General features: G+C 40.5%; 3 protein-coding genes across 4 annotated transcripts; 2 read left to right on the top strand and 1 right to left on the bottom strand.

The window, feature by feature from the left end:
- Positions 1–2,472: 2,472 nt before the first annotated feature.
- On the top strand, positions 2,473–7,528 carry LOC130569165 (uncharacterized). The gene is made up of 2 exons (XM_057358608.1): positions 2,473–5,401; positions 6,729–7,528. The coding sequence occupies exons 1-2, from the start codon at positions 2,883–2,885 to the stop codon at positions 6,838–6,840; spliced, it is 2,631 nt and encodes an 876-aa protein (XP_057214591.1). The 5' UTR covers positions 2,473–2,882; the 3' UTR covers positions 6,841–7,528.
- Positions 7,529–49,157: 41,629 nt separating this feature from the next.
- Positions 49,158–59,861, bottom strand: kcnj19b (potassium inwardly rectifying channel subfamily J member 19b). Its single transcript, XM_057358929.1, has 3 exons — positions 58,522–59,861; positions 53,664–53,880; positions 49,158–51,858 (listed from the first exon to the last, which is right to left on the bottom strand). Exons 1-3 carry the CDS (start codon positions 59,185–59,187, stop codon positions 51,221–51,223), a joined length of 1,521 nt encoding a protein of 506 aa, XP_057214912.1. The 5' UTR covers positions 59,188–59,861; the 3' UTR covers positions 49,158–51,220.
- A 1,245-nt stretch (positions 59,862–61,106) lies between these two features.
- znf281b (zinc finger protein 281b) lies at positions 61,107–71,887 on the top strand. Of its 2 annotated transcripts, none has more exons than XM_057359323.1 (7): positions 61,107–61,317; positions 63,222–63,644; positions 64,296–64,409; positions 64,548–64,671; positions 64,789–64,872; positions 64,964–65,082; positions 68,113–71,887. In XM_057359323.1, the coding sequence occupies exons 2-7, from the start codon at positions 63,273–63,275 to the stop codon at positions 69,808–69,810; spliced, it is 2,511 nt and encodes an 836-aa protein (XP_057215306.1). In that variant the 5' UTR covers positions 61,107–61,317; positions 63,222–63,272; the 3' UTR covers positions 69,811–71,887. The 2 variants fall into 2 exon arrangements, with proteins under 2 accessions (XP_057215306.1, XP_057215305.1); XM_057359322.1 differs by having other exon boundaries at positions 64,293–64,409.
- Positions 71,888–72,089: the final 202 nt, after the last annotated feature.

Below are 72,089 nucleotides of genomic sequence, written 5' to 3'. Positions count from 1 at the left end.
AATATTACAGAGACATTTTATGCATTCAGGCATGTACTGCATCTAAAACTACTGACTTGTTCGCATATTCATTATTCGGTTCGCAGTGAATATTGCATGGCTTATCAAATGAGATTAGATCTTCAAAACAGATCAGTTTTATGTGCAATAAACTGTATAATTTAAACAAAGCCCATGTTCTAGCTCTCAAACGCATCACTAGTCTGAATCTGCTGAGCTTGTGAAATCGCCTCCTTATTTTCTGTGAAATAGAACATCGTTCACCATCACAAATTAAAGTTGGTCCCTTCCTGATAAATCTGTCATTTCTCACCCAAGCTTTCTTTCTGCATGCGTCTGTTGTTTTTTCAGCCCGTTGCATTAAGCTTGCCGCATTTTAAAGTCATGCTGAGGCTGCAGTCTGCAGCTTTCTCCTCTCTTTGATGTGGCTTGTGTGTTGTTCGGAGTAAATTACCAGAGTCACAGTAAATGTGTCCATTTCTGCTCTTTCTCTGCACTTTAACACATGGCTCAAGCTGTTAAATGCGTGATTGGAATGGGGGCTCTTGGAAAGGCTTCTGTTTTAGCAGTTAACACCACGAGGGGGTTTGAGGGAGTTAATAGCTGGTGTGCACTTATTGTGTTTGCTGGGAAATCCTGTGTCAACTGACAGCTGTGTTTTGGCATATAGTAACTGGTTTTAATATGGCTGGTCCACCTGGTCCTTAAATCTTTCATCATTTCACTCGCCCTCATGTCATTCCAAACTTATATGAGATTCTTTTTTCTGCACAACACAAAAGAAGAAATTTCGAAGAATGTTGGTAACCACACAACATTGACCCCCATCGACTTCCATTTCTCAAAATATCTATTCTTTGTTTTCCAGAAGGAAGGGTTGTATTTTAAATTTCGTCCAGTGTCGCTGTTGAGTAAATTTGCAGCTGAACGAAAAATGGGTTTTATACATTGCGTAGGGATGTGGTGCTGCAATTTAATTAACTTCCACTTCTTGCTCAACATTATTACCCTCCACCGGTTTCCATTACATTTACGTTTCTATCGTACTTCCTTCTTTTTTATTCCCCGGCGTCATCACGCTCCCGGCAGTTTCCCCTGAACTGCAGTTATTTCCCCAAAACTAAGTACCCTACAAATCAGAAAACACATCTCATGCGCCTACTAGGGTCCCTCTAGTTCTCTCGCATTGGCAGTAGATGCAATATAGAACGTACGTGCAGTGGTGCATAAACAGGCTGTAGTACCCAACAGCGGAGACCCCGATGCGGAGGGTGGAGAAAGAGAAACAGCTCGGCTGGCATGAAGCTGTCACACTGAGTGGAGCTCCTCGTTTAATGAATGGTTCTCCTCATTAGTTTGACAACATCTGCCAGAGGCACCATCTTCTATGAGCTTGTTTGCTTTCTGCTTATTGCTTATAGCAGACATAAGGAGAATCATAAAGGCTATCGCAGAAAGCATCTGCGGTTTGTGATTCATAGTCTCTGTGCTAAACGGCCTCATGGGCCAGAATATAATTATGACAGAAAAAAAATGGAGTCAGGAATATGAAGATGTGTGTGTTTCTGATGACAGTGTCGAAAAGCTAGCGTTTGACGAACATTCAATACTAACTAAACTAAACTATTGTGCTTTCAAACATAAGACTAAACTGATACTGTTACACTCAAGCCTTTCGCTGTCAAGGCTAAAATATGGTGCAATATAGAACTTTAAATGACCTAATAAAAACACTCTTCACACAAACAGCTCTTCACACTTTATTAAAAAGTGCCAAAAGCGTGAAACTTATGTGGGTGGATCCAACTCCACTAATGTGTTTAATGATATAAAAAAATATGTGCAAAGACCCAGTAGTCGACCATGGCAAATAGCATTTGGGAAAATACTGAGTCCGCATACTGTTGGTCGTACACATACAGTAGTAGCCAAAAGTGATGTACTAGCAAAACAAATGTCTTCGTCTTTTATTCAAAAACATTATTATAGAATATTTATTAAAGATTACATCACATATAACAAATTCATGATTTATTCATGATTCATCGATTCATAGCACAAATGAATGGGTGTGATGAAAAACTGAGAGGAACAGCAAATGTTAATAACTGAGTATAGTTAAAGTCTGTGTATGCTTTTTTTTGTCGCTTTTAAGTTTTTAATGCACTTGCTTAAGATTTGTTTCTTGCATATTCAAATAAATCAATATTTATGGTATAATTTGCCTTTTTTGCCAAATCGTTTTGTCAGTAAATATACCTTATAGGGATAGTTCTCAAAAAAAATCTAAATTCTTTCATTATTTACTTGCCTTTGTCATTTCAAACTTGAATGACTTTCTTTCATCTGCAGAACACAAAAGAAGATATTTTGAAGAATGTTGATGCTCCAGCAACATTGGGGCCCCATTGACTTCCATTTTCTGAACACAAAAACCATTTTTGAGTTATTTCTCAAAATATCTTTGTGGCAAGGGGGGTGTGGTTCAGCACGGTCTGCGCTGAGAGAGAGAGACGGGAGAAGAACGGTGAGTAAGCAGATCAAGCGCATATTAAAAACACCTGCTTCTCATTGTAGTAATTGGCGAGGAGATGGTTAAAAGCCGAACAACCGGAGGCTGGAGGAGAGAGACCGACTGGGAAACCGGAGAGAGAGGAAGGCTGTGAGACGTTGCGTCCAAACCGAGAATTCTGTGATCCTGTACTGAACCGAGTGTTTAGTGTTTCTTTTGTTGAGGTGCAGCAGCACCTAGAAGTTTATGTTAAATAAAAGTTCTTATCGGTTTCCCAGCCACGCTGACCCCGACTCCTTTCTTCTGAAAGATCTGAACCGTGTTACATTGGTGCCGAAACCCGGGAAGAAAGGAGCCAGCCGCCGCCGACATGCAGTCCACGCCAGCCACGCCATTTGCGGACGTGATCAACTCCCTCGCCGGTCTTCACCAGGAGCACCACCAGGCTCTGTTGGGTCTCCGAGAGGACCAAGAGAGACGGTTCCAGGCTCTCGTCAAGACTCAACAGGAAGACCGCGAGGTGTTCCGGAGCTGGTTGAGCCAGGGAAGAGATACGGGCGGACCATCGGCCACACCCCCAACTTTCCAGATACCGCTGCACAAGATGGGAGCCCAGGACGATCCGGAAGCGTTCCTGGAACTTTTCGAGAGGTCCGCGGAGCTCTCCGGGTGGCAGCCGGACATCTGGTCAGCGAGGCTGATTCCCCTGCTGACCGGGGAAGCCCAGATGGCAGCGCAACAACTACCAGTCCAGAACCTGCTCCAGTACGCGGACCTCAAGAAGGCGATCCTGGAACGGGTCGGCCTGAGCCCGGAGCAGCACCGGCAGCGGTTCCGCTCCCTGGAGTTTGGGGGGGATGGCCAACCCTTCTCTTTTGCTCACCAGCTCCGGGACGCTTGCCGCAGATGGCTGATGGCCGACGGTAGCGACGTCATCGCCATCGTGGATAAAGTGACGCTGGAGCAGTTCGTGGGGCGGTTACCTAAGGAGACCGCCCAATGGGTCCAGTGTCACCGACCGGCGTCGCTGGCCCAGGCCATCCAGTTGGCTGAGGACCAGTTGGTGGCGTGCCCAGGGGTCGGCGTACCCCTACCATCTCTCTCTCTTTCTTTTTTTCCTAACCCCTCACCCTCTACACCTATCCCTTTTCCTAGGACCCGGGGGAGTTTTTTCCCGCGGCCAGTCCCGAGAACCCGGATGTCGCTAGGGATGGGATCGGGAGGAGCCGTGAGAACACCGGGGAAATCCACTAACCAGTATGGTGCTGGTCCCAATGCCTCTCCTATGCCCCAGCCCTCTCCTCGCCAATCCCTTGGTCTGCTTCCCGCCGCTAGGGCGGCGGGGACTTCTGGGCCGGCCTGTTGGCGTTGTGGGGATCCCGGCCATTTTATCGACCGCTGTCCTATGATGGAGGTCGGTATGATGGTCCGGGTTCCCGACAACCCACAGGCTGCCCTCGGTCAAGATGGGCTGTACCAGATACCTGTGAGTATTAGGGGGGGTACATATCAGGCTCTGGTGGATTCAGGATGTAACCAAACCTCCATTCATCAAAGCCTGATTCAAGTTGTGGCATTGGATACGGGCCGCATGGTTAAGGTAAGGTGTGTGCACGGGGACGTGGTGAACTACCCTTTAGTGCCGCTGACTATAAAATTTAGGGGCCAAAACCATAGTGTAGAGGTGGCTGTTAATAAACACCTCCGATATCCGCTAATCTTGGGAACGAATTGGCCAATGTTTTCGATATTATTGGGGCATTTAAGTGCGGATGTCTCTTGGCAGAACCAAAGGAGGCGGAAGGGTGCGGTTGTGCAGGTAGGAGATGGTGAGCCGGGACCCCTGACATCTGATTCAGAGGAACGGAGCGCTGTGGAGAAAATTAATTTTTCCCAGTGCGATGATTTTCCGCTGGAGCAGTCTCAGGATGACTCGCTCAAAAACGCGTTTGATCAGGTCCGTACTATCGACGGCCAAACTCTCCACCCTGCACAACCACGGTCCTATCCATATTTTGCCATTATTAAAGACCGGTTGTATCGAGTGACCCAAGACACTCAGTCCAAAGAGGATACAACACAGTTAGTCATTCCTAAGAGCCGTCGGGAAATGCTTTTCCAGGCGGCTCATTGTAATCCGATGGCGGGACACTTGGGGCAAGCTGCAACTTTAAATCGCCTGACGACCCGTTTTTTTTGGCCGGGCATTCATGAGAACGTGCGCAGGTGGTGCGCGTCTTGTCCTGAATGTCAGTTGGTAAACCCACCGGCCACCCCAAAAGCACCATTGTGCCCACTCCCCCTCATGCAGGTCCCCTTCGAACGAATTGGTATGGACCTGATCGGGCCGTTAGAGCGATCTGCACGAGGGCATCGATTTGCGTTAGTCATTGTGGACTACGCAACCCGATACCCGGAAGCAGTGGCGCTACGCAATATTTCTGCTAAAAGTGTTGCGGACGCCCTGTTTAGTTTAATTTCTCGCGTGGGAATCCCAAAGGAGGTTCTCACGGATCAAGGCACGGCGTTTATGTCACGGACCCTCCGCGAACTGTACGGGTTATTGGGGATTAAGACGATTCGTACCAGCGTCTACCACCCACAAACAGATGGGCTGGTCGAACGTTTTAATCGTACGTTAAAAACAATGATCCGGAAGTTCGTTCACGAAGACGCCAAAAATTGGGATAAGTGGCTGGAACCTCTGTTATTCGCGGTCCGCGAGGTTCCCCAAGCCTCTACGGGGTTTTCCCCCTTCGAGCTCCTCTATGGCCGTCAGCCCCGTGGGGTTTTAGACGTCCTAAGAGAAGTTTGGGAGGACGGACCTTCCGCGAGTAAAAATCAAATTCAGTACGTCATGGACCTGAGAACAAAACTCCATACACTGGGGCGGCTCTCAATGGAGAATTTGTTACAGGCACAAGACAGACAAAGCCGACAGTATAACAGGGGCGCCAGACTACGTAAATTTGCACCAGGAGAGAAAGTGCTTGTGTTACTCCCCACGTCCAGTTCGAAATTACTCGCCAAGTGGCAAGGACCCTTTGAGGTCACACGGCGAATTGGGGATCTCAATTATGAGGTAGTTCGGTCGGACAGGAGCGGGGCACATCAGGTTTACCACCTCAACCTCCTAAAGAAATGGAGTGAGGCAAACACGGTGATGCTGGCGACGACAGTGAGTAGGGTAGATGATCTCGGACCAGAAGCGAACTCCAAAGTGCAATCCCTCGCTCTGGCCCCAGGGGGGGATCATCTCTCGTCCTCCCAGATCACCGATGTTGCCAAGTTGCAAGCAGAATTTGCGGATGTGTTTTCACCCCTGCCCGGCCGTACCAATCTCATAGAGCACCACATTGAGACCAAACCGGGTGCGGTAGTGCGCAGTCGACCATATAGGTTACCTGAACATAAGAAAATTGTGGTTCAGAAGGAATTAGAAGCGATGCTGGACATGGGAGTAATAGAAGAGTCCAGTAGTGATTGGGCGAGCCCGATAGTCTTAGTTCCTAAAACCGACGGCTCCGTGCGATTCTGCGTGGACTACAGGAAGGTGAATGCTGTGTCGAAATTCGACGCATATCCAATGCCACGAATTGACGAGTTACTTGATCGGCTAGGTGCAGCTCGTTTTTATTCGACATTGGATTTAACGAAAGGATATTGGCAGATCCCCTTATCTCCCTTATCCAAAGAAAAAACAGCCTTTACCACGCCGTTCGGGTTACACCAATTTGTCACACTTCCGTTCGGCTTATTCGGAGCCCCGGCTACCTTTCAGCGTCTCATGGATCGCCTCCTCCGGCCTCACGCTGCATATGCCGCAGCGTACTTAGATGATATCATCATATATAGTAACGACTGGCAGCGGCATATGCAGCACTTGCGGGCGGTTCTGAGTTCACTGAGAGGGGCTGGGCTGACAGCTAACCCGAAGAAGTGTGCGGTTGGGCGTGTAGAGGTAAGGTATCTGGGCTTCCACTTGGGTCACGGTGAGGTGCGTCCCCAAATTGATAAGACGGCCGCGATTGCGACCTCACCGAGGCCCAAGACCAAAAAGGAGGTGAGGCAGTTCCTGGGGCTAGCGGGATACTACAGAAGGTTTGTACCTAATTATTCGGACCTCACCAGCCCGCTGACTGACCTCACTAAAAAGGGGGCGCCGGATACCGTCCAATGGACGGAGCAGTGCCAGCAGGTGTTCACCCAGGTGAAGGCTGCTCTATGTGGCGGACCGTTATTGCACTCTCCTGACTTTTCTCTTCCCTTTCTATTGCAGACCGATGCGTCGGACAGAGGCGTGGGGGCGGTCCTGTCCCAGGAGATAGAGGGTGAGGAGCGGCCGGTGCTGTACATCAGTCGGAAGCTCTCCAGGAGAGAGACGAGGTACAGCACCATTGAGAAGGAGTGTTTGGCGATCCGGTGGGCCGTCCTCACCCTCCGCTATTATCTCCTGGGGCGCGAATTCACGCTCTGTTCGGACCACGCGCCCCTGCAGTGGCTCCACCGCATGAAGGATACCAACGCGCGGATCACCCGTTGGTATCTCGCATTACAACCCTTCAAGTTTCAGGTGGTCCACAGGCCGGGGACGCAGATGGCGGTGGCTGACTTCCTCTCCAGGAGAGGGGGGGGGGAGGCTGCAGGCCGGATGGTTCCCCGGCCTGAGTCGGGCGGTGGGGGTATGTGGCAAGGGGGGTGTGGTTCAGCACGGTCTGCGCTGAGAGAGAGAGACGGGAGAAGAACGGTGAGTAAGCAGATCAAGCGCATATTAAAAACACCTGCTTCTCATTGTAGTAATTGGCGAGGAGATGGTTAAAAGCCGAACAACCGGAGGCTGGAGGAGAGAGACCGACTGGGAAACCGGAGAGAGAGGAAGGCTGTGAGACGTTGCGTCCAAACCGAGAATTCTGTGATCCTGTACTGAACCGAGTGTTTAGTGTTTCTTTTGTTGAGGTGCAGCAGCACCTAGAAGTTTATGTTAAATAAAAGTTCTTATCGGTTTCCCAGCCACGCTGACCCCGACTCCTTTCTTCTGAAAGAACTGAACCGTGTTACAATCTTCTTTTGTGTTCCACAGACAAAAGAGTCATACAGGTTTTGAATGGCATAGAGGTGAATAAATGAAGATTTTTTTCCCACATCATTTTTCTTTTTATACCCTATCTTTATATTTTAGTGGTTTAAGGCTGGAATACACTACAAAGACCTTTGCTCAGATTTTTAGTCTGGACTTGTTGCAGAAAGTCTGTGCTAGTCTGCAGATTTTATCGCGTAGTGTGTGATGCTCTGTTTTTCTCTGCAAACTTTCAAGAAGTCTGCAAGTGTGTGATGTCTAGATTTTAAAAAATCTGTTCAGATTTTAAAAGTCGTGTAGTGTATTACAGCCATTAATTAAAACTGTCATAAAAGGCAGTATATAATGTTATAAACACTTGCAAATATTCTTGTCACTGCTTTCAGAACAGTAAACATGCACTGTTGGACCTTAATTTTGTCCTTTATCCGTACACGCTTCTGAGAAAGAAATTTTGCTGTTGTTTTGGGGATCAATTTGCTGCTACAGTCCAAGATTGAATGTGTGTGTGTTCTGCATCCTACTACAAAAGGCAGTGTTGTTTTCCGTCGGTATTGTGTTCAGATTAAAAGGGTGCTCGGGCGTCAGATTGACCGTGGTCGCTTTGGGGCTTAGAAGCCTGCCTGGTGAAGTGTGACAGTGAAAGCTGTCAACAGGATAAAGATAAAGTATCTGAACTCCGAGATTGACCTGATTGACAACCACTTACACTCAGCAAAGAGTTGAGTTGACCCAGTCAAACTGGGGTATTGGTCAATACTTTACACCCTGACTGAGCATGATAAACTGGTGACATCATTCATTAACCAAAGCTTCTTCTGAGGACATTCCTATACATGTAGCCATGGAGTCCAAGTTTGTAAAACTTTGAAAATCGGATCATTTTGCACACAGTAACTTTGTTCCGGAAGCTATTGAGCTACCTGCAGAGGCAGCATTTTAAGGCATTGTAGGCGTGATCCCAGCACGACGGCTGTTCTAAAAGACAGGAAATTAAATTGTGCTGCTTCCTAAGATACCTGATTTTAACCACATTTTAGGATGGTTTGCATGTATCTTTCAAACACAAAAGAAAAAAACTCCCCAATAGCTCTACATGTAAAAAGCAGCGATTCTGCACTGCATATAAATAGCACTTCGCAAATTCATAAACTATGATTAGCAAAAAGGAAAAGTTAAGAATAAAAAATTTGAAAACCGTTCAAAATTTTTATACTTGAGTTTATTGTTTTTATTATCAGAGTGTTTTTATTCTTTATCCATGTATATTTTTGTTTCGCTGCTTAAAATTGTGCGTTCATTTTTATTGGCACAAAAAGAATCCCATACGATAACCCAGCTATCTGACAACAAATCCAATATGGAGCTAAATACTGAATATAAATAAATGTATTTGAATACATGCTGAAAAATATCAAAATACTTCAAGTTGCAGTCCATAGTGTTCTTCTATATCGCCATCTCTGTTTGAAACATAACATTGCAGGTTACTTTACATACTTTTCTTCAGCTCAAATTATAATTCATTATTATAAGCATTTATTATATCATTGTGAACCAGGTAAGGTAAGGAGACATTTCGACACTGATTTTTGTTCATATTTAACCCATAAAGTTACGAATTTGTGTAAATAAAAAATATATGAAAATATGAAAATAAAATATAGAATATTTTACAAAAACAAGACAACAGGAATTAAAGGGAAAGTTCACCCAAAAATGAAAATTCTGTCATTATTTACTTACCCTCTTGTCATTTCAAACCTTTATGACTTTCTTTTTTCCACAGAGCACAAAAGAAGATATTATGAATGAAAGTTGGTAACCGATCAGCACTGGCCCCCATTCACTTCTACTGTAGGGACACAAAACCAATGCAAGTAAATTGGGTCCAGTTAACAACATTTTTCAAAATATCTTCTTTTGTGTTCTGCGGAAGAAAGAAAGTCATACAGGTTTGAAATGATAAGAGGGCGAGTAAATGATTACATAATTTTTATTTTTGGGTTAACTATCACTTAAGTTACCTGCTACGGAGTGCTGTTTGTACTCAGTTTAGAATTGCCGTCTATGTAGAGTTTTACAAATGATTCACTTACGAGATCCTAAAAACCATTTTGCAGGATGTAAGCAACTCTGGTCCAGAAGCACTTCTTGTTTCATTTTTAACACACAACATTAGAACAAAATACAACCAACATTTAGAAAAGAACCAATATGTTTAGCTACCTCCTCCACAAAAAACTGAAACAGGAAGAGATTCTGGCCTGGTGTTAGAACAGCTTCACATGTAGTCAGTCGGCACATCACAATAGATTTTGGAACAGAACAATATTCCCGTACAGAATGTGTTTGTTGTATTTTAAGGGATGCACAGTGGTTATGTCAGTTCACCGCAGCTCGCACCATAACAGCTAATTGAGTTTTCCCACTAAAGTGCTAACCAACTCCATTAATCTTCCGGGACCAGTAGATAATAAAGTCAAACGGTTCGCTTAATTATAGATTCCCCTTGTGCACTCAGACTTTCACGCACGTACACATACATTATTTCAATGGAAATTATTCTGCGTTCCACTTTTTCCTCCCCTTAAGACAGAAATTATATTAAACTGCATGTTTATCACACTCAAGTTAACTGTTAAAAGCACGCTTACTTCAAAAGGCTCTCACCTTAAATTAAATCCCACATATTATATATATTTTCTCTAACAGGCCTTTAGCTGAATAATTCGAGTATCTGTGCACTTGAGTGGTCGGCATGCGCCTCATTGTGTTTCAAACCCAGTTGAACTCTTAGCCATAAACGAAACCTGTAGCTGATGACAACAGCACAGCAGGTGTTGGCAGCAAGCTCTTGCAGATGACTGTTGTGAGTGCTCGATAATAAGTACAATACGTCGGTGGGGGCTGCAATTCAATACCTGCGTTCAAAACACAATGAGTTAAAGCCAACGCAGAGCGAGATGGATGAAGGGGGAAAATTAGATAGGTGGGGGTGTGCGGGTGAAAAGCACTGAGCGAACCCTCGCTGTGTTTACTCCACAGGAATAATGAACACACTGTTACCAAAATGCTCTCAGTGGTTTGTAAAGTGTTGTTGATCATCCCTCCCGCTGATGGTGTGTTTTCGGTACTTACCTGGTTTTACCGACCCTTCTCTGCTCTCGTTCATCACTCAACCCACTCTCTGTCTCCGCAGTTTAATAGCAGATGGATGATAAAAAGCAAGAGGGCTTGTAATAGGTGTAGGAAAGCTAGATGAGGTTGTGTATGTGGAAACGTTGCAATTTACTCCCATTATTATCTTTAATAGAGCTTATCTCTTCGTAGCGCTGAATCCCGGGAAATATTCGCATTTTCAAGCCGTGGGTCCCCTCTGGAATTTCTAATGGGTTTTTTGAAAAGTGGTTTTGATTTATGAGTGAAATAAAGTTTCTGGTAAAAGGTGTATCTGGTATTTGTTTATGTTATGCTGGCTGAAAGGGGAGCCTCCTTGGACTGACAACTAGTGGCATGGAGCACGAAGCAAAAATAGTGGGAATGTTGAATTTTTGCAGTTAGCTAGTCATAGAGTGCCACAGGGATAACATGTTTTTGTATGCAAAACCCAGAGGCGATCGCCCCCAAATTTGGAATGGGTTTTTGGTTGACTGCCTGAGATAAGATTCGTGGTTAACAAAACCTCTAAATATTTTCAAGTTTTAATCTGACATAATACACCATTATATATATTTTTAAACCTTTATTCTGTTTTAAAACGATGATTTCTGACATGTTGCTAAAAGCGACTGCATATTTTAGCGGGGATGGTAGACGTCATCATGCATATAAATCTCACAAATAATGCAACATGGGCACAAATCTTAATTTTCGCTATCTTTCAAAAGTCTATGGGAAAAATACATAGGCTTTTGGTTAAACAGTGCGGCGCTAACATCCAGGTTGGCCTACAAAAAAAGTAATCCCTGAAACTCTTTTAAAGGTGCAGTCTGTAATCTTTTTTTGGTTAAAAATATACAAAAAACAGTTATTATGCAAGTATGTTCCAAACTCTTTCCTTACCTTAAATCAATTCACCACAGTAAGCTTATAAAAAAGCTTTTAAGTCACCTAAAAATAATAATTCACAATTTTAATGGAATATTGCACTGTTTGTTATAAATTATTTATTTATGCAAGTCTTTTTTAATTCATGTGCTCATCTTTAATCAGAATCATTAACCTGCCCTGCCCCTCGCTAAGACATCTCTTTATTATGCATGTCTCTGTGTGAGGGTGGGACTATTTTGACTGTCTAATGGTCAGGCTTCCAATGATCCAGACAATTCCCAAAGGATGAGAGCAAATCCCATCCTACATTTATTTCTTATTCCAAAAGCTGTTACTCATGGCTTCATGTTCCAAAGGGACTAAAAGACCATCTCACCTTCCATTTCATGCTGACTTTAATCAGTCGGAATTTATTAAGCCCACATTTAACATTACTTAGATTTTTGGTTCTACATAAAAAACAAGTTTATACTTCATATGCGATTTTTGAAACTGCTGCAGGTTAACCACAAACCTTATTCCACACATAAATCAAAAACTTCTATGCTAAAATCTCATTTTGCTGTATATTCCAAAGGGAGTTCATGTCGAATTAGCTTTCTGGGTTGGCCTACAAATTGACGTCATGGCTGAACAGCTCCATTTAGTCAAGCCAGATGATTGTGCCCATTTTTCACCGCAGTTCCAACAACTAACAGCTAAAAACCTGAATTCATCAAACCTTTAATCTACACAGAACAGTGATCACAGCGCAAATGATTCACCTATTCTCGCCTGAATGAGAACAGATGCTTCGCGGTGTTTGTTTTGAGCACGTGTTCGGCCTTTCGTGAAGAGCACCCCCGGCTGCCACACTCGCGCATCAGCCACGAGCTCTGGCGGGGAGTAAACAAAGAGAAATCAAAAAGAGAAATGCCTCAAACTGTGAAATCTGCCTGTGGCGATGTAATCAGTACGGTTTCCCGAAGTTTTGTGCTGTTCTCTATCGATCCTGCGATGCTCTGTGACTGACGGCATGTTTAAAAATTCATTAGGGTTTGCCGTACGCGCCGAGGCACCTGGGGGGTCGCTTGTTTAATATTCTTAAGCACAAGCACCGCAAAACAAATGCAGACAGTCAGATGCTCGATAGTACCAGTACGTTGTTCTGTCAAACAAAAGTATCCATGCCAAGTTTCCCAGCAGGTTAGTCTTAAAATCAAGCCTGACATTGTGGGAGCTCAATGAGACCTCACAGGTTAAACAGGTGCGTTTCACTAGGGGGGAAATGGTGACTAAATTCTTTTTTCCACCACTTGACAAACGACTCCGTCAGTCGAAAGAGAGCCGGCGACACAGAAGGTGCCCTTGATGAGAAAATAACCCCTGAACCCATCGTAATTTCTTTTACAGTACGTGTATATGGCATAACGTACAACAACCTAAATTTAATCTGATTATTCGCAACGTTCCAAAACTCCTCCTAAAAGGGTGTAGGCCACTGTCTGAAATCAATGGGCTAATCCCATTGCCCGCGAGGCCCCATCGCCGTGTATTCACCCCTCAATAACGTATCATTAGAGCTCCATGGCAACCCAGCATGTCCTGCAACCTGCCCCGCTATTAAGTTCTGACTTACAGTTTCGTGTGGTGGGCAGAGAGAGGAAGTTGGCTGATTCATTTCGCGGAGAGTCATTAGCCTAACTGTAATGCTACTCGTTCAGTAGTTTAGAAGAGCCGCTCTGCCTGAACTGTGTGGGTGAGGAGTACACTCAGTGTTTAGATGGCTAATGAAGACAGATGTGACGCATTTACATCCTCATCAGTTGAGGTGAGAAACATTGATAACAAGGCCCATAGTGTTTGTGATGGTCCATATGTGCATGGACATGTTTGTTTTAGAACGTGCTGCATGACGGTATAAGACGTGTTGCTGGAACAACATCTTTTGAATAGTTCTGAGAAAATAATATTGAAAATTTTTGGTAACCTAACCATGGCGGTACCCATTCACTGTAATGACACAAAACCAATGAAAGTCCAGGGCAGGGCTCCAGACTGCGACGAAATGGTCGACTAGTTTTCGAGACAGCGCGAGCATTTTTTACAAGTACTCGCGCATGTGCAACCTGCAAATTTGGAATTTCGTCTAGTTGTTATTTCATGTGGAAAGACGAGTAGAATGCGAGCCCGCCACCAGTGCAGGCTGCGTGTGATAGTCAACTGCGCGGGACACTCGCGTCACTGATGTTTCCCGCTGTCGCGGACACGCACAATCCAGGTTGTCATTGACAAGTTAACACACACACAACGTGAGCGAATTACTACGAGTAGCTGTTTGCTGTGACGGATTTCTTGAGCCTGAGGACGAACAATTTGATATATGAGACGTTTAAAATGAAACTAACCGCGGAAGAGTTCAGGAAACGTCATTTATCTGTTGATTACGCGAGACAGCGTTGGATCGTTTCATATCTGTTCACAGCAAGAACGAAGGACAGGCGAATGCTCTTATTAAGTTTTATTTGACGTTATATTTACATGTGTTGTGTGAACATGAGGAAAAGTGTCCCTAAAACACAATAAAATCATCGTAAGAACGTAATAACACAAGACCTTTCATTTTTACTTTTTTAAAAATTTCATGTAACACTGTTAACAATTAAATATATACTTTTTGAAAACCACAATTTCTGTTGGTTCAAATGAATTCAGATTAGTCTCTCTATTTAGCAGCAAGAACAAAGCTTCTCTGTAGACTCTGCCTCTTTTAAAAAAAGCAGAACCAAATCTGCGGTCATCAAACTTGTCAGTATCAGTAAATACAGTTATTTTGGGGAAAATAATTGAATAATTGCATTGCAGGCTGATTTAAGGTGTGCCCCTATATTTTTTGCTTGCGCTCCTAAACATTTCAGTCAGGGGCTACGGTGCTCCTAGTAAAAAAAGTTAGTCTGGAGCCCTGCATGGGTAGCGCCGTTGTTCGGGTAACCAACATTCTTCAAAATATATTCCATTTGTTCAGCAGAAGAAAGATGAGGGTAAGTAAATCATGAAAGAATTTTCATTTTTGGGTGAACTATTACTTTAACGGAGAAGAGAAAATGTATTGATGTGCTGACAAGCAAGTGGACGATTTATTTGACAATTCTGCTATTGATGTTGTGAGTTTAATTGTGAATGAAAATCAGATGATATTTGACGGGGTCACTAACTTGCCGTCTATGAATACAGTATCTCTATACATACTGTATCTGGTCATTTCTACGGGTTTTTTTCTTTGCATTTATGCCAACTTTCATCTTGATGACAGTCTGATGGAAATATATGGAATATGGTCTGCTTTTTCAATTATTGAGAGGTGGAGAGCTTCGCCAAGAGCTGTTTGCACTTGCATTATAGAATACATAGAATGCATTAAGGAGAGTAGAAAGTGGGAGAAAAATTATTGTAGAACATAAAGAAAATCTAAATCTGAGATACACATGTAAACATAGCGGTATTTATGAAAGGTAACTAAGCAAACTTATATATGCACCTTGTTTTTTGAAAAATGTCCTGTTATAATACATTCAAAATCAGGGTTTGTTGCCATCACTCATATGGTGGATAAATGATTAATTCAAATGGAGTGAAGAGTTTTGCTTGAATGAACCAAAACATACAATTCCCTGTTAATACGTTCTTCTATAAAATAATGCATGAATGTGTGCTTTAAGAGTCTTGTTATGGATTTATTTCCCCTTTAGGGCCAATGTAAGCAGCCATGTGGATTGCAGTTCCTCACATGCTTTTCTCACACTGAATGTTATATATTTCATATTGTGTAGTTTTTTCCAGTGACAATAACATAAAAATGTATTACATTCTAAAACTTTGTTTATACTTTGTTTACATTTAGGGTATAAATGTTTGATGTCTATAATTTAATAGTTTATTTGCAAAAACAGATTCTCTGTTTTAAAAACATTCATTATGTTTTTATCTGTTTTATTATGTTAGTTAGCTGTTTTTTTTTGTTAAGTTATTATTACTTAATCAAAACAACTCAACTACAGTTTGATTGATATTCATTGGAATTCACAATATTTTTTTTCTTTTTAAACCGTGTTATCTGTTTTTGCAAATTAACTCTTCAATTATTAAACTATAAAGTATGGGGTCAGAACCACTGTATGTGGGTGGGACAGGATCCACCCACTTTTTAAGACCAATGATAGTGTATCCACTCCCTTTTACCGTCTCTAATTTAGTGCCGTCACTGAAATCCATTCTACTTGAGGAATCCCTAATAAATGTTACTCCATTTGGCGTTTTAGCTACAGCCTTGACATCTCAAGTCTGACTTATTTACAGTCCATTACTTCATTCTGTTTCGACAAAGCAAAGTAGGATACACACTTGCAGAAAGGTGGATTCGAATTTGCGTGGATAGCGTCAAAACCATTCAAAACTAATAGTACGTTTACACAATGAAAACTGAAAAGTTTCACGTACACACAACAGCGTTATCAAAACGATCTGCATTTACATAGATCTGGGAAAACGAGTAAAAATGCATGCCGGGCCAGTGTATGGCGCTATTGTGCTATAAAGAAACTCTACGTGCCTGCGCACATATGCATACCCTGTTTTAAGCTAAAAGCGCTTTTAATACACTTTGTCGGCGTGTATGTGCGTTTATAGTTTGTGTATATAAATACTATGTCTTCTCTGGTATGGAAGCCCAATCCTGCCAAAATTAAAAATAAATAAATACAAAAATAAATCCATTAAGAATGTAAAAAAATCGAAAATAATAAATAAATACAGAAATTAATTTTCTAAAAATAGCAAAAATTAATAAAAAATTGATACTTAAACGTATATTATTTATTTATTTAAACATTTTTTTTGTACATTTTTATATTTCTTTTATGCATTTATGCTAATATATTTGTATTTCCACATTTATTTATTTATTTTCACATTTCTGTGTCCATATGGTAATGAGGGGGCGTGTCTTGCTTCAGACATGGCAGTCGAGCACAGAGTGCAGCATCCATCACAACTTTTTAAAAACAACTCAAAACATACTAACTAGGGCTGCTCGATTATGACAAAAAAAATAATCACAATTATTTTGGCCAATATTGAGATCCCGATTATTTAACACGATTACTCATTAACTTTTAAAACAACATAGAAAATAAATAACTTTGCTTTTAAACTGTGAATTCAACTGAAAAATAAATGTAAAGAAATAGCACAGCTGAACCACTGTAAGGAAAGGGGTGCGCTGTGGATTTATACCACGAGAAAAGAGAGGATCCTTGCAAAATGGAATGTGGCACAATAATCGTTTTACCTCGATTATTTTGTTTTTGTAATTGTTGAAGCCAAAATTGACGATTACAATTAATTTTCGATTAATTGCACAGCCCTAATACTAACCAATAACTTTATGTTTTTATGTCTATTAAATAAAGACAATGATTCATGTTATTCATTCTCTCCCTTGCTTGCTTCAGCTTTAACCCTCCTAGTAACATGGCCTGGTAAAGGCTAGCAGCAATAGCCTACTGTATAGCGTGTTGACAAAATGTTAAATGTTCTTTGGATAAAAGCGTCTGCTAAATTAATGAAAATGTAATATAACAGGGCAAGTCCTGTAACTGTTAGTCATGCAGCTGCGATCCTCTTGCAGGTAGGTTTGCTTTAGCCTATTAAGTTTTTAACTGATAAATACATACTAACAGCTACATTTTAGCTGCTGCTAATATTATTATACCACTATACTGTTTTAGTTGTGCTAACTCTCCCCGTAAACTCCTGCCTTTTAACATTTATTAATAAACGTTAATAATAGTTTATTAGTAATTGTAGTCAAGTAGGTCAATTGTCCAGGAGAAAGGGAATCCAGTAGGCTAATGAATAATGAATGCAGATCATAGGGTGCGCGACATCCAGATTCAGCTCTGGTGCGTGTATTATGGTCAAAGCAAATGTTTTGTTGACACTTTTTGCATTTGTACCGGCTATTATGGCAACCTCTAACTGCACACATTACGCTTGTACCTTTGGGTTCCATAATAAATATTAACTTGCCAGTCAAAACAGCACACTTGTCTCACTAACAATACGACTGTCATTAGCTATAGTGGCTCACCGGAAGTCTAAACACAAACAGCTCAAAGATGGCGGCGCCCACATTTACGCCAAAAATAAGGTGGATAGTGGGATTTAAAAGCCCTTAAGGAAATCAACCGCGATTTTATCATTTTGTAAGTGTAGAAAGAAACCATGTTTTTTGGCAGATTTGTATGACCACAGTTCCACTACAAATACCATGGTTAACTCTGGTTATACTGTAACAACACCATGGTTAAATTGTGGTCACAATGGCTTAACTATAGTGGCCATTTTATTTGTTTTAATTGAAAGTTTAATTTCATAAGGGAACACTGTAGTATCTGGGAATTTTACTACACTTTACGTTAGTAAATACTATTGTATACGCTATAGCAGGGCTAGTCAAGCACCTGTTCATAATTTTAAATGAATCCTGAATGGTTAGCTTGGCCAGGTGTGTTTGATTAGGGTTGGAAATAAACTCTGCAGGATCCCATCCAGGAACAGTTGAAAGAGAGAGACGGGAAATTACGGGATGAGAGAAAGGGGAACAGAGAGAGGGCCCAAAGTGCTTCTGAACAACGTGTTGGCATACAGTACACTGGACTACCAGCACCAACAACAACATCATGCTTTAAGTGATTTAATATAATGTCTGTTGTTTGTTGCTATTGTGCCTCAACATGAATGAACAGGCAATTGTGTAGAAATGTAAGTTAATAATTCAGGATTCATTTAAAATTATGAACAGGTTCTTGACTAGCCCTGCTATAGCTTATACCATTGTATTTACTAAAGTAAAGTGTAGTAAAATTCCCAGATACTACAGTGTCCCCTTATGAAAATAAACTTTTAATTAAAACAAATAAAATGGCCACTATAGTTAAGCCACTGTAACCACAATTTAAGAGGGGTGTGACAAGACACGAGACTGGGTTCACAAGAACGAGACGAGACGAGATTTTTAGACTTTTTTCAAAGAAATCCTCAATGATGAAATTGTCTTTTATTCACCTTAACACAAAATGCAAAAAATGTAGGCATTATAAAATCAGCTTGTACTTTATGAAACACATTAAACTTCTATTTTAATTAATTATATCATGCAGTAATAAACAATATGTTAAAACACCAAAATGTTTGGTCACAAAGTCAAATGAGAGGCAGCAATTGCACAAAATTTATGCTTTGTGTTCTTAACAGGTGTAGCTTTTAGTAAAGAGCTGTGGTTGTTTCTCTATATGCTTTTGCATATGCTATTGTTAGCAGAGGTGGCGCTCATTTCACACCGTCAATCCTCCTTCCTCCACTGACTGAACATAGCCTACAGAGAAACAGTTAAAACTACATAAACACATAATGTTTTATGCTTACAATGCATATATGTAAGAGACAGATGATCCGTTTTTTAAGAGGTTTGCCTGTGAGGTATTTAAAATAACATAATATGAACTTGCAGTTGCTATACTGTACTTGTGGTACAGTCAGCTCAGCTGCTGTTCAGCCGCACGCTCCCAAAGCCCTGCTTGTAGCGCGTATCGCAAACACTAGTGCTTTTATGCGCGAAGGCGCTGCAGACGCAGGAGATGCGGGCCGGTTGAAACCCGTCTGTCTAGCGCATGTTTACACAGTTAAACGGTGGGAAAGTTGTCACGGATGAGGCAGGAAGAACCCAAGTGCAGGCAGTGGCAATGAAGGGGTTTTAACAGATTTATTAATACAAAACAATAAATCGAAACAAAACACCCACGAGGGGGTAACGAGGACACGACTAATGTATAAAAGAACTGAAAACAAAACACTTCCCTCGATGGGGCAAAAACAACAGGACAAAAATAACTAAAACATAACACGACACAACGTCTAATAACAGGCAAGGTACAAGCACAAGAAAACTCAACACAAGGCACGGAGAACACTCACATGGAGAGGTACGGGGCACGAACGAACATGAACACAAGCACAACATACGCAATCCAAGCGCACAAGACAAAGAAACATGAGGGCATTAAATAGGGAAGACAAACGAAGGATAACGACACAGGGCAGGTGAGGGTAATCAAACACGACCGGGAAACAATACAGGAAACGAGAGGGGCGGGGCCAATGACGAGACACTGGAGAGAACGCATATTATTGTCAAAAGGACAATAATATGTTTCTCTCCAAACATAACCAAAGGCTTTGTCATGACTCTGCCACAGGACCAAGAAAAACATGACTAAGTGAGGCAGAGCCATGACAGAAGCCCCCCCCCCCCCTTTAATGAGCACCACCAGGTGCTCACCAAGGAGTAGACGGACAAGACAAGACAGAGTGGGTGACAGACAAAACAAGGCAAAACATGGCAAATAATATCAAGGGTAGACAGGAATACAAAACGACAGGATTAGGATGTGATAATAAAAATAACAAGCATGGGAGGGGGGGTGGGGACAGACAAGAGCTGGTGGGGGGAACAGTCCTAGTCCCCGGCTGCGCTCGAGGGCGCGGAGTCCTGGGGGACCTAGGGGGGAGTCCTGGGGGGGACCGCCTGCTGGCACGTCTGCGGGACAAAGCTGGGTGCCGGCTGGGAGGCCGGCTGCTGCACCGGCTGGAGGGCCGGCTGCTGCACCGGCTGGAAGGCCGGCGGCTGCACCGGCTTGAAGGCGGGCGGCTGCACCGGCTGGAAGGCCGGCTTGATCACCGGCTGGGATGCCGGCTGCACCGGACTGGACGCCGGCTGCACCGGACAGGGCGCCGGCTGCATCACCGGCTGGGACATCGGCTGGATCGCCGGCTGGATCCCATAAAACAAGGGATCCTGTCATGATTCTGCCACAAGATCAAGAAAGACATGACAAGATGAGGCAGAATCACGACAGAACCCCTTGTTTTATGTGGAGAGAGAAGTTTCGGCCTTCCACATTCCCTCTCTCTGAGTGTCGCGTCTCTGTTCCCGCCCTTTCGTCTCATTATTGCTTGTTAATTAGTACATGTCCCGCACCTGTTCCCTCTTAACAAGGATAAGGTTAACAAGGATGAAAGCTCACGAACAGGAACAGGAACACGAGCAAGGGTCAGGTAACAAAAAACAGCACAAGGCACAGAAGTATACAGAAGTGTGGTGTGTTTGCTGTCTCTGTTTATACTTCTGTGCCTTGTTCTGTTTTTTGTTACCTGACCCTTGCTCGTGTTCCTGTTCCTGTTCGTGAGCTTTCATCCTTGTTAACCCCTTCATCCCCCGCTGCCTGCAATTGGGTTCTTCCCCTCCTGTTACGTGACAGAATGACCGAACCACAAAAAGACCCAGCAGGCAGCATGGACGCTGTTCATTCCCGCCAGGCTCGTCTCCTCTGCGGCATTCCCCAGGGAACCGGAGACATAGATGACTATGCAGGCCGGTTCCTCGAAGTCGCAGAGGAGATGGTGTTTGGAGAGGAGGAGTTGGTGACGCTCTTCAACGCCGGTCTCAGGGAGCCACTCTCGCGTGCGGAGGTCACTGAGACTGCTGGACTTTGATGCGATATGGCTGTATGCCATTGATCGATCGGAGTCCAGGGTCTCAGCTCAACCCACCCACTCATCTCCGTTGGTCGCGATCCCTGAGGGCCGTCCCCTGAAGATCAGGGTTGTGGGCATCGCCACACCATCCTCTCCACCACCAGCGAGCCTCGGTGGCAAACGGGGGAGGCGGGACTCTTGGAGGTCCTCGTCGGAGGCCTCCAACCCCGAGCCAGCCGTGCCCTTCACCTCCTTCCTTCAGCCGACCACCAGATGGGTGGCTCGGCTAAAGAAGAAGCGGCAATGGAGGGGGGCGCGAGATCCATCCCAGCCGGTGTCCAGTGTCCAGTCCGGTAGAGCCGGTGTCCAGTCCAATGTCCAGTCTGATGTCCAGTCCGGTGCAGCCGGTGTCCAGTCCGGTGCAGCCAGTGTCCAGTCCGGTGCAGCCGGCGATGCAGCCAGTGTCCAGTCTGGTGACCAGTCCGGTGTCCAGTCCGTTGTCCAGTCCGTTGCCCAGCCCGGTGCAGCCGGCGTCCAGTCCGGTTCAACAGGCGTCGCAGCCGGCCTTCCAGCCGGCCTTCCAGCCGGTGAATCTGCCGGCCTTCCAGCCGGTGACACAGCCAATCCCCAGCCTTGTTCCCCCCAGGACTTCCCCAACTAAGTCCCCCAGAACTCCGTGCCCTCAAGCGCACTCGGGGACTAGGACTGTTCCCCCCATAAACTCTGTTGTTCCCCCCCTTGTTTTTTATTATTATTATGTCACCCCAACCCCATGATCTTGCACCTTTGTCTGCCCCTGATCTTGTTCACCATGTGTTGTTGGTTCTTGTCTTTGTCACAGTCTGTCTTGTCCTGTTTGTCACCTTGAGGAGCATCAGGATATCGCTCCTTAAGGCGGGGGTTCTGTCGTGATTCTGCCTCATCTTGTCATGTCTTTCTTGATCTTGTGGCAGAATCACGACAGGATCCCTTGTTTTATGTTCCACATTCCCTCTCTCTCCGGTGTCGCGTCTCTGTTCCCGCCCTTTCGTCTCGTTATTGCTTGTTAATTAGTTCATGTCCCGCACCTGTACCCTCTGGATTTGCTCCCCTTTAAATAGTCCTCATGTTTCATTGTCCTGTGTTTGGTCATTGTGTGTGGTGTGTTTGCTGTCTCTGTTTATACCTCTGTGCCTTGTGCTGTTTTTGTTACCTGACCCTTGCTCGTGCTCCTGTTCCTGTTCGTGATCTTTCATCCTTGTTAACCCCTTCATCCCCCGCTGCCTGCAATTGGGTTCTTCCCCTCCTGTTACGTGACATCATCATTTTGGAAAACGTCGCCTTCAGAGTTTACACAGAAATGATAATGCCGTCGTTTTCAAAGGTTTACGTTTTCAGTCCCCCAAAACGCTGTTTTTGTGTAAATGAACAGCCAAAACACATACAAAGTTTTCCGTTTTTAGTTCAAAACGGTCTCGTGTATACGGCCACTAAGTAAGTGATTGTGTTGGTGTGTGATTTTGTGTCACACCTTCACTACAGACGCAGGTCATTGGCTAACAGTCATAATTGGCCAGTCATTCCGCTCATGTAACCCAACAGAAGCTCATCATCTTATGTAATGTTCACCAATATAGCTCTTTAGACTTGCATTCTGTTGTACAGGTGTACAAGGTTACTCCTTTGTTCCAGCCTTTTTGTGTATATACACAAGGTTTGTTTTAGCATAGGCTACTAACAGCAATGGTGAACATATTTACTCTGAATGCATGTTTAATACCAAGAAAGAATGCGCTGTTGCATCATGGGTTTGAGTCTCAAAGGCTCAAGGTTGTGTTTTGATGTGCATCCCCCTCCTACCCTGTTACCTCCAGTCATTCTATATTATAATAATGACAAAATGTCTCTATAATATCTGAATTCAAAGGAAAAAGTGGCGTAAATATAACAACAGAGGAAAGTAAATAAGAGAAAATGTAAAAGGAGAAGGTTGGAAGAGAAGAGATGAAACATTTTTTAACTAAATTATTAAGCACTCAGTAGTGTGAGATGTTGTCACTGTGAGGAATTCTCTGTATTACAATGAGCCAGAGGCGAGTTCATTTGCAGACGGTGAGTTCATAAGTCTGATGTGTGTCATTTATAATATTAAAGAATACTTTCTTCTATCTTAGTTCAGTGTTCAGAGAGAGCTATAAGTTGGCCATTCGAAAGGCTGATGTCCCAAAGGGAGCGAAGAGAAAAAAGGCCCCCGATTGGCTGAACGTGCACAGTCCCAGAGATAATCCAGAGCTGTGACTTCAAAGGCAGCCGACAGGGAAAGATACAGTAAGACCATTTCACACTTTTAAGAGGCATTTAAAACACTCGCCACGGACACTGGCAGAACCACATGTATCAAATCAAATATTATATGCTTGTGTTGTGTGTAGAAATATATACATTATTACAGCTTCTTTTGAATGGCCCTGAATGGAGAGAGATGCTGTTGTTTAGAAACCTGTTAATTATTCGTACATGTCAGTTTAGTGCCGCTGGTAGTGCAAAAATTACACAATTCATCCTCAAGTTGTTGGAGGTGCCTGAAGTGGGTAACATGACAAATGGGTTCGTTCAGAGGACCACGGCACAGGTCAAACAATTGCACTGATACGGAGTAGATTTGCTTGTTTGATCAGTAATGTTTGCCAGAAGGGAGTATTTGGAAGTGGTAATTGATGATCTTACTCTTTGGCCTGTGTTTATGGCGGATCCATCAGGCAAATTTCGCTAATTTGTCAAGCAATTTTTTATTTATAAAACTTGATGCTTGTGCAGTTAAATCTTACCGCAAGATTTATTAAGACCCCGGTGGCAATTTTAATTTATGACAGTGAGCGATTTTATGCAGGAGCTCTGGTGGATAGCTGCTCAGCAGGACGTGAAAACCATTTATATATTTTATAAAATGTGAGAATAATTTGTTACCAGTTCGATAGGGCTGGGACGATATATATCGCGCTTCACACTTATAAGACATGTCTAGGGCGATTCTGAAATCGCAAGGCTTCGATTCTGTGTTTTATGCACAGCTCTTCTGTGTACTACGGCTTTTTGTTCAGCAGGATCTAAAATCACTACGAGATTAAGCATACGAGTCGTTTATAACGTGCATTTGAAAAAGCAACACTCGTCAACCATCATCATTATAAATATACTTTATTATGATAAAAATACCTGAAAGGTTTGAACAATAGCGATAAAATATGCCCTTTGGCATTTCCTGGAACTACATGTGTAAATTGTACTTCTTTTACCGCCCGTATTTGGAGTTTCTGCGCGAGAGCGCCGACTGGCTTTCGGATGTGGTGGAATTTAACCGTAATTCATTGAGAAATTGAGCATAAGAATTGCACGATATATCGTCCCAGCCCTACAGTTCGATGAACATTTGAATGCTGGTCAAAGCAGCTTTGCAAGTATATCAACAAATGATCTGTTTTAAAATCTACTACAGTTTCTGTGCATCACAGATATTGGTTGTACCATTTGCAGTATTTTCCTAGAGGGTATTTTTTGCTGAAGTTTAAGACCTTTGGAAAGAAACACTCAAATATAATGTAACATGTAAACATATTGATTTAGATTTAGGCGTAATTGTAGTATAGGCCATATGTGACTCTTCTGTGATAAACTGTGGAATTGGATTGAGGGTTAACTTCTTTCTTGAAGTTCATACACCTGTGTGTATGTGTCTGCTTGAAATCAATTGAAATGTTGATGGGTATTTCTGTGTAAATACAACTTTGAATGATCTATTACATTTTCCACCGGAGAGAAATGTCTGTTGTATAATAAACTGGTTTAGGAGAAAGAATTGAACACTACCGATAAATGTAATTATTTGTCACTATTTTTGGTTTAGATCCTGCATTATTAAATTTCTTTATATTCTGATGTTTAAAATCCAATGGGATTCTTTAGTCTTTTATATAATTCAAATTAGACCTTCACACTATTCTTCAAAGAATATGAAAGTTTTGTAAGAAACATCAGATGGCCCCTGGGCTCCATTGTGGGTCTCGTTGGCCCTACAGGAGATTATTTGGGGCACATAACAGTGATGGAGCACTGTATGTCTTATTCTTTACAATATTTATTGGGGGGAATTGGAACGCAACTATAAATGGCAGAATTGACATTTTCTTTCTTTAAAGGAGTAGTTCATCTTCAAAATGAAAATTGTGTCATCATTTACACGCCCTCTTGTCATTTCAAACCTGTATGACTTTCTTACTTCTGCAGAACACAAAAGAAGATATTTTGAAAAATGTTGGTTACAAAACAGCACAGCCCCCCACTCACTTCTATTGTAACCAATGCAAGTGAAAGGGGGGGCTGTTAACAACATTCTTCTAATTCTTCTTCTTCTACTTTAAAGAAATAGTTCACCCCAAAATAAAAGTACTGTCATTATTTACTCAGGGTTTTTTTCAAACACAAAGGGAGAATATCTTTTACACAGAATTTCTATTCCACACAATGACAGCTCACAGTAACCATGTCTGTGAATCTAAAAAAAATTAACTGAACTTGCAACTTGCAATTGCTAATTCACAGTTGTAGTGAATGGGAGAATATGTTTATCACACAGAGCTATGAAATGACACTATACAGGGCTCTAGAGTGCGACCAATTTGGTCGCACATGCGACCTAATTTCTCAATGGTGCGACTAAAAAAATTCTGAGGTCGCACCGGTGCGACCAGCCGTTCGAGGGAAAAAAAGTCTCTGCGAAAGTCTCCCTGTGGTTCAACAACAGACACATTAGGCCCATATCGTGGTCTAAACCAATCAGAGATAGTGAAGGGCAGACCCCCCTCTGATTGGCCGTGGTCCAGATATTCCTGTACATGTGTGTACGTTTGAAAATGCTGTGCTGCAGTCGGACAGAGAGGTGAGTAGCCTAGGCGCGTCAGATAAACAGAGTGGATGTAGCCGCGGATGATGAGAGAAGATGAAAAGAACGATTGACAACTTTTTCATTAAGGCCTGATCTGTCTGAAAATCATAACCAATGCTCTGACATGCTAGACTGCGACTAAATGGTCTTATTTTGCGACAAATTTTCCTGCCAGTGCGACAAGTTTTTCTTAATGGTCACACCGGTGCGACTGTCAAACTGCCCTTACAGAAAAGACACATGAATTTTGTTATGTCTTATTGCAGACAAGAAGCTGGAGACCGTGGATTCCTTTCAGTAACTTTTATTCACAAATCTAGCAGTCAGCTTAGCATGCAGGCAGACGCTCCGTATCTCTACTTCTTCTTCTCTCTGCCTCTCGATGCAACTCGAGTAGATCGAGTGCCACCTAGCGGTACATTGATTCAACAACATCACATAATCTCCTCTTAGTTAAATGATGCTCCTGTAACCAACAAGTAACATAAAACAGAAAGAACAGCAAATCTGCCATGCATCAACAATTTCACACATAAATGAATTACACCAAGCAACACACCAATTGAATGCAGAAGAATATTCCAAACAACAAGCAACATGAACCAAACTACTCACTAGTATTCAGTACTCGACTTTCATGTAAGTATATGATATATATATACAGTAAATTGCAAAAGTCCATGTCAAATTCTGTAACTAATAGACATAGTCCTTTAGCCAACCGGGCTCATGTCTTTGACGTTGTACTCTTGGACCAGCATCAGAAGACACTGAATTTCCAGACAATGGAACATGAGAGGGCATCACGTTTTCAGCATTGGCCGTCATTCCATTATCCAGCTCTCTAGTTGGCACGGGTGCAAGACATGATGCATGCCACTTTTTTCCATCATCCAAGAGGTAAGTGTAAGGACCAACTTTTTTCCTGACTTCAATTGGAGAAGTGAACTTTGGATAAGCTTTTGGTACATGCACAGCCTTTTTAATGCGCACTTTATTCCCTGGTCGAAAAGAGAAATGTCGCACACGATGCTTGTGGTCAAAGCGAGATTTCATGACATCCTGACGTGAGGAAACACGTTTCTGCAGTGGTGTCGGCTCATGACCAGAAGGTGAAGGTTTCAGGACATTGAGACGGGTACGCATTTTCCTTCCATGAAGCAATTCGAATGGGGAAACACCTGTTACAGCATGAGGTGTAGCGCGGTAAATCTGCAGGAAGTCAGTCACTGTTGATTTCCATGGTGCTGATTGTAGGATTGCTGATTGGATTGTACTCTTGAGAACACTGTGAAAGCGTTCAATAGCACCATTTGCAGCAGGATGATACACTGAAGTACGAATGTGCTTAATATCTCTGTCTTTCAGGAATGCAGCAAACTCAGGAGAAGTGAACTGAGGCCCATTATCACTGACCAGAGTGGTCGGGTTTCCGTGTCTGCTGAAGATAGAGGTAAGAAATGCAGTCACCTGTTTTGTTGCAACAGACGCAGTAAAGGCTACCTCAGGCCACTTACTATAATAGTCAGTGAGTGTCAGAGCATATCGACAGTCCCAGACAGCAGTCTCGAACGGGCCCACAATGTCTATCGCCAGTTTTTCCCACGGTGCAGAAGGTAAAGGAACAGGCTGTAGTGGAACAGCAGAGGCTTTCGCAGTTTTGTCCAGAGAAAGACATAAATGACAGGCAGCAATTTTCTCTGTCACAAATGTGTCCATGTTTGGCCACCAATACATCTCACGCAGGCGTTGCTTCGTTCTCACAATTCCCTGATGACCCTCATGTGCAATACGGAACAATGACTCACGCAATTTTCCAGGCACAACCAGTCTAGATCCTCTAAACACAAACTCAGCTTGCACACTGAACTCATGTCGGAGCTTGTAGTATGGACGAATCACAGGATCCACAGCAGCGGAAGATGAAGGCCATTTACTCGCAATTTGTGCGCGCAACGCAGAGAGTTCAGAACAGTGAGCAGAGGCAGTAGCAAATTCTTCCTGGGATATGGCAATCGGCCCAGAAGACAGTAAAGCAACAAACTCGGGTTCTGTATCCGACTCAGCATCCAAAGGAAGAGGCAAGGGCAAGCGGGATAAACAATCTGCAGTGTAGTTCTCAGATCCAGCACGATACTCAACTATGTAGTCGAAACAGAGCAACCGAGCAGCCCACCGAGCAATACGCATACCAGCTCTATCAGTCCCTTTTGTGGTCAGCAGTGTCGTTAACGCTTGATGGTCAGTCCGCAACGTAAATCTGCGACCCCACAAGTACGTTCTCCATTTTTCCACCGCCCAGACACACGCCAGAGCCTCCTTTTCAACAGTGGAGTATTTCTGTTCAGCTGAGGACAGTGTTCTGGATGCGAAAGCGACAGTATGTTCTTGACCATCAGTGCCAATTTGAGCGAAGACAGCACCAGGTCCATGTGCAGACGCGTCAGTAGAAATGACCACCGGCATCTCCGGGTCAAACAGTATAAGCGCAGGACTGTGAACTAGCAGCTTCTTCACATCATCCAAGCTTTGTTGAGCATCATCAGACCAGCGAAATCCACTCTCATCTCTCAAGCACTCACGCAGAGGCATCACCACGGAAGCGAAATTAGGAATGAATTTGTTGTTCCAGGAGAGAAGACCCAGCAAAGAACGCCACTGAACAGCATCCGTTGGTGCAGGTGCATCGATTATTGCAGATAGATGTTCCTGATCCAACTGAATACCCTGGGACGTCACCATGTGGCCTAGAAACTTCAAGCTCTGTTTTCTGAATTGACATTTTGACTCATTCAACACCAACCCAGCATCTTTGAGACGTTGCATCACCTTCTCTAGCACTTGATCATGTTCTTGCAGCGAGCGTCCCCACACGATGATGTCGTCCAGATAATTTGCAACGTTCTGGATTCCTTTTAGAATGATGACCATCATCTTTTGGAATGCAGCTGGAGCAGACGCCAAGCCATAAGGTACCCTGCAGAATCTGAAGAGGCCCTCGTGTGTAAGAAAAGCAGTGAGGTCCCGGCAATCTTCATGAAGAGGTACCTGATGGTATGCACTTTCCAAGTCTATAGTTGAAAACACAGTCGCACCTTGCAGTAATGTCATCATCTCCTCCATGTGTGGCAATGGGTAGCTGTCTACTATAACTGCCTTGTTGGGCCCTCGCAAGTCCACACACATGCGGATCCCCCCCGTTTTCTTTTGGACCACAACAATCGGAGAAACCCATGGAGAAGAATCAATCCGTTCGATCACACCAGCCTGTAAGAGACGTTCCAGTTCTGCGGAAACAGCATCTCTCACGGAGAAAGGTAAGCGACGCAATTTGCATCTGACAGGAGGTACAGAGTCAGAAATGTTCACCTTGTGCGTGAAGTTGTTCACACAGCCTAATGCAGCACGCTGTGATGGAGAAGTGGAGAGAGCACAGACTGGAGCGGATTGTGCCGACGGCAGCACAGTGTGTCCAGTAATTTGCAGCTGAAGTCCCTTAATCAGATCCATGCCTAGCAAAGCAGTGCCAGTGTCAACAATGAAGAAGTGTGCAGGACAGGTAATGCCATATTTAGTGACTGTAGCAGATAAACATCCTAGTACTGAAATCGGCTCTTGTAAGTAAGTAACTAAACGGGCAGCAGGGGCTTGCAACGGCACAGTGCGAAAATGCTGTTCATACAGTTGTTTCGGCAGGATGGACACAGACGAACCAGAGTCCACAGTAAGTTGAAGAGACACAGGGGTAGCAGCAGGTGAGGCATGTACGGTCACTTCACACATCAGACGGTCAGTCGCTCCAGGCAGATGGAGAATACAGACCTCTGGCAATTCAACTGAATGCACTGAATGAGTAGGAGCAGAACGGCAGACTCGTGCAAAATGTCCAATCTTATTGCAATTCTTACATTTAGCAGATGCAGCGGGGCAGTTCTGTGCGTTTGCAAGATGTCCAGCAGAGCCACAGCGAAAGCATGTTCGAGCTGACGGAGCAGAAGCAGGTGGTTTTGATGAGGTACGTGCTTTGAATTTGGCCTTAGGACGCTGTCGTCCAGAAGCAGGAGTGGCATGTACAGCTTGAACTGGAGCGAAGTTACTCGTAGCCAGCGATTTCGCCTGAGCATCAGCGGTCTCTAGCTGTGTGGCAATTGTAATTGCAGTCTCCAGTGTCAATTTAGATTCCACTAATAATCTTTCACGAATGCGAGGGTTAGCAATATTTTCAACAAGTTGATCACGCAACATATCGTCAAGATTGTCAGCAAATTCACAAGTAGTCGCTAAATCTCTTAATGCAGCAATGTATTGTACTACCGTTTCATCTATCCTCTGTATGCGTTTCCTGAAAGCATGTCTTTCCACGACCACATTTCTTTTCGGAATGAAGTGTTGTTCCAAAGCCGTAATAGCATCAGCTAGATCGTCACCGGTATTGGGCAGTGTATAAAACAATCTCTGACCTTCGGTTCCGAGGCAGTGGAGAAGCAAAGCACGTTTTCTGGCTTCTGACCATAAATCCCCAGTAGCATTGATGACTAGCATGTAGTTCCGGAACATTTTCAGCCATGTGACTAGCGGTATAGCAGGCTCACCGGGACAAGGCAAAAAAGGATTGGGAAATGGAGCACTTACTGAAGCCATCCTCAGAAAATCTTGTACAAAAAACGTCCTCGTCGCCAATTTGTTATGTCTTAATGTAGACAAGACGCTGGAGACCGTAGATTCCTTTCAGTAACATTTATTAACAAAATAACACATACAGGATAACATGCAGGCACATGCTCCGTACTCTAACTTCTTCTCTACCTCTCGATGCAACTCGAGTAGATCGAGTGCCACCTAGCGGTACATTGATGCAACAACATCACAAAATCTCCTCTTAGTTAAGTGATGCTCCTGTTACCAACAAGTAACATAAAACAGAAAGAACAGCAAATCTGCCATGCATCAACAATTTCACACATAAATGAACTACACCAAGCAACACACCAATTGAATGCAGAAGAATATTCCAAACAACAAGCAACATGAACCAAACTACTCACTAGTATTCAGTACTCGACTTTCATGTAAGTATATGATATGTATATTGCAAAAGTCCATGTCAAATTCTGTGACTAATAGACATAGTCCTTTAGCCAACCTGGCTCACGTCTTTGACGTTGTTCTCTTGGACCAGCCTCAGAAGACACTGAATTTCCAGACAATGGAACATGAGAGGGCATCACGTTTTCAGCATTGGCTGTCATTCCATTATCCAACTCTCTAGTTGGCAAGGGTGCAAGACACGATGCATGCCACTTTTTTCCATCATCCAAGAGGTAAGTGTAAGGACCAACTTTTTTCCTGACCTCAACTGGAGGAGTGAACTTTGGATAAGCTTTTGGTACATGTACAGACTTTTTAATGCGCACTTTATTCCCTGGTCGAAAAGAGAAATGTCGCACACGATGCTTGTGGTCAAAGCGAGATTTCATGACATCCTGACGTGAGGAAACACGCTTCTGCAGTGGTGTCGGCTCATGACCAGAAGGTGAAGGTTTCAGGACATTGAGACGGGTACGCATTTTCCTTCCATGAAGCAATTCGAATGGGGAAACACCTGTTACAGCATGAGGTGTAGCGCGGTAAATCTGCAGGAAGTCAGTCACTGTTGATTTCCATGGTGCTGATTGTAGGATTGCTGATTGGATTGTACTCTTGAGAACTCTGTGAAAGCGTTCAATAGCACCATTTGCAGCAGGATGATACACTGAAGTACGAATGTGCTTAATATCTCTGTCTTTCAGGAATGCAGCAAACTCAGGGGAAGTGAACTGAGGCCCATTATCACTGACCAGAGTGGTCGGGTTGCCGTGTCTGCTGAAGACAGAGGTAAGAAATGCAGTCACCTGTTTTGTTGCAACAGACGCAGTAAAGGCTACCTCAGGCCACTTACTATAATAGTCAGTGAGTGTCAGAGCATATCGACAGTCCCAGACAGCAGTCTCGAACGGGCCCACAATGTCTATCGCCAGTTTTTCCCACGGTGCAGAAGGTAAAGGAACAGGCTGGAGTGGAACAGCAGAGGCTTTCGCAGTTTTGTCCAGAGAAAGACATAAATGACAAGCAGCAATTTTCTCCGTCACAAATGTGTCCATGTTTGGCCACCAATACATCTCACGCAGGCGTTGCTTCGTTCTCACAATTCCCTGATGACCCTCATGTGCAATACGGAACAATGACTCACGCAATTTTCCAGGCACAACCAGTCTAGATCCTCTAAACACAAACTCAGCTTGCACACTGAACTCATGTCGGAGCTTGTAGTATGGACGAATCACAGGATCCACAGCAGCGGAAGATGAAGGCCATTTACTCGCAATTTGTGCGCGCAACGCAGAGAGTTCAGAACAGTGAGCAGAGGCAGTAGCAAATTCTTCCTGGGATATGGCAATCGGCCCAGAAGACAGTAAAGCAACAAACTCGGGTTCTGTATCAGACTCAGCATCCAAAGGAAGAGGCAAGGGCAAGCGGGATAAACAATCTGCAGTGTAGTTCTCAGATCCAGCACGATACTCAACTATGTAGTCGAAACAGAGCAACCGAGCAGCCCACCGAGCAATACGCATACCAGCTCTATCAGTCCCTTTTGTGGTCAGCAGTGTCGTTAACGCTTGATGGTCAGTCTGCAACGTAAATCTGCGACCCCACAAGTACGTTCTCCATTTTTCCACCGCCCAGACACACGCCAGAGCCTCCTTTTCAACAGTGGAGTATTTCTGTTCAGCTGAGGACAGTGTTCTGGATGCGAAAGCGACAGCATGTTCTTGACCATCAGTGCCAATTTGAGCGAAGACAGCACCAGGTCCATGTGCAGACGCGTCAGTAGAAATGACCACCGGCATCTCCGGGTCAAACAGTATAAGCGCAGGACTGTGAACTAGCAGCTTCTTCACATCATCCAAGCTTTGTTGAGCATCATCAGACCAGCGAAATCCACTCTCATCTCTCAAGCACTCATGCAGAGGCATCACCACGGAAGCGAAATTAGGAATGAATTTGTTGTTCCAGGAGAGAAGACCCAGCAAAGAACGCTACTGAACAGCATCCGTTGGTGCAGGTGCATCGATTATTGCAGATAGATGTTCCTGATCCAACTGAATACCCTGTGACGTCACCATGTGGCCTAGAAACTTCAAGCTCTGTTTTCTGAATTGACATTTTGACTCATTCAACACCAACCCAGCATCTTTGAGACGTTGCATCACCTTCTCTAGCTTTTGATCATGTTCTTGCAGCGAGCGTCCCCACACGATGATGTCGTCCAGATAATTTGCAACGTTCTGGATTCCTTTTAGAATGATGACCATCATCTTTTGGAATGCAGCTGGAGCAGACGCCAAGCCATAAGGTACCCTGCAGAATCTGAAGAGGCCCTCGTGTGTAAGAAAAACAGTGAGGTCCCGGCAATCTTCATGAAGAGGTACTTGATGGTATGCACTTTCCAAGTCTATAGTTGAAAACACAGTCGCACCTTGCGAAGCAGGTGGTTCACATGTGTTTTTTGCACATGTGAATTTCGTGTGTCTTTTCTGTAAGGGTGATCAATATATAATTTTTGCGTATTATAAATTTAATGCGCAGAAATGTTATATTGCGCAAGCTGCGCATTCAGTCACTCATTTTCGTCTCCCCTCCTTCAACCATTCCTTGTCTATCAGTGCCCCCGCCCCCAAAGACGTAATTCGCGGGTTATGGGTAAGAGGCGAAGGACCGAGAGAGTAGACGAGTGAAGCGCTCAATCTTGCAACTGAAATAAATATGCAGAATACAAGAATTTCCCCTGCTAAGGTACAAAACAGCAAAGATAACGAAATGTGTTGTGAGTATTGTATGCATGTGAAGCTAATGCAGGAAACACGTGTTTAAACTTTAAGCACTGAACTATTGTATAAAGATCTCTAACAATACTGCAAAGCATACAAAACGGTATAAATCACGCTAAATACTATTTATTTGTGAGTCGCTATTGATAGAAGCCAAACTTGTATCAATGCAGCTTTCATGAAGAATAATCACTAAAAGCCTTCAGGTCTCGCGGGTTGTTTGAGATATGCGCGCGCCCAGAGAGTCAGAGCACAAAATACTAAACGGAGTTCTCTTTAACACATTCTTACTCTGAAACGGACATATTAACACAAAATAACCTAAAAATTCCCATATTAACAAGAAACCTTGTAAAGGTATTCAGTTTGTTTCGTGACCAAACAGTTGGGAAACAAAACACGTGTTCCAGTATATTGCGCGAGCTCTTAAAGGGGCAGCAGCATAATAAAGATCTGTTTATAATGTTTATCAAACAACAACGGACGGGCCCAAAAACACTTACTGATATTAAAGGAATTGTGTTCTCTTATAGGAGTCGTTCACAACAAATAAAGGAAGAAAGTAGCTTTAAGAAAGTTGTGCTTTAAATATGGTAAAGTGTTGAAAGAGAGTTTACATATACAATAAAAATAATTCAATCATAAACAATGATTTGTATTAATTTCTAATTGATTTATTAATGTATTAAACACATTTTAATGAAGTTTTAGTGATTCTTTTTTCTTACCTCACCCCACGACTCTGGTGCTATCAAATTAAGGGCTGGTGCCACCAACTGAATAACTTGGTAGCACCAGTGCCACCTCTCTCAAGTGTTAGTCTAGAGCCCTGCTTTCTTGTAGAATTGTGCTTCAAATAAAGAACTTTATGTTGACCAGATTGTTAGTTAATCATTTACAAGTCAATATTGCCTATATGGACAGCAATTTATAAAAAAAAGGGAACTTGTAAAACTGCGGTGTTAAATGCGATGCGGTCGAAAATTTGGGTGCACCTAACTTTTGTGTTGGTGCACCTAAGAAAAAAAGTTAGGCGCACCAGTGCAACCAGTGCAAAAAGTTAGTCTAGAGCCCTGCTATATGAATATGATAGTAGTATTTACGTGGTCCTTGAAACATGCTAAAATCGGGTACTTCCATCATTTGTTATAGGATCTATGAAAACGTTCCCGCCCCCTGTGTCTTTGTTTGAAGCTCCTTGATGTGTCATTGAACATGAACATGCCTCTGCTCTGAAGATATCCTATTGATCCAAGATATTTTTGAAGCATTACTCAAAGTAAACAATCTATGGCTTGGATTACTTTGACTGACCGTATATGATATTTATGAATTCTATGAAGGTCACAGCATGAGAACGTCTTTAAACTTAAGACAGTCAAGGTTGCCTCCAGTTTCCCGTTTAGCACCGGTATTCAGCTGGTATGATTGATTTGACTGTATTCCCATTGGAACCAACGTCTTTTTCTAATCTTTTCTTCATGTATTGTTGAAGCATTTTCTGTCACTGATCTATGGCACCCTGTGTTTATCTAACTGTGGTTGAAATAGCTTCTCAAGGTCAATTCCAGTGCAATGTTCTACTGTCATGGTTCCTATCTCCGCCACAGAAATCATATTTGGATAAAACAAACTTTTTCTATTGTCTTCAGTGTTATTTTGAAACATGCACTTTAAGTGAATATGTAATGTCAATATTTGGCTTGCTAAGATCCAGCACTGAATGACACACAAGCATCAGTTGTTCAGTTGTACTATGATTGGCAGAGACGTTATGCATACAACCTATTCATTTTTGTTTTGTGACACATGGATGCATATACAGTGAGGGAAATAAGTATTTGATCCCCTGCTGATTTTGTAAGTTTGCCTACTTACAAACAAATGAAGGGTCTATAATTTTTATGGTGGGTTTATTTTAACTGATAGACACAGAATATTAAAAAAAATCAGGGGAAAAAAATGTTATATAAAGGTTATAAATTGATTTGCATTTCAGTCAGTGAAATAAGTATTTGATCCCCAAGCAAAACATAACTTTGTACTTGGTGGAGAAACCCTTGTTGGCAAGCACAGAGGTCAGACATTTCTGATAGTTGGTCACCAGGTTTGCACATGTCTCCGGATACATTTAGTCCACTCCTCTGTCAATCTTTAAGGTTTCTTGGCTGTCGCTCAGCAAATTGGAGTTTTAGCCTCCTTCACAGAGGTTCTATAGGACTAGGGTCTAGAGACTGGCTAGGACATTTAATGTGCTTCTCCTTAAGCCACTATTTGGTTGTCTTGGCAATATGTTTTGCGTCTTTGTCATGTTAAAGGCTCATCCATGACCCATCTTCAGTGACCTAGTTAAGGGGAGGAGGTTCTCGTCCAAGATTTTACGGTACATGGGCCCGTCCCTCAGCCCCTCAATGCGGTGAAGTCATCCTGTATACCTGTAGCAGAGAAAAAGCCCTAAAGCAGAATGTTTCCAACACTGTGCTTCTCTGTAGACATGATGTTCTTGGGCTCATAGTCAGCATTTCTCTCCCTCCAAACACAGGAGTCCATTTTGGTCTCACAGCAGTGCCAGCACTTTCGCCAAAGCCTTTTCTGAATCATTTTTATGTTCATTGTCAAACTTAAGACGAGCCAGGCGGGCCTTCTTGGGCAGGAGGACCTTGCGGGTGCTTCAGGATTTCAGTCTACTGTGGCATAGCGTGTTACAAATGTGTTACCAATGTTTTGCTTGCTAACTGTGTTCCCAACTGTCTTGAAATCATTAACAAGCTTCTTCCGTGTAGTTCTGGGCTGATCTTTAACATTTCTCATGATCATCTTTACCCCATTGGGGAAATATTGCAGGGAGCTCCAGAACAAGGGCATTTGATAGTTATTTTGTATATCTTCTATTTCCAAATAATCCCACCAACAGTTGTCTCCTTCTCACCAAGCTTCTGTCTGTAGCCTAGTCAAGGTTTGTGCAGGTCTCCAATCTTGTCGCTGACATCCTTTAAAACCTATTTGGTCTGGACCATGGTGTTGGAGAGGTTGAACTGGAAGATACAGATTCTGTTGGCAGGCATCTTTTATATACATAACAAGCTGATTTAGGAGTACTTTCTTAAAGTGACAGGACTAATCTGTGGTCCATATAGGCACATAACCAATCTGTGGAGCCAGAATTCTTGCTAGTTGGTAGGGGATCAAATACTTATTTCACTGACTGAAATGCAAATCAATTTATAACCTTTATATAACATTTTTTTCCCCTGATTTTTTTTAATATTCTGTGTCTATCAGTTAAAATAAACCCACCATAAAAATTATAGACCCTTAATTTGTTTGTAAGTAGGCAAACTTACAAAATCAGCAGGGGATCAAATACTTATTTCCCTCACTGTAGGTAATGAGTGACCCACCTGTAATGCCTACATTCCTACTGTTGTGTGTTGATGCTTTGGCAGTATTGTGTGAACAACCACAAAGCATTTTAACACTAAAAAAGAATTTGCCAGACATCAATATTGAATTATTCATCTTAAAACCCGGTCACATTTGTTTTAGACGTAACATCTAAACATGCACCACATGTTTGAGACTAAAGTGAATTTCAGAATCCCTACAACAAACCATCGATCATGCATTTATGCTGAACACTGCATAAAACTGCAACGGTCTTTTTCCGGTCTGTTTCACGTTCAAAGGTTCTTATGTCGGTTTTAGAAAAGGTTATGTTTTCAAGGCCAATTGAATTACTTTATGCATTTGTCCTCAATGTCCCATTCAATGTCCTGCCTGACATTTGTATCTCCTCAGAGCTTCTCTAACTTGAGCAGTAAGAGTCATTAGCGCTGATTTGATCATTCATGCTTCTGAATGGCATTTTGTCCAAAGGCTAACTGAAGAAGGGGAGCAATCGAGAGCAAACGGTTCTGGAATACAGATTCGGTTTTGAGACGCTTCTCTGAGTCTTTGATTCAATCGCGCTCTCATTTTGTATCGCAGTCAAGTGTAGTCGGTCTTATCTTGTAGTGTTCCTAAACATCATATTTGTTATGCATACTGATGAAGATGGAAAAAAGTGGCCTACTTATGCATTCAATTATCTTTAGTTTGTTTATTCAGATTAAAGGGGAAGTGTTTACTGTTAAGATGCTTTTCCTATTCAGTTTAATTTCAATTATGTACTTTATGCTACCACTTTACAATAAGGTCCCATTTGTAACATTAATTAAATGCATTAGTTAAATTAATAAAGAAACAAGATTTGTACATTATTCAATAACCATAGTTAATGTTAATGTCATCATTCACTAACACAATCTTAAAATCGAAAGTTGTATCCGTCAATGTTAGTTTATGCACAGAGAACAATGAACAATTGTATTGCATAAACAACAATCGATGAGGGCTATTGAATTTTGTTGCTTATTGTTACATATACAGCTGCGGAAAAAAATAAGAGACCATTTCAAAATTGTTTTCAGTTTTCTGAATGTGCTATTTATAGGTATGTGTTTAGGTAAAATTAAAATGTTTGTTTCATTCTATGAACTACTAACGATATTTCCCCCAAATTTTAAATAAAAATATTGTTTCTATTTGCTTTTATTTGCAGGAATTCACTTTTAAGCAATGCAACAGTAATATTTGGACACGGATTTAGGAAAAGTTCAAATTTTATATTTTTATGAATGTGATCAGCTTCACACAATTTTTATGCGTCTTGTCATGCTGTAAAGGTTGAAATTTTCGTATGCGTTTTTTCGCATTAGGCTCTCGTTTGTACGGTGTCTCTGAATTGTTAAAAAAGGCCACTCAAAATGCTTGACGGATGCGAAAAACGCAGAAAATCGAACCCGGTCCGAATTTTTTTATGACGGACGAAAATATTGGAGGTGTTGTGTAAATGTGATTGACACAACGTGAGGTCGTATTTATTTTTTAACGTGCGGAAATTTTCGGATGCAAATGTGCAATGGGCTTAAGTCTTTCACATTGCTGTTGGATGACATTGTCATGGTTTGATTCTCTTGAAATTCAACAGACACCGGACTGGAATGGCCATAATACATCTAGAAATGCTGAATAAATGAAAACTTAGAATGGTCTCTTCATTTTTTCTGTGGCTATGTGTATAAGTAAGAATGAGTAGAATGATGCTACATGAGGCTTGCATGAGTTGCTCCTATTTGTGAGAATCTTTATTCATTCAGCCTGATCCTTAGCAGATGGTGTTTGTGTGTGTCACCGCCGGTTGTTATGCTTGCTTTTCATTAGAGAACAAGAGGTCAGTGTTCTTTCATTTCAGGCTTTATACGTGGACAGAGTGAAATTTATCTCGAGTCAGGGCTTCTTAGAGCTGGGTCAGAGATGTGTGGCCACAGAGGTTGAGCTTTGAGTTTCTTTCACAACTGATGTGTTCAGCTTGACTCGGCTCCAAATACGAGAAACAACTGTGGATGATTAAAAGACATTATTTATATGCATATTCCATATGGTGAGTGCAATCAAATCCAAAAAAAAAAAACTACAAGTATTCTTTAGGATTTTTCTGCTTGGTTAAACTTAATCTCAAATGTTCTTATAATAATTGCTGTCAATATAAGACCTGTTTGAGATTTTTTCAAAGTTAGAGTTTAATGTAAATTGTTCCATATTACAAAAAATACATGTTATAAAGAGAGTATTAATTTGTCATAGACTGCTGACAATATTGGAAGTCACATGCTATGAACTTAAAAACAGGGTGTATCACAATTGGAAATCTTAATTGAAAGTCATTATTTCTGAGTTTATGAAAGTTGTAAGTAAACCAAAAAATATCATGTAAATAACACAATGTAATAATTTTTTAAAAGCTGTTTCAAACTTAAAATTTTACTGTTTCCTTATGAAGTTTAACATGGTGAATACGAAAATCACATTATTTTTTTACCATTAATGGTACTCACAAAAAACAAAAACAAAAATTCACACATTTATACATTTCGGTTTTATTACTCGTACACAGAAATGACAAGGTACTGGCATAACACTGAGCTCAAAACAACAGTTTAACATAACAGTTACTAAAAATCAGTCGTCCAAAACTTCAGAGGTGTACATCTTTTATGACTAATACTGTCCTCACGAACCAAGTTCCTGACGTGGTCACCCATCATCGCTTTATCCCACCTTCCCTGAGCTACTGAAATTTCTTGAATTTTCTGACAGTGACAATTGGAAAATAATTTTTAAAAATTATGTGAAAATGTGTACAGTGTTTGTTTATTTGCAATATCATAATTAATGACATAAGCTTAAAATTTACTTGAGCTAAATATACACTAAAACATTGATGCTACATGAAAATAAAAGTGTTTGTTTCCAAAATGAGATAAATAATAAATATTTTTGTTCATAAATCATGTTTTTTATTATGTTATCATGTTTTTATTGTGTTAGTTAGCTGTATTTTTTTTGTTATTATGGCTTAAATCAAAACAAACCAACTGCAGTTGATTGATATTAATTGGAATGCACAATAAAAAAACATGATTTTTGATATTTTTTTAAAATGGAGTAATCTCATTTTGGAAATAATTACCAGAATAATTATCACTAGGAATTGTACAAGAACTATAAAAAGGTTGGGCGAAACTAAAATTTGCTACACTACATTATCAATTACATTTCTCAACATTATTCACTTCTTACAAACAAACATCTGATTCTATTACAATGCAGCAAAAGTACAGTGCCATTAAGACAAGTAACTAGATTCGGGTTAAAAAATTGCAGTCTGCTCTTGAGTTATAGCCTTATGTTTAGATGCATGAAGCTTTCCCATGGGACTACATGATTAATAGACGCATCCTCAGAAGATTCACAACAACCCTGCCTACTTTCATTAACCTCTTCCCACACTGTATTTGATTAAAGTTACTGATATACTATTACTATTTCATCTAGATGGACCAAGTTTCTAATGTTTGGTTATAAGATTCAATGCACAACTGGCCAGAAAGGATAATGGCGGACTGCTCATCAATATTATATATATAATTAAATATTAATTATTGTTAGACCATGTGATTTTTTAATATGTAGTCATGCTACATTTCTTTTCTACTGTTGTGACATTTTCTTGCCAAGCTACTCAGTAGTACAGTTTTGTTCTGTTCTCAATAAGCAGAGTGCCTCTCACCTGAACGTGCAGTGTTTTTTTTTGTTCACACACCGTCACACATCGCCACGGGCAGTTTATCAGCTGCGATATCTTGCTTTCTCTGAGAGAGCCAAAAGTGGTTTATTGTTGGGTCAGTGAGAATGAAATATTGTCGGATCCTGTAAATCTGACATGTTTTGGGATTCAATCCGTGACACTGCTTTAAATCACCCAATATACAGACGGGGAGAGAGAGAGAGAGAGAGAGAGAGAGAGAGAGAGAGAGAAAGAAAGAATTATATATTGAAAGAGAGTGAATTCATGTAAGATTCATAGATTTATGTTTTATAGAGCATGCCCTGTTGTAGATCAAAAATATAACTCCCAGGACTGATGTTCTTAGTGAGAGCAAATGTTTTACTGGAAACTATGTTCTGTAACGTCAGCAACAATTCCAGCAACATATTAATACAATGCGTCATGTATAATGCTCTTATCGTGAATGCTTAATATGTTGTTTGAATTATGTGTACACGTTTCAAAACAAACTTTTGTTTTTATCATTGCATTATTTAACATCGCTTTAATGTGTTTATTCAAGTGGCCAGAATATTTTATTGTCTCTGTGAAGTCTCAACTGTGATTTGTGAGATTCACTGCAGAGATGGGTATAATTGATGAGTGGATTATTTGGGGTAATGGATGTATGAATTATTGACATAATTCTATCGGTCTGTAATGAAAGCTGTCAGAACTCTCTTTATACTACATCAGGTCACGTCCTCGATAGAAACTTTGATTTTATTGAGGTAAGGGACAGAACTTGAAGCAATAGTTAAATGATAATGGAAGACCTAATTAGATGAACTGGGGTAAAGATATTTTATAATTGGTACTTGTGAATAAAGCCTTCTGGCTTTTATTTGTCCTTTATCTTACACAAAGCTCAAATATGTCAGTCTATACTTGTTAGTAACATCATTTAGGATTCAAGGTCACACAATTTTTAAAGGTCCAGTGAAAGAAATTTAGTTGTGAATTGCAACCAACGGCTCACTTCACCCCTCCCTTTCGAAGCACTAGAGTGGCTGACACAGCACTAAGATGTCATCAATTTTTCACTTCTTTGCTGAAGGAGATAACATATACGAAATTTACATTTAGGGATACTGTAGAAACAATATGGCGAATTCCATGCAAGGGGACCCGTGGTGTATGTAGATAGAAATAGCTCATTCTTAGGTATAAGATCATAACGCTTCATTATGTTAGGTCTTTATATATGAAGATAAATCAGTAGCAAAACTTGAGAGCATGTAGATTTTAATTTTAATAAACTTGTAAAGTAAGTATTTGTACCTGTACACTAAAATGTACACTCACAGCCCCAATTTGAAAACTTGTAAAATAAAAACTGAAGTTGAATGTTGAGATTTGCAATCGTGGACAAAACTCACAAGTCTGTCTTCTGAATTTGAAGTTGCAGAAAAATACTGGCAAAAAACTGGCATCTACAAAATACATCAGCAGATACAAATGCATAGCACATATTTACATGTTTTCCTAGATTCAGATTTGAATTGCAACCACAAATAGGCATCTACAACCTCTCAAATCCAGCACTGCAGTTTCAAATCTTCCCGCCTTGACTTTTGCTACTACTTTCGCGATAAACCCGTTGCTCAGAGGCGAGAGAAAGAGCGGCATTTGATGACGTCATGCGACTGAGCCACACCGCCCCCTAATGGCAGGAAAAATCACAAAAAGTGTTATCTGCTGGTTGAAATAGTCACTGCGTTGTTTTAGAATATGCACATTTATAATGACCCAACAATCCAAGCTGCTGCCTGATGGGAAAGTTTGCAGCGCTTATTCCAATGCATAAGCAACACAAAGCTTTCTGCTGTCCTTCATGAATACAGATGAGCGAAGGACGGACTGGTTTTTGCCTCGTTCCCGCAATTCTCTCTCCCGCTATCTTTTTCTCCGGCAACAAACAAGTAGCTCAGAACACGCTTATGCTTTCCGCTGGCTCCGTGATTGGATTTTGAGACACAACAGACGCTGCTGTCAATGCCCTCAGTCTGGCGCTTTACTTACCTTCTGGAGCAGCGTCTCTTATTTTTGCAGCTTCTGCAGGTTGCGATTGTTCCTTCTCTTGTTTTTGGACGATGATCAGTTTAAATGGCTTGGATGACTGATGTTATTTTAACGTATACTGGGCTTTTAAAAGTTTTGATTGTTACTCAGAAATCATGTTTGATTGAGGAGGAAGCATACTGTGCGAAAACCTTGGCCACCAGCTTTGGTTGTTGTAGTATGTTGTTTTCAAGACTATCCAATTTTTTGTCTTAAAATACAGATAATCTGATTATATTTGAAATATGTACACAAAAAAAATAAAAGAAAAAAACATTTTCAGGACAAAATGGCTTCTTCAGGCAAAAGCGTGACCTTCCTTGTCCCTAAGCACATCTTGAACTCTTTTAGGGAGTAATCTTAGTCCTGAAGTCATAAGATTAAAGTTAGAAATTAGGATTTCCTTTTGTTTAGATTTAAGATGGCCAGATTCCTGCTATTGCTGAAGTTTAAGGAAACACTAAATACTTGCTTATAGAAGCTAAAGTGAAAAGTATATACAAAAATCATGAAACCCTTCCAAATTTTTATTTAATAAGCATTTCTAGATGTATTGTGGCCATTTCAGTCCAGTGTCTGTTGAATTTCAACAAAATCAAACCTCAGGAGTGACATAAAGTCATCTAACTGCCATTTGAAAGACTGACAGCATGACAAGACGCATGAAAACTGTGATAAAAATCCAGGTTATCTAAAATATATTTTTTATAAGTATATTGCTTAAAAGTAAATATTAACTTGTTTTCTTTGCAGTATTTGAGGTCTGAAAAAATACAGAGCATATTTTCTGTTATTTTGACCTGTTTCTGCAGTTTTCATTTTCTGCAAATAGAAACATTATTTTTATTTGAAATTTGGGGGAAATGTTGTTACACCGTGTCTACACCGGATGCGACCTGTGCGACGCTTCCTGACAAAAGATATTTGAAACGCATTAGAACCCATTATAATTTTAAATTCTGTCCACAATGGATGCGGCGCGGCATGACGCGACAAACCCATTAAAACAAAACCGTGTGTCGTGTCGTGTCACGTTGCGCCAGTCGTGTCCGGTGTAGACAAGGTGTTAGAAGTTAACAGGATGAAACAAAAACTTTAATTTGATCTACCTTTACCTTTATACCTTTAAAAAGTAAATTCAGAAAAACTTTGAAATGGTCTTCCGCAGATGTATATGTATTTTTTAATATTGCATGAGTTTATTATTTTTATTGAACTATATTATTAAAGATGTATTCAAAACTTTGTATTCATGTTGCATAGTTGTACTTGGGGTATGAACTGAAGCAAAAAATTACAACACATAAAGTTTATAAAGACATAGCTCAGGAAAATTACTACAAAATATTACTGCACAAGATGATCAACAAATATTTATTTCCTGCAAGCTTTGAATTTCCAATGCATTTTTCTGCATATTTGAATTAAATCTATATTCCCTGATATACTGTAATTTTCTTTTTAGTTTAGTGTTTTGTCCATTTTGTACTGTACCTCATATTTTGACCGTTTAATCAAAATCAAATCGAATGAAAGCATATGTTGTACATATATAACCACATTGTATATAAACATTTTAGATTAAGAGTTAAGAGACATTTACACTGAAAACTACCTGTAGGAATTCCTATACATTCTCATAGAAACATTGTATAATTCACATCGATCAGCATGGCTGGAGGTAATGGTGATTATACAAAGAGCGCCTGGCTTGTATTAAAATTAAAAGACAATTTAGATATTAGCTTTTGTCTGCACAAATTCTTGTGTCCTGTATACCTATTATCATCGGAAAGCTAGACAAATAGAGATAGATGCTGGCATATAACTTCTGATATATTTCATTTGATTCCAGATTGGCACTGTCGCAAAACACTGTGGTCTTTGGCTTGTACCTTCTCACTGTTATCATTGTCTTTGGCCAAATTATCTCTCATATCCAGTGTGTTCATTGATTGGCAGAACATTAGAGAGATGGTGAAGATCGGCGAAATCTTGCCAGAGGACCAGCCGGCTGTTCTGCTGTCCTGCCATCCCTACGGCCGATGGGACGCCCTGGGACAATCTGTTCTGCCGGGTCAGAGTTGGCACAGACACCCAAGTGTGGTTGTGTTGATACAGCTTGGTCATCGTCCTAATGGCTATTTATATATTCTCCCCAGTCACTCTGGTTTTCAGAAAAGGACATTGTAAGGTCAAAACGTCTTTCAGCAGATTTCCTGAACAGCTGCTGTCTTTCTAAACCATGACGAAACATCCGTCCAATTGGTGTAGTTTCTATGTGTCTATGCATCAGAGACTGATGGAGATTCGATGAACTAAGGCTCTGCATTCATAGACTTCCATTCAAGAATGCTTTGGAGAGGCTGTGCACGTAAATGGTGAAGATTAAGGCCCAATTCACATTTTGCATCTTTTCAGCACACATATTCGTTATTTTAAATGTAGATGTGCGGCAGGCGCGCACAAATAGGGGGCGATGCGCACATTTTTCTAGGCGCGTCGACGCCGCATCGAAATGGAAATAGTTTAACTTTTCGGAGTGCCGCGTGAAGAGAAAAAGAGGTGCGGCGCGAAATGTGAATGTGCATTAGTGGGTCAAGATCCTGGCATGTTTTACATATCAAAAGCCTGCTTGATACACTTATTAAGTGTGTGCTGTTTTCAATGGACAAAGTATATACAATACCTAGACATTTTTGGTCCTGATCCTGTAAATTAGTCTGGGCTTCATTGTTGATCCTCATCAGTAATGGGAGGAATATGGATGGAAGGTCTGGTTATTGTGGGCTCCTCTCGGATCTGTGGTCAGGAGCACAGACAGCATCAGGAAGAATCTTCTATATTACATGTCAACTCAACTTAATTATTAATCGGACCATAAATCATTCAAATACTTGAACAATGCATTACAGTTTAATTATACATCAACATAACATCAGATGCCAACAAATGTGACCCTGGACAACAAAACCAGTCTTAAGGGTCAATTTTTCAAAATTGAGATTTTTACATCATCTGAAAGCTGAAGAAATAAGCTTTCTATTGATATGTGGTTTGTCAGGATAGGACAATATCTGGCGGAACAACAACTGTTTACAAAGCTGGAGTCTGAGGGTGCAAAAAAATCTAAATATTGAGAAAATCGCCTTTGAAGTTGTTAATCAGAGGCACTGTAGCAGGCCATTCACTCACAAAAATAAAGTTTTTATACATTTACGGTAGCAAATTTATAAAATATCTTCATGAAACATGATCTTTACTTAATATCCTAATGATTTTTGGCATAAAAGAAAAATCTGTCATTTTTACCCATACCCTGTATTTTTGGCGATTGCTAAAAATGTTCCCGTGCTACTTAAGACTGGTTTTGTTGTCCAGGGTCACAAATGTGCATTAAAAATGGTAGAGTGCTGCCAAGTGTATTGATATTTCTGCGAGAGGCTTTTAATGTAATAATAATGATGAGTATACACATAAATAGCCAACATTTCAATGTCATGTTTGGTTAGATGATCTGGTTTTATGTCATTTAGAAGTGATTCCTCTCACAACATGAGCTATGGATATGTTACACTTTAGTTCCTGGTTGAACATGCGTAAAATTGCTGGTTGTAAGTTGTGTTTGAGGAAAGTATTGGCTAAGGAAAGCTAATTACGCTGCTCGAGCAGACAGAGAAGAATAATAACAGGCTTGATAAAGTGGCTTTTAATGACTTTGGCACAAGAACCCTCGAACGCTGAGTTGCACTGCGGGGCCTCTCCACCAAACCTGTTCTGTGCTGAAGTACATCCCATACTCATAATTCTTAGCTATTGTTTGCTTATAGTCACTTGACACTTCTTGTGTTTGGTTCAGTCATTTAGTGAAATATAACTACCTGAAGTTAATCTGTCAGATGTGTTTTCATCCACGAAACAAGAGTGGGTTTCCTTCGTTAATCTCATGAATGATTTTTTACAGCATGCGTGACAACAAGCGTATGTTTTTATAATAAGGCTGTGCCTTTAGATTTGTCTTGTGACTTTATATTATATTTTTGCATGAATGTGGCACATGTCCGTTTAGTAAAATTGTATGATTTATAACAAGACTCAGGAGCCAAAAATTTCTAATTTTGAAAAGAAAATATATATTTGTGTTTGCCCCAGTGGTGACAACATTGCATAACATGCCACAAAGAATGGCTTGTTATCTAGTACTGTTTCATAGGCTTCGTTGTGTAAATGCATCAAGATTTCAATGCACCAAAAGCGTTTTATTAAATAAACAGAGCAAACAAAAATCCATGGATGGACAGCTCTATCAGCAAGTGTTCAATATTCCTGTATTTGCTTCAGAAGCCGGCAAATACTCCCAATTGAAGCCGTGACTCGGAGGATAGCATGTTTTCATTGATTTAGATTCAGGGCCACAGCTGACCGTGAACTTTTCCAGGACAGCCAAAGGCCAAGCCCGCAGCATAAATATGCCACAGAAAGCTCAGGGTTACTTTTTTCTTTTCCGAAGGGTGCTTTGAGAGCGCATAATGTGGAAAAATAACACTTCATGGAAGATTTTCGTAAACCATCGTTGAAGGTCCGTCAGTGATTACATTTCAAGAACAGTTTTCACAAAAGATTTAAAAAATATGTAAAACAGGGGAAAAACAAACAAAACAAAGGATGGTACCAAAAAGCTGTTGGCCTTAAAATAAGACAAACAAGAAAGACAACTTTTACAAATGTTTGCACTGAGCATCTGGCACATCTAGAGGGGCAACAGGTAAACACTTTTCTCTCTCTGTCTCTAGATCTCTATCTTCCCCTCAGCATTGCTTATTTACATGCCGACTTGCTACCGTTGTGTTTTGTGCTCTGAAATGACACAGAATTTTCTGAGCTCATTAGGTATTAATGAGCATCTGGAATTGTGTTGGAGAGCATGGCACGCGTGACTGTGGACATTATGCTTCAATGAAAAACACTGTTGCTGCATCAGAAATGAGAACAAGTCTGGCCATGACCACCGCTACTGTTTATGGCATACAGAACTCGATGAGATGATGGTTCCAGTATGCTTTAAATGGTGCGGTACGGCTGGGCATGAAGACAATTCAACAGGATTAGAATGATCGTCTGATGTGACGATGTGTCTGATGTGGGCATGTAAAAAAGAAAAGTTTTGACAGAAATGACATTTATAGTCTGGATGGCTTCACACATTATGTGGATGTAAGGGCACATTTGGCACAGTGTTGTTGATAGTTTTGTTGGAAGAAATTAATAAGAAGTAAATTAGATATTCAATTTGGACAGACTACAAACTTTCTTCTGCAGAACACAAAAGAAGATATTTTGAAGAATGTTGGTAACGGAACAACCACGCTACCCATTCACTTCTATTGTATGAACACAAAACCAATGCAAGTGAATGGTTATTACCATGGTTCGGTTACCAGCATTCTTCAAAATATCGTCTTTGTGTATTGTAGAAGAAAGTGAGTCACACAGGTTATAAAAGATAAGTGAGTGAGTAAATGACAGAATTTTCATTTTTGTCTGAACTCCCTTTAATGTGGTGTGATCAATTCCAGACATTTTGGTGCAGATTAAAAGTCTGACTACATGTATTTGTACTACATGACTATTTTTACATTATACACTCTCATATCTACATAGATTAAAAAATAGATTTTCCACATAAAATGTAAACAAAACAGAATTTTACTGTTTTTTTACAAATTTGTATGTATTTTTTAAAGTACATAAAAAGACTGCAAATTTACAAGAAAACCGGAAGAAGGTGTATTTTACAGGGAAAACAAACTTTATTTTCCAATTTCCATTTTTGTAACAAGATTTCTTTTTTTACATCTTATTTTTGAGATACGGCCAAAAACGATAAAATTACAAAAAAGACAACACATTTACAAGAAAAATGGGGAAAACAATTTAACATATATCCTTATCCTATTATCCTATAATTTTCCAGTTTACAGAAAATTTCCGTTTTTTACGGGTATTTTTTTTACAGTGAACCTTTTTAAGCCAATGCTGTTTACAGAAGGCACTAACATTCTTCAAATTATCTTCTTTTGTATTCTGAAGCAAGAGAAAATCATACAAGTTGAATTTGAAGGTAAGTAATGAAAGATTTTTCATATTTGAGTGAATTATCCCTTTAATTCATCGATCAAGTTCTATTTGAAAGTCAAGACAATATAGGTTCAGTTGTAAGAACCACCTAAATTTCACAACATGTACCGAAGGCAGAGAAGTTGACTGACTGTTAACATCAATACCAACCACTGTGTTGAAGGAGCTGTCGACTCGGATAATCAGACTTGTGTGGATGATCCCTCTGACTTTCCGAGCACATTTCTATGCGTCTGTGTTTCTTCATCTCTGGAGAAGAGATTATTCAGATGTAACATTTGTCCAGGCCGATGTGACGGCACCCGGCGATCGATATATCGTCTCAGTCAAGGCTGCAGACTCTCTTGGCACCCGGTCAAAAGGCGGAAAATAACCTTTCACTTTTAGTGAGGGTCAGCTACACTCCTTCATGACAGAAAAGCACTTCTGTGTCTCATCTCCTGCTCTCCCAGGAAAAGAGTTGGAAGAAATTACAACCGACTGCTCTGGATCAGTAGATTTGTTGAAAAAGTAATGCAGTAAGCGCGTTTTAAATATATATCATACAATTAAGATTGAAATAATGTATTTTAATCCAATTTCACTAAATATAGCCAAACAGCAAATCTTATCTTGTAAATTAAAGATGTATAAGTACATCTTTCTGCTTTATGGATTTCGAATAATAAGATCACATTAATCATCTGGTTTTGTTCTGCTTGTATTTCTTACTTATGATTCGCATTAACAGGGATTAAATGCACTGCCTCGCTTTGTGTCCCCCAGGATAAACTGATATTTACTATCCTCACCGGACACTGCTGCGTTTCCTGAAAAATGAATTGCATAAGTAATGAACAATATTAGAACCTCTGTGCATCCACAATTAAGAGTAATGAAGTTTAACGGCATGTTCATGCGAGAGAGTGAGTTATTCCTTCTTGAGGATGAATTGAATTACTTCTACTTCCTTCCACTTCCTCCCACTGCCTGAGGTAAGGGCCAGGATGTTTCCAAGGAGATGATGATTAGCATTAGCAGTAGTAGACTCGCAGGTCTTGGGCCTTTACACAGATGGGACCTGATGCAAACGACTTCAATTACATGCTCAACGTAACATGCCTCGGATCGCACGTCTGAGCGTCACAAGTGACGTACGTTACACAGAGACAGGCAGACAGAAGTAATGCTCTCTGAAATATTTTATTATAATAGAAATTATTGAATAATGAAATTCTTCAAATTACAAACTATTAAATGATTAAAAATCTGTGTTGAGAATCTGCACAATAATTGTCAGCTACCACTTAGTGCCCAATATGAGAGATATCTGTAAAAAACAAACTACTTTCATTTTTGACTTTTAGTATTAATGGATAAAAATGGAGTGAATATATGAGACCATTTTTTTTGTGTGAATTCTAAAGTCATTTGGCTTTCAGTCTGTATATTGCTGACAGAAATGTGACAAAAAGCCTTAAAAGCCAGTACATACATATCAGTACACTTTCCTCTAAGTAAATACATGATAAATTACTTATATAAATATGCAAAGAAATACATTTTGTGTTTATAATTCCATGAAGGTGCTTAACTTCTATTGACGGTTTCATCAATACAGTATACTGTATTAGGCTTATTTAAATTCAGATTAACCTCAGAATGTCTACAATGCTCAAATTGAGGCTAAAGCGATGATTTTTGACAAGAGACACAGCTCTTTCATAAGGTCAAAGAGAAAGAATCTATACCCTTATAAATAAATAAATATTATTCAAATTATTACATGATTTTAAGAGCCACCTCTCAATGTTCATCCCAGATCTGTTCAGTGATCTGCATTCATTCTTCGTAATTTAGGTGGGAGGTTGTCCTCCGGTCGTCCACTGGACATGGGTAATGTGTTGAGGTTTGGCCCTGGAACAGAAGCAGTCATTAGGAGCAGTCTATGATGCTCCAGTTCTCCTGCTGACTGGGTGTGGGCTTCTGAACCCATCTTTAGAGCCTTTAACTGGAGCAGATTTTCCGGCTCCTCTTGGCACAACAACGATCCGAGTCTCTGAACCCTGAGAGGCAGGTCTCCCGTGCTTGAGGCCTTTTCCGTTGGCTGAGTGATTCCAGGTTTGAGGACCTCTTTTCCATTCTTGGAGCTCATACGCTGGAGCTTGCTGGGTAATTTGGACCCTGGTTCTTCAGCGTGAGGAACCCCGTCTAAAGAGAAGATCCGTTCTCGGCGACTGCGCCCGTCGATCATCGCAGGGGAGAGAAGAGGACCAGGGGAGGGGAGGGATGACTTCTCATCTTGCTCTTTTACACTGTATGGGGGCGTGGGCACCTCAAACGTATTGTGGAACTGCGAGTAGTCAACCCTGAAGAAACCGTCCTCTAGTGACATGACAGGGAGGAAGCGGTGACCCCACAGCACCTCGTCCTCTGTGTAAGATGTGCGTGCCTGACACGTCATGCCTGAAAAAGGTGGACAGAATGATTTTACAGAGTTAAAAAAATTGAAGTTTTTGCTTTAACCCTTTAATGTTGCACGCATTATACTGTAAAAGCAACATCAACCAAAGTCTAATCACACTGGGCCTCATTTATCAATCTAATGTAGAAACGAGCGCAGATCCGTGCGCAGAAATCGTCTTACGACAGGGTTTACGTGTGATTCATCAAACATTCGTATGCCGCCAACCTCATCGTATGAATGATCGTACCTTGATAAATGTGGCGGCTGAAATCAATTGTAATTTACATATCACACCCCTATAAATTCAGGGTGTAGACGCCTCGCCGCTAGATTTTGCGACATGGAGAAATGTTTTTCCGATTTAGAAATTAAAGTTTAACCTTGAAAAGCGGAATCAAAGGAAGTAAAAAAACTGTTTGGAAAGAGATTACTATGGTCAACAGCGCTGGTGTAGTGAACCGAGCTCCAGCTGAGGTTTGTATTTTTGTATTGGATATTTATGTTTTGTAAATATGAGCACAAATATTTTATTTTATTTTATTATTAGTGTTTCACTATTATTTTTACACTGAAAGTATTGTTGTTGCTTTAAATTAGTTTGATTGTATAATGCATTTAAATTTAAACAAAATTAATCTGACTTCAGTCTTGAAAAAGTTACATTAATGTGTAAATGTAAAAACCAATTTAGATATAATTTACTGATAATTTTAGGGCGCAATTATAGAATAATGTTTATATGTAAATGTTTTTATACAGTGTTCTTCATTTAGGTGGAGACAGATGCATGTTTCTAAGCAGGATAAAGGTTTAAAATCTAATGCTGCTAATCTTGCATTTCAGGCTGCTTAAATCAAGCACACACAGTTTTATGTTTGCTTCATTTATTTTTTTCTCTTTCAGATCTGTCAGAGGCAGGACCAGCGGTCTTCAGCCCCTACAACCCGGCCTGGAACCTGCCACACAAAGCCAGGCAACCTCGAGCTGTGACCCAGTGCGCGTCTTCCACCCCACTGAACATCGCAGATCACACAAATAAAAAACATCAAAGCATGCGTGTTTACTGTTTTCATTAAAATGCATATTTGTCAAACAAAGTAGCTATCACCTTGCATAGGTAAACTTACCCATTGCTTGTAATTGAGTATTGTAGGTTTTTAAATGTTTTACTTTTAATTGTGCATTTTAATTGTGGTAAATTATCTTAGGAGTAGCCTAAAAGCTCATGAAAGTTTTTTTTAAACAAAAGCACCCGTTAACCTTGTAATTTCAAACAATTAAATGATCATGTAATTAGGCTAAAAAGGAAAATACTTTATTAATGTAATGAAAGTAAGAAATCGCATAGGAATCTCTTTTTACATTTGTTAAACTAAACCAAAAAAACCTAATCTTTCTATTTGTCATTATTCCTTTTCAGGAATAATCAAAAGGGTAAAGCGTACACAGACTTTCACCCTATCTCAAAACTTGCGTACATGAACTGAGACCTGTCGTGAGATTTGATCGTAGCAACCGCTCACGTCCATATTGATAAATGCCAAGTTTTGCATGGAAACAACCATACAGTTTTCGGTCATACGCTCGTTTAATAAATGAGGCCCATTATCTTGTATAAAATAGAACTTATTGATTTTTATTTTATTAAACGTCAGAATACAGTTAGGTTATTTTCCAAGGACTTTGTTTTAATAAATAGTAGAGCAAAAAGCAAAAATGTTGTGAAATGTTCATATTTTTCACAAGATTCTTCTAAAAAATCACACCTCGTACCATCTTGCTGGAGTCTCTGTATGATACTGACCTGTAGTTTCCACAATGCCTTCCAAAATGACAACAATCTCAAACTGCTCGTTCATGAGGGAGCGCTGGGACAGGTCGAAAAATGGGCTCTTGGAATTGATCTCATGACATATCGTCAGGGGTGAGACAAGAAAGAGCTGGTCAGCACCTGTTCCAAATCCCACATCCAATTCCCTCTGATCCAGTGGGAGAAATTCTCCTTCGGGGGTTTGACGGGACTAAAGCGAACAGAGAGATTGTTAAATTTATCACAAAATTAAATTTAGTCACATTTACAATTTAGGTTTAGATTTCAATTTATATGAATTCAGTCTAATTTTATTTCAAGAGGACGGTATCAGACTGTGATACCGTGATGTACAATGTTATAACTTGCACTAGACCATTATGACCCTTGGCAATAGACTAAAGGTTTCTTTAACTTTCTATAGTTTTCTATTAAGTCTGCCTTGAACCAGGAATTGACAAACTTACTTAAACCTGAAAATAAACAACAAAAAACAAATAGTTTTTTTACTTCATTCTTCAATTTTAAATGTTTAAATTGGGTTTAATTATAGTTTTGATTTTTAGTTTATTTTCTTAATAAACTTTTGTTTGCACAGTCTATAGTGATGACCAGAATAACATTTTACTATGGGTTGTATATGTATATATCTGTATATGCATATGTGACAAATAAAATCTTGAAAATGCTTAAAACAAAAGAACATCATTTACAATGGAAAAGAAAAAGGAATTCGAAACAATTTATGTTATGTGGCCCAAACTTAATTTCCAGTAGACCTCCACAAAGAATCAATAACTGTTGAATAGTTTTATTTAATGTAATACAGTTAATATACAATAAGTATAGTAAAAAAATTAATTAATATGAATATAAATTTCATATAAAATAAATTGTCATTTATAACCAAACACAGACCACAAGTTAACTTCAAGCCGGGATAAACCGTCTATAGGTCTATCATAATTCTTACACTGAAATTATAATTTCTAATTAAATAATTTGTATTAAAGGTCCAGTGTATGAAATTTAGCTGTATCTAGCGGTGAGGTTGTGAATTGCAAACAACAGCCACAGCTCACTCCACCCCTCCCTTTCGAAGCACACGGTGGCTCTCACAGGACAAATATGTCGTCACGTTTTCGCTTCTTTGCCGAAGGAGATAATGTATTATAAAAAAGGCGCTCTGCAGAGCAGTCTGTCTATTTAGGGCTACTGTAGAAACAACATGGCGAATTACATGTAAGGGGACCCGCGGTGTATGTAGATTAGAGCTGTAATCGGGCCTTAAAAGTTAGGCCCGACAGGGTCCGAGTCCGACAGAATTCGGCCCGAGCCCGACAAGTACATTTTGATTGACAGCTTTTTAAAAGCCCAAACCCGTTTACAGCCCGACATTAGGCTATTCAAATGTGCGCACGCACACAGCTTTTGTCAAGAATGCGTCATTTATACATGTTTTAACATAATTTATTAATGACTAACGTAGGCTATAGGCCACTTGGAAGTTGGAACAAAGAAATAACATAAGTCCTCTGTAACATCGTAACAACTCACATATCCCACTGGCTCATTATTCTCATTATGCACATGGTCAAAACTTTTCCTCACCTCAGACTTTGCTTTAGTTGCTGGTGCAACCAAAACGTAATCGCCAGAGGCAAGCCTCCGTTTCACCTCCTCAGCATCCATTTTCGCATCTTTCTTGCGCTAATCGGAACGCATCACATGACCGCTCATTTACTGCGCAAGCCCGAGCCCGGCCCGTGTAAAATGATAGAAATTAAGCCCGAACCCGACTTGACCCGACGGTTTCGGGCAAAGATCTTCAGCTCTAATGTAGATAGAAATAGCTCATTCTAAGGTAATAAAAACATAACGCTTCATTATGTAAGGTCTTTATACATCTCTGAAGACATAGTTATGTATATTATATTAATTTATATTAATTATATTATATTAATTTCATTTCTGTGAATAGATCCTCAAAAGAAATTACACATTGGACCTTTAAACTAAAAGTTTAACTACAATTGGCAAATAAAAACACCACTACACTTCTAAATTCCGCTGTTTAGAGCACACATTTTTATCTAATAAAAAACATTCAAATTATTTTCTCAAAACTTTTCCATATTCCACAAATATTCCATGAAGTCGCAGATGAAGAGTAGCATGTCACACCATAGAACACTGCCATCAATGCCTGACATAACATGTCACCCACCCGCCCACAGACTGATGTAGGGTCATCTAGACACATTTATGCAACATATCCCACTGAGGAATGACATTGACTTTTTATGTGTAATATACATATCAAAATCTTTTAAAGACCATCTTTAATTACCAATCGCAATGCTATATCTGCCTTACACCCATGCTTGTGTTTCTATACTAACATTAAAGATCAGTGTAGTCAGCCGGGTTTGCTGTGTGTGCCTAAGGGCACAGATGGTGAAACAGACTGAGAGCTTCTATCACAGTGGTGTTCCCAGCAAAAGGGTGAGATTTTTCACAAGTATAGATGCAGTGCTCCCATGCTGCCACCATCACACACACAAATCTTCTTATTCTAAGACAATTGTAAAACCCCAAGTGTAAAACATTCAAAGGGCAGCACAAGATGTCAGCTGCTAGTGCGATAAAGGTGGTGGAGAGACATCTGCTGACTGTTCTTGACTGGTGCTGTACTGCAACTATGTGTGGATTTCACTTCCCACGTTTGTGTGTGAATCCGAAGTACCACAAATCAGAAAGACCTCTTTGGGTGTCATCTTTCTTTTGACTTTTTCTTACATGCAAGATTTTACTACTACAGTTCTACTTCATACAAAAATTAAAGCCCAGTTTGAAAATCCATTTTCACTGATATTCAGCCAAAAAGCGATAAATGTGGAAATCATGCAAATGTAACTTCGAGATAAGCCAGATCAGATCTACTAAAAGCAAAGTGTGTCAAACTTAGCAACAGCAGGCATATCAAAGCCAACGGCAAGAGTTTCAAAAACAAAAAGTGTTATTTGACAGAAAAACAAAACTGATCTTTTCCATACAATAAAAATGACCACAGCTGATCACTTTCATTGTCTATTAAAGAGCAGCTTTAATATTTAATATTTTTTTGTGTTTCACCATGTCATATGGTTTTATACAGATAGTGTTAAGTGCCTGTTCTCAATTGGAAAGTTAAGGGAGAAGAGGCGGCTTTAGAAACCCTCAGATGGTTCCCTGGAGTTCTGGGGAAAAAAATAGAAAGCTATGAGATTAATATTAATATAATCTTTCCCACAGCTCAGCGTGAGAAATCCCAGGTGATGTTTAACCATTCCTGTCAAATCCTTCAACCCACATGAGACGCTATAGAAAGCTCTTGTCATTCTGTCAATGAAGCTCCAGGGATCACATGCGCAATACAATTTTTAAATTTGACTAAAAATGTGTAGAATAAAATGTGCCAGAACAAGGAAAACATAAAGTTATAAGATATTTTAAAGCTTGTACTGTATAAATGAACAAGGCTGTGACTTAACACCAATTTAAACGTTGCCAATAATATTATCGTTTTGTTAACAAATGCTATTCACTCTATCCAGCAATACAGAACTCCAGACACTGAACCAAAGACACTTCATTTCAGAGCCGGGACACAGTGCTTACTCTGCAGAGTGCGATAGATGGGATACCGTTCCCCCCTCCTGTTTCTCTGCCGTTCTGTATTGGACAGTAACGGATAAAGGGCAGAGCAGAGGAGAGGAAGGTGCATCTGAAGTCAACCATCCGTCATTCTGCGCTCGCTGCAATGCGCCTGCTGAGTTCCACTGCTGTCAGTGGTGCGTGGTGAGAACCATGTGTCAATCAGGATCTACTTTTCTCAGAACACAACCATCTCACTTTTGCTGTGACCAGCCCTATAAATCCCAACATTTCTTCACAATTCCAGAATTACTCTCCATGTTAATCTTATCATCTATTTCCTTTCTTTCCTACGATACTGTGCATCATTCGTCTCTTATAATATGGTTACTGGTGAACTGCTGGTGATGATATTTCGGAGACTGTTTCAGTTGAGATTCTTCTGTTTAGATTGTTCTGTTTCTTGTACTTAAATGAATTGCAAAATGAAATACATTCTAATGGGATAACACATTTTTAAACATGTTGTTTTCTTTTAAAACTGGATTCAGATAATGTATGTGATTATTTAGGCTACCCTGAGATTGTAAATGACGCATATACGCACAGAACATATGAACATCTTTGCTCTTTTAATGACCTTGGACCTTAAAGGTGCCGATATAACTCTCTCTCTCTCTCTCTTATTATGTTCTCTTTGAACTATATATAACCCGCTACTTCTTTGTGCATCCACAATCCAGTAGTTGATTCTGACAGTTCAGAGCAATTGGAAATCTGCTTTGTGTCCAAGAAGCATACACTTTACCACAAGGCTTCCTGTGGGAATCCATTAAATGAGAATGGGAATCTTTACAAATTATTTATGTAGTACCTTAGTTCTTTGTTGAAGGAGCAGATGAGATCTCTATGCAAATCAGAGATTGCTGAGATCGCATTGTGTTGAATTACATTATAAGAGCAAACGCATTGACCAGTTGCCTGGTTTATAGTATTCTGTTCTTTGTATAAATCAATGAACGCCTCCCCCCCTTTCCTTGGGAAGCATCAATAAATCTACTATTGCCTGTCCCACTGAGAATCAGTTAACTAGAATCAAAAAGCACATTCGTTTCCCATAGTAGAATTTGTTTTGTGTTCATGTTTTTCTCGTATTGGCACGCACGCTCTCTACTGGGATTGAAATATCAATGCCGTGTTGTTTAAAGTGAGCTACCTTGATGAGCTTGCACCTGATCTGTGCCGAAACCATGTGGCTGTTCCTGAGATTCCCGATCCTAAACATGAGGCACAGCTTCCCGTCCCGTTGTGAGATGACCGCGTCCTGGCTGAACATGAGCGTCTCTGCGCGCTTCTTGGGCTGTGACATCTTTATGAACATACAGCCGATGAGAAACGCGTCCACGATCGAGCCCAAGAGGGACTGGAACAGGAAAAGTATGATGCCCTCTGGGCACTTCTCAGTTATGTATCTGTACCCGTAGCCTATGGTCGCCTCGGTCTCAATGAAGAACAGAAAAGCGGAGGGAAAGTTGTAAACGTTGGCGACGCACGGTGTGTACGACTCGTCGTGGCCGTGCCCGAGGTCTCCACGGATGTACGCGATGATCCACCACATAGATGCCATTATGAGCCACGCGACCGTGTACGTTAAGAGAAAAATGAGCATGTTCCAACGCCACTTTAAGTCCACGAGCGTGGTGAAGAGGTCGGAGAGGTACCTGCTGGTCTCCCCGCCAAGGTTACCGTGCTGGACGTTGCAGCGTCCGTTTTTCTCCACAAATCGCTGGCGCTTTCTTTTAGCCGGGGCAGAAAACGACATGCCCCGGTTCGTGTTCACCACCTGATAGTCATCGCCGAATTTCCTTCTGATCGTAGACATGACGAGACAACCGCAATTGTCAGATAAACGCACGCGTAAAATTTCTTGAGTTTCACGCCAGTCTATTTACGCATGGCACTAAATAATCCACGCGTTTAGTGTTGCGGTCCATAGATGTTGCGAGAACTTACTTGATCGGTAACTTCACTTGCAGCATTTGAGTTTAGATTCTTTCTGTTATGATCAAATTATTCCGACGCAGGGATATTACAAAAAGTAAAAACACAATAAGTGCTTCAATGCCTTTTCCGCAACTTCTGTGATGCGCACCAGCCTCCTCAGCATCTCCAGCTTGAGGTTACATCTCTACCCAGCTCCATATATTCTAGTGTAGATAAACTGCGGCACTGTGTGTGCATCTCTAAGGACGCTTGTACTGCGTATACGCTGTGTGAGAGAGGCAGGGGTTGGGCAAATGTGCTTGTGCATGTGTCGAACACGTTGAATAGCAGTAGTGTGGGGGAAAACGTGTATGGTTGTTGTGAAAACTTGCACTACAGTGCCATCTGCTGAAGGCAAATCGATCGTAACCAGCTCCAGGTGATATAATATTGGCTAGGAACAGACACACCCCTCAAAATCAAATACAGAAATGTATAAAACAATAACATGTATAAGGCACAAATACAACATATAGAGAGGTAAACAATAATTAAATGCCATAAAAATGAGTAATTATTATATATTAGTAAATTATTTTAATAGTAAATAACACAAATTTAATATCAACCTATAAAATTAAATGTTTTACTAGTTTAGGGTTCGTATACAATTTGAAATCTAAACCATTATGTTTTACATGAAGGATTGGATTACATTTTAAAAGAGTTTGTTAAATTGTTTGTTAAGCATTGACAAGTAATTTATTTGAAAGTTCCATGTTTTGGTTATATTGTGTATTTTCAATAATTGTTCTAGTTAAGGTAAATGTACACTGAGAAGACTAAAATGTGTGTTAAAAAGTTACTAAATTACACTGGGTCCAACTATTGTGTTTAATGGTTTGCAACTGTGACTGATGTTACCTTTATTAGAAATCATGTTTGTATAGACGTGACCAATATGATATTTTGCATATTTGAGTCGATTCAGGTTTATTGACAAGTATTGACACTTAAGGTTATTGACAAGCATGCCAATAAAAGTTAACCTATTTATTAAAATATTTAGAAACAACATCTTGATGAGTCTTTATGTTTGTATTTTGATTTATTGTTTGTTTAGTAATTTGCCTTGTGAGTCAAATCAGTCAATGCACACAAGATGGATGTATACAACTGTGATATTTTGTGTCTCACATTATTAAAGTCTAGAGGCCAAGCCAAAACTTACTAAAAATAATATTAAATAAAATATTGAATGACGTCGATTAACATATACTAAATCACTACAATAAAATCCCACACACAAAAAAAACGTGTGTATTGCACCCCACTCATCAGACAGCACTGGTCAAGTCCTGCCATAACAAATACGGCCCGTGGAACAGAACCACAGCTGGGAAATAACAAAATATATATAAAAAGATATAGTTTTTATTACTCTTATTTTAATGTTTTATAATACTTTTTGTTTTTAACGTGTATTTGTGGGCAAATATGTAAATGTAATGTTTGGTTGCTTTGACAATGTAAAGTCTCTTTTCACCATGCCAATAAAGGTATTTAAATCTAAATAGATAGATACTGTAGATAGATTAGTAGTTTTATTTATTTATTTATTTATTACATCTTTTAAGTTTATATTGATTTTTATTATATACATGATCTGTGTTTTAGGTTTTTAAATATTTTTAACTCCGCTTTAATATTTATTTCCATTATATGAATGAATCTATAGCCTGGTGGAAATAAGCAATGGCCTACATAAAATATGTGCTAACAATTCAAAAAGATCGCAGATGCTCAGGCACAATCTGCATTTGCATAGTGGCCCCCTGCTTGACTAGTCCTGCTTGTATCCGTCTGTCTCCTCTCACGACCCGTCCGCTCAACCCATAATTCCCAGCGTCGACACAACATGGAAGAGGCCAACAGCTGCAAGAGAACAATGTTTTGGCTCTAAAATAATTTAAGGACCCGAACGCCGGAATTCATTTGAACGCTACGAGTGGGCCGTGGTCATGTACAAGTAAGTGCTATTGTATTTTATCGTTTCTTTTTTTTCAAGAGTTTGCAAAGAAAAGCGTTTATGCACGACTGAAAGCTCCAAAGAAATCACAGCCGCTCGAGCGAGAGATGCGCTCATCGTGAGCATCATTGTTTCAGAGGCACACACCATTGCTTAAGAATGGGGAGTTTAGAGGCACTTTAACCAAATCATTTTCTTTCTCTTAGATAATTTACATTTATAGTAATCTCAGCGTGCTTGTTACATCGTATTTATCGTCGTATATTCTCAGCGGATTGTGTTACTGTGCGCGGGCTATAATTAGTGATGGTGTGCGTAATGAATGGTAACAATATATCACCCCGTGTACAGTGCAAGCACGGGACGCGAGAAACTACAACGCTGCAGTCATGATCAAATAAAACTTTTACGCTTCTACGGAGCTCATATAGTATCAGATTGATTCGTATGTTGTAATGGGAGCGCATAAGAGCGTCGCGTGCGGGCTGTTAGCTGTGGCTCTTTCATCTGCATGCTAACGTTACTTCTTCTGGCTAGCACCGTTCATCACTCGGTTCAATAAACCACTTTGCTTATGAGTTTTACTTTTATTTCGCATTTACGCTGTGTGGACGTGCATCATTTCCACATTCAACGTTACATCGATAAGTTTGTTTTAAATATTATTTAAGTTTTCTTGCCCCACTGCTTGGTGTGAGTTAGCCGTTAGCTGCTAATGGAGTCATTTAGACGGGGATGTGTTTGGGTAATTGTGATGAACGACTAGATTAGCCCGATTTGGTAAAACGGGATCAATTTTACCTAGTTTAGGCCCCAAATAAGCGGCAAGGACAGATATAAAGAGTTAGAACTTGAGTATCAACGTGTCTGAACTTGATTTTATTGCGTAAAACCACACTTATCAAAAGATTGAGTCATATCAACACGATTAAGCAGCTTGGCAATAACGTTAGCTGATCACAATAGAGAACAATGCTGCGGGACCAACAAAACCAGGGCCGTCTTTATCCCATACGAAGAGTATTTTAACTATATTTTAAGAGTGTAAATCACAAATTAACAGTTTTTGTGTTTACTAAACACACAACCTCAAAAATATATACATTTTTGTAAGTACTACTAATCTAATGGTGCTAAGGTTAGCTAACAGTTCATCGAAAAGGACCGATGTAGTTTCCCGTAAGTTAATGATTTATTTGTTTTCTTTAAATTATTTTTTAAAACGTATAAGTAAAACCAAAGCTATTTTGTGTTATTTTAGCTATTTGTGTTATTTCTGTCTACGACTATTATGCTAAAATTTTGTTCCAATGTTTAAACTTGTGTTAGCATCATCCTTTAAAAAACATCTTGTATTTTAGTGTGATTTCAGAGAGTCAATGATTTTCAGAGTCTAGGAAGTTTAAATGTTTTATTTAGGCCAAGTCTTATTATAGTCATGACTATTCAATCTGTGATAGACCTTAATTATCATGACAAAGCTTGCCAAGATAATGTATGAACTCCTGCCATTTTGGCAGATATCTGCATTTACTAGTGCTTAAAATGACTGGCACAGTGTTTTTTAAGGTTATCAGTTTATCTACCATCTTTGTCTGGTGCTGACAGTCAGGAGGATAGACTGTCTTTATGACCCAAGAAGTCTTGAAACACCCTCTTTTATCCTTACAATGAACCATCCCAAATGCAGTTATTGTGGTCTGTATACTGTGTAAATTTCAAGATTTTTGAGATTTTTCATCATAGTAGCATTGCAATTGAAATCACACAATTAGCTGATTTTAATACATCAATTGTAGTAATGAATTATATTTGTACATCGGTTAAAACGTAAAAAAACAAACAATTACTGTAATTTATGTTACTCTTCTTGAATAAATACTGTCATATTTTTTTCTTCGTAGCTTATTTCATCATCTGAGCTGAACAAACGTTGGCCTTTTGAAGACCCAAGCATGAGTATTATCCAGGACAAGCTAGGCAATGAGTTTTTGCGGAACGGAGGCATGGACCCCAACTTCCCCCCAAACATGATTATGTTTAGCCATTTACCTCCGGTGACCAGTTTCACGCGGCTGACTTCTCAAGCCTCCATGGCAGATCTGCCCCAGGAGATGATCCTGAAGAAAGAGCGTGACTCTCCTGATCATGGTGGTGGCTTTCTCCATAGTATGGGTATCAAACAGGAGAAGCTCAGCGAGCTGGACTACCGCCTCCCGATGTATGCGACAGGAACTGGAACAACAGGAGGAAAAAGCACTGATATGCTGAACATGTCACTTGGCAACCACCAAAATATGCTTCTGCATGACCTAAGCCTTACCAATGTAAGTGTAGTCAAGTTAGAAATGTGTTCATTTGAATGTATACTATACTCTAAACCAGTGGTTCTCAAACTTTTTGTTGTAAGGCCCACTTTTGTAGGGTGCATCGCTTTGCGGCCCCCCAAATAAAGACTTAATCATAAACTTAGAATTTTAATTAAAGTAAAAACATATTCAGTTATACAATGCTGGAACATCCATTCTTTTGCTTGGTATTTTTCTGTTTCATTAAATTTATGATGAATTTCTATATTCAAAATCTCTGCCCCCATGGATCAATCTTGGGGCCCCCAGTTTGAGAACCACTGTTCTAAACCATATTGTAGTCTTACACAGTGTCTACACCAGACGCGACACGACACACGGCTTGTTCTAACGGGATTGTCGTGCTACGCCGCATCCAGTGTGGACAAAATAGAAAGTTATAATGGGTTCTAATGCGTTCTATTATCTTTTGTCGTGTCGCACCGCATCCAGTGTAGACACTGTGTAACAAATGCATAACCTTACTGAATTTCCATAATTATTTTTGAATGCCAATATATTGACTTTTAAATTGATCATTAAATAATTTATTAACTGGTGCTGGTTTTCTCAGCCTGCCTCCAATCCCTCTTTAGTTTTCATAGAAAGTTTATTTTTATTCTTTAGCAGTTCTCTGGCAGATTGGGGAAAGACCCAAAAGAATCAGGAACTAGAAGAGGGAGGAAGACAAATGGAGAAGGACTAGAGGGCAAATCCAGAAGGAAACAGGGAGACTCCGCAAAGGTTTGTTTGTTTTTATTGGTCACTTTATTAAAAATATACATTATATGTAAAATGTTGCTATATTAACCATAATGATTTCATTTTTTTCTATTGAATGCAGATGTTTTAACGTCTCTGTATTTTTCTTTGCTGTTTTAGTCACTCATGCTGGATGGGGATTCCGGGCCTCTTTCTCCCAACTCTAAACCGCACATATGCGAGCACTGCAATGCAGCCTTCCGCAGTTCCTATCACCTGCGCAGACACGTGCTCATTCACACAGGTGACAAGCTTTTACTGCCAGCTGCATTACAGCAGAGAGAATGAAGTCTGAGCTTATGAGATGCTCTTGGATAAAACTTAATGTGGAAAATGCTGTATTTGTTCTTTGATCGCGCAGGTGAAAGGCCTTTCAGGTGTAGTCAGTGTAACATGAGCTTCATTCAGAAGTATCTGCTGCAGCGGCATGAGAAAATCCACAGTGGTGAGTCTTAAGTTTGCGTTTACAGTGAAGACAATGGAAGATGGCTTTAAATATGTAGATGGCGCTGACATGGTTTTGCTTGCGTTTACAGGAGAGAAACCATTCAGCTGTGACCAGTGCAACATGCGTTTTATTCAGAAGTATCACATGGAGAGACACAAAAGGACACACAGTGGGGAAAAGCCATATAAATGTGACACCTGTCTACAGGTAAGTCCTAGCAGATGAGTCATATTTGCACTAATACTGGACTGGACGATAAAGCAAAAACAACAATTCACAACATGAAATGAAACAAAATGATAACAAAAGTGAGCTAAATGTTTATGTACTATGCAAGGAATGCTGCGTTGTGCTTTGTTCTGTGTTTTTTTTTTTTTTTTACGTCACAGTGAAGGAATAATATACACCCACAATTTAACAGATTTAATTGTGGGTGTATTCATAATTAAATCAGTTTTACAAAACTAATATTCTTCTGTGATGTTTATTATTAGTAGTTGTGGAAGTAAAAGTGAAGCCAAAAGTTAGGGGTGCGGGAGACGTGGACGATTCTGAATTGATTCACAAAAGTCCTAAAATCGATTTTTAAATGTATTAATAACGTGATGTTAGCAAGACAAAAAAGGCAGAAATCATTCGCGGGTGCGGACAGGTTAGAGTGCGTACACCTCACGCACAGAAGTAAAGATACACAAGCAGTAAAGATAGAGAAAATGATCCAGCCCCCTTGGACTAAACTGCAAGATAAACAAAATACATTTTAGAATGGTCTTTCTCTGTCTATTCTCTGCAGTGAGCAGAAGGTAAAAGCAGCGCATTTAATTCACTGTGCCGCAGCATATTTGTCACTAAATGAGTGCAAATAGCGTTTTCCCAAAACCCATCACTGAAGGTCTTTGCACATACAGTCTGAAATTTTCGTATGCGTTTTTTCGTATATGCCTCTCGTTTGTACGGTGTCTCTGAATTGTAATAAAAGGCCACTCATAATGCTTGCTACGGATGCGAAAAGGCAGAAAATCCCGAACTCGGTCCAAATTTTTTAACGAAAATATCGGAGGCAGTGTGTAAATGTGATTGACACAATCTAAGGTTATTTTTTAACGTGCGGAAATTTCGGACTCAATGTGCAATGGGCTTAACTGTTAAGACATAAGAACATGAACATACTTCTGTAAATATGCACAGTTTGTTACCAGAGGTGCTGGGTGCGCTGCATTAGATGAATCCACTGCTCCATAGGTGTATGATGATTATTGTAAGACTGCCGGTGTCATGAAAAATTCTGATACCGGTTAACATGTAGTATTAATTAGTCGCGTTTATTACTATATTATACGTATTTTAACGTCTGACAAGAGAAACAGAAAATATGTAAATGAGAACGGCTTCACTGGGCAGTTTTGCATTATAATACAGAATGTGACAGTTCAGAGACTAAAGCGTAATGACGTCACACATATGCAAATTAGCACGTCGAGAATCAATTCTAAAATTGAATCTTGACCCTCAGAATCGATTCTGAATTGAAACGTGAGGGACCAAAGGATTCCCACCCCTACCAAAAGTGTGCTTCTCTGTTTGTGGCTTGTGCACATTGTGTGTGACTTGAAACTGCAGGGTCTTTGCAGAATATCTGCATTTGTTACTGGTTCCGCTCAATAATTGTGCCTCTGGTGTCTGTCGCTAGTGCGCCTCTTGAGATTAGAGTGTAAGATTTATACACTTCACAGCTCTTTCTAGCTAATATCCGTTACGGCTTTGTTTTTTGTAATTTGTGCCTTGACTGCACTCTTAGCTAACACCAAACAGTCACAGTTTGCTGCTTTGTCTTATTTGATAGTGCATTGAATGCATTTATGCAGGCTTGTCGTTAAAGCATGCTTTGAAAGACTAGAATTCTCAACTGTGTGCAAGACAATAGACAAAGAAAAACCAAAACTACAATCATCTCTACTGTATATAGTCAGCAGGACTTTCTCCTGAGCTTTGCATGCACTGGAGACAAAAGGGTCCACTAGGTAACAACACTGTTGGCTGTACATTGAACATGCCTCAAACGTCTGGTTTCAATGTCAAACCACATTTAAAAAAACTTGCACGAACAATTTTTTAGGCATTTATAATAGGGCTGTGCAATTAATCGAAAATTAATCGTAATCGTCAATTTTGGCCTTCAACCATTACAAAAACAAAATAATTGAGGCAAAACGATTATTGTGCCACATTCCATTTTGCAAGGATCCTCTCTTTTCTTGTGGTATAAATCCACAGCGCACCCCTTTCTTTATAGTGGTTCAGCTGTGCTATTTCTTTACATTATTTTTTCAGTTGAATTCACAGTTTAAAAGCAAAGTTATTTATTTTCTATGTTGTTTTAAAAGTTAATGAGTAATCATGTTAAATAATCAGGATCTCAATATTGTCCAAAATAATCGTGATTGTTTTTTGTCATAATCGAGCAGCCCTAATTTAAAACGAGGTCTAGCATGTTTTAACGAAATAATAAAAAAACTTGAACACGTTTTTGATCTGCTTTTTCAAAACAAGACCTTAAAAATCTCATTACCGTAAGAGTGTAAAAATGTCAATACCATAGCATGCTGGGAAAAAGAGAAGCCATGATGCTTAAGCAAGCTTAAGCTTTTAAAAAATATGGAACCGACCTGTTGGTAATGATAATCAATATTGTTGTGTACACAGAGTGACAAGAGAACTGTAAACATTTAACTAGAGAAAATAAAAATCTGTAAAGCTGGTAGCCATTTGGCAAGTCCTGGAAGATTACTTCAATTACTTAGAACAGAATCAAGCATAATGTAAAGATCTATGTGTGTTTAAACAATTCTTTAAAATGTTACGCAAGATGAGAGCATGGGTCATGAACACTTCTCTTTTCCACTATTTATTTTAAATTTGTTGTCATTTCAGACCATCTAGTAGAACATACAATTATTATTTTTTGAATATTTTATTTTTTACTAATAGCAGGATGTGTTACGGTAATGAGTTTTAGCAGAAAATGCAGTAAAATAAAAAAAAAACCTGTTATTCATTGTGTGAGGCAAAGAACAGTTTTCTTTATCATTTGTTGTGTTACTAAATTGTTTTATTTTTAAAATCATTACTGCCATGATGTTTCAGTGTTTTTGTGAAACTGACCCACCTATGCCATGAGACTGAAAATGCATGAAAAAAACGTGACCTGACCTGAAACTTCTCTTTCTTGCCCTGCAGTATTTCTCACGAACTGATCGATTACTGAAGCACAAGAGAACTTGTGGAGAAGCAATAAAGAAAGGTCTGGACCCAGAGATGCTAGATCTGGGAGATGAAGACATGGGAGAAAGCAGCTACTTACTCACTCAGGGAAACACCAGTGCCCCACCACGCAAGAGGGGCAAGTCCAAAAGCGCAAATGATGGAGGAGAGCGACGACGAAAGAAAGCTGCGGTAGGAGGAGGGGCGCAGATGACGCGAGGACTCGGCCCACAGGACTACGCTGTGGACATCCCCGGAGGATCAGGGCCGTCTTCATCAGGAGGTCTGGCAGAGACCGCCATTGACCACCAGGATGGATGCACACCCAAGCTTGTCTTCAAGAAAGCTGGACGCAAGGGAATGGGCAAGGGTCCGACTTCTATGGATGAGGCCCATCAAGCCTCTGGTCTTCAAGAACAGAAGCCAGGCACTCTGAACATGTCTGGATCTGGAAGTATGGACAGTATTGGCCTTCTCCAAACCTCTGTTGGCCCCAAACACGGAGGCACCAGCAGCAACTATGATGATGCCATGCAATTTTTGAAAAAGAGGCGCTACTTGAATGCTGCTAACAATGGCGGGGCTGGAATTGACTTCAGCTCCATCCACCTTCCACAGCCGACGGTCATCCAAGGAGGTATAGGAGAACCCACGTTGGCCTTGCTTGACACGTCACCGCTGGTAAGCGTCGACAAGCATGACAAGTCAGGGATCCCAGATGAAGTGCTGCAGAGCTTGCTGGACCACTACACCCACAAATCCGATAGCTCACACCATGATGTGACGTTTGATCTACAAGATTCACACCATGTGGAATTGCAGCCGGCCTCAGCAACACCTGAACTGGTTCATGATGACGGTTCCCCCGGTGGTCATGGTGACAAGAATGGGGTGATGAACGAGTACTCAAAGTTCTTGCTGCAGACCCTCGAGAGAACAAGCCATAGCAGTAGCTTCGTTTTGGGTCCATCTGGACCCTTCCCAACCCTTCTGTCATCTAGTAGCAGCTCTGCTAGCACTCTCTTCACAGATAAGAACATCTACACCGCCTCCCCGCTGGACTGTGGATATGGACAGCCTGTATCCTCTCCTCTTGCACCTTCCTCCTCTTCCCTAACCAAGTCTCATTTTGGAATGCTGGTAGGCTCTCCGTCACCTTCCCATGCCTCACCCTCCTCCCAACAAGGCTTTCATCTCAGCAGCCTAGAACCAGCAACACACCAGCAGCTTACCCCATCTCAAGAGCTTACTGACCAGCTAGAGAAGCAGCACTCACCGCAATACCCTCTCACAACTCAAGAGCTAACCAATGGCGGCAGCCAAAAAGACCAGCAGTCCAAGAACGGCACCTCTTCGGCCAACGGAAACTGCACCGGTGGCAGTTCATCCAACGGCTCTGTCTACTCCATGGCCCAACCTCCTAACCTTACCACTTTGCAGCCCTCTAAGGAAGTGGACATGCGTGCCACCTACCAGATCGAGAACTTCGCCCAAGCCTTCGGCTCCCAGTTCAAGTCCGGTCACCGGACCCCGCTAGGCTACGGCGGGGAAGTCGACCACAGAATACAACGGACTCCCGTTTCAGAATTCTCAGGGTATACTAGTCTGTTAGCAGATGTCAGTGAGCCAGCTAGCTCAGGACCCAAAACCCCCACAAGCCAAAGCTACAGGTAAGGGTTTAGGTAGCTCGCCTAACCCTGATTTGTGGGAAGAGGACTTTCTCCAATGCTTCCTCCTCCTCACCGAGCATAACTTTAATTATTACACTGCCATTAAATGTCAATAGAGGACTTTACCAGGGAAGGTCTGCAAGACCTCTAATGCAATTTCTCTTGTTCTTTTTAATGTATTTTAGTCATTTGTTTTCTTAGTATAGTGGATGTAAGAATAGATTCGAAAGGAATTTTCGACAGAATTAGGCTAGCAAAGGACTCGACTTTTCCGAAACCTGTATGTCTTAGCCATCATAGTCCAGTTGTAAGATTGAGTTAATGATGAACGTCATTTTACAATAACAAACGTCAGGGAGCGGCCCAGTATTCAATGGCAAAAAAATGTATTGTCTGTTACAAAAAACAAAAGTATTACTCAGGAAAAAACAGTAACTTTTTTTTAATGAGGTGTTTTAGCACCCTTTTTTACACGTGTACTTGGAAACGACAGCTTTGTTTTTGAAATTCCTTGAAGACAATTGGAATTCAGCTTTTGACACTGGTTACTCTTTCCACTACTTTGCGAAGCTTACGGTACTTCTTAATGTGAAAACACTTGCGTACTTTCACTAAGGGCCATGTAAAGAAAAAGTACTGGTGGTCAAGTAGACAAATAGGAACATTTGAGAATCTGTAGATATTTATTTGTAGCTACATGGAACCACAGAACTATTGTCTCAGGGTGAGCAGCAATTCTTATCCCCTTTAAACTTTCCTTCTTGTCCGCTGATATGATTTTTATGTCTCAAGGAATCAAATAAGCACTTTGATAAACCATGAAAAGCAAGAATTCAGATTCAGGACACATAAAACTGTTATTTTTTTGATGAAGAAAGCTGTGATTTTAAAAAGCGGGGGAGGGAACGGCGGGTTTACCGATCAACAAAGGGCATTGGAATCTTTGGATATTCATTGGGGATATAGTGTTGTTCCTGTAATTGGAAATACTGTTATTGAATGCCACATTTTTATTGTTGTGGTCCTCAGGCTAACAAAAGTACCCTTGCAGAGCAGAATACTGCTTTAGAAGTGTTATCACAACTGTTTGGGTCGAGTAGCAACAATTGGACTTCTACCTCTTACCACGTCATTTTGAATTTAACGCCTGTGAAAATCGCAAGCTTCCCTTTTAAATTGTTGCAGGGAGCAGAGCCCACTTCCGAAATGTACGAAAGGACCTGAACCTGTGATGTTTTATGTTTTAAATATTGTTTGATTTCAATTGAGGAGCGAAGCCGATTACAGAGACTTCACGTTGAAACGAGGTGTTTTCCTCCCAATGCAATTTTGATGCCCTTGGAAAGAGTGGTGGGCAGCTATGTCTTCCACTTGCTGTGGATTGTTGCCCAGTGTGAGGTCCTTCAGTGGTCCTACCCTGTTTTTCCCCCTTGCCTTTAGAGAGTCCTGTCACAGAGAAATGCCATTGCTGTGACAGTGTCACGAACAAAGTCTGAATGCTGCACTCCAAACTCGTTCCATGCTTTTATAGAAAGAAAAAAAAAAGAGTGGTGTGAAGAATAGGATTGACCTTAATATACCTCATATCATTGTAAAAATGAGAAACCAGGGACTTGTGTATCATATAGTGGAAATATTGTAGTTAATTGTACTGTATTGTGTCAGCTTATTGTATAATCATATGATACCACCCTAGTTTACAGTTTAAGCTGATATGATGGAATACAAACGTAATGCTTTTTTGTCTGTTAAGCAGTGATGCCAAGCAGTGTTTCTTTGTAGAATAATCCCTAGAATTTCATGATTTTGTCTGTTTTCCTATTTGTTTTTGTTACATGCCATGTGTTTTGATATGATTTCTAGAAAGACATTGTTTACAATAATCTACAAAAACACTACCATGTTTTTTTTTTTTTGTTTCTGATATGCATGACATGAAGTTGTTTTGTTTATGGCTGTCCCCTGATCACCATTGCACCAAAAGTTTGTAGCATATGCATCCCCGATTTCAGTCTCGTTTCTGTGACAGGGCTGTACATGTCAGATGACTTTATAAATGATTAGGTAAGCCAATAAAAAACCTTTTGTTATAAAAAAAATTGTATTTTGAATTCTTTTGCATTGTTTGTAAAGGGCAACTTATGTGAACCTTTAGTTCTTTTTAAGAAAAGGCAGTATAAGAAGTGTTATGCCATTATGAATATCAGCCAAACTTTTTAATGTATTTCGGAAGTCACATTCAAATCAACAAAAGTATCACAGTATCCTATCTGACCGTACATT

This window comes from Triplophysa rosa, linkage group LG18 (genome assembly GCF_024868665.1).
Source record: "Triplophysa rosa linkage group LG18, Trosa_1v2, whole genome shotgun sequence".
Lineage (NCBI taxonomy): Eukaryota > Metazoa > Chordata > Actinopteri > Cypriniformes > Nemacheilidae > Triplophysa > Triplophysa rosa.
The sequence above is the reverse complement of the archived record's forward strand: the minus strand, read 5'-3'. Positions and strand labels throughout refer to the sequence as shown.

Bases quoted from the DNA above. Each gene is read 5' to 3' on its own strand.
- kcnj19b (XM_057358929.1), bottom strand. From the start codon at position 59,187: ATGTCTACGATCAGAAGGAAATTCGGCGATGACTATCAGGTGGTGAAC. The intron at 53,881-58,521 runs GTAGCTCACTTT...TGTTCGCTTTAG, and splicing joins TCAGGTGCAAGCTCATCAAG to TCCCGTCAAACCCCCGAAGG. The intron at 51,859-53,663 runs GTCAGTATCATA...CACCTTTTTCAG, and splicing joins AGGCATTGTGGAAACTACAG to GCATGACGTGTCAGGCACGC.
- LOC130569165 (XM_057358608.1), top strand. From the start codon at position 2,883: ATGCAGTCCACGCCAGCCACGCCATTTGCGGACGTGATCAACTCCCTC. The intron at 5,402-6,728 runs GCGGCTCTCAAT...ACCCAGGTGAAG, and splicing joins ACAAAACTCCATACACTGGG to GCTGCTCTATGTGGCGGACC.
- znf281b (XM_057359322.1), top strand. From the start codon at position 63,273: ATGAGTATTATCCAGGACAAGCTAGGCAATGAGTTTTTGCGGAACGGA. The intron at 63,645-64,292 runs GTAAGTGTAGTC...TTTATTCTTTAG, and splicing joins ATGACCTAAGCCTTACCAAT to CAGTTCTCTGGCAGATTGGG. The intron at 64,873-64,963 runs GTGAGTCTTAAG...TTGCGTTTACAG, and splicing joins GCATGAGAAAATCCACAGTG to GAGAGAAACCATTCAGCTGT.